The 72,089-nt window shown below is 40.0% G+C and overlaps 1 protein-coding gene and 1 non-coding gene across 2 annotated transcripts; both read left to right on the forward strand.

Annotated features, from left to right (window-relative positions):
- The first annotated feature begins 9,910 nt into the window (after positions 1 to 9,910).
- Positions 9,911 to 29,765, forward strand: RND3 (Rho family GTPase 3). Its single transcript, XM_068545141.1, has 5 exons — positions 9,911 to 10,326; positions 10,812 to 10,899; positions 22,918 to 23,027; positions 25,986 to 26,120; positions 27,753 to 29,765. The coding sequence occupies exons 1-5, from the start codon at positions 10,177 to 10,179 to the stop codon at positions 28,002 to 28,004; spliced, it is 735 nt and encodes a 244-aa protein (XP_068401242.1). The 5' UTR covers positions 9,911 to 10,176; the 3' UTR covers positions 28,005 to 29,765.
- Positions 29,766 to 68,908: 39,143 nt separating this feature from the next.
- Positions 68,909 to 69,056, forward strand: LOC137765545 (small nucleolar RNA SNORA79). The gene has a single exon (XR_011074195.1). It is a non-coding gene; the product is annotated as a small nucleolar RNA SNORA79 (small nucleolar RNA).
- The last annotated feature ends 3,033 nt before the right edge of the window (positions 69,057 to 72,089 follow it).

Below are 72,089 nucleotides of genomic sequence, written 5' to 3' on the forward strand. Positions count from 1 at the left end.
CAGCAACAAGAGAAGCCACCACAACGAGAAGCATGCACACAGCAATGAAGACCCAATGCAGCCAAGAAAATAATAATAAATAAATAAAAATAAAGTTTTTTAAAAATTTAAAAAAATAAAGAGAGCAGAAGTCAATGAAATGAATCTCAAATAATAATAAAATTAACATTTGGAAGAATCAAAAGTTGGTTCCTCTGAAAAGTTAATACAAGTGAAGCCTCTGTCAAAACTAATCAAAAACAAAAGGTAGAAAAAAGAAAATACCAAAATCAAGAATGAAAGAAGGACTATCACCATAGATCCTATAGAAGAATAGGAGATTAATAAGAAGAAGAAGAAAATACTATGGACAGATCTGTGCCAACAATTTTGACAACACAGATGAAATGGACAAATTCCTTGAGAAACATTATTTCCAAAATGGATACAAGGAGAAATATATAACCTGAATAAGAGTATCTATGTTAAAGAAATTGAATTTGTAGCCCTACATTGGGAGCCAAGTGCTGTAGTCTGATGGAAAGGAAGGCAGGCAATGGGGACATAGTTCTTCCCACTGATCTAAAAAACAATCTGAGTCATAGTCCATGCACCTTAAAGCTGTCCAAGATCTCAGACATCATCTAGGTCAGCTCTCTGATTTTACAGGTGGAGAACTTGACACCCAGAGAGGTTAAATATTTGCCCATGATCACCAGGCTAGTTAGTGGTAACCAAAATATCCATATTCCCAACACCGTATGAAGTCATTATATCTGGATGCCTCTCACACTTACAATTACCCACCATTTTCAAAGTCAAAGTCAGTGGCCCATCAGTGCTTACACCCTTCAGTCTCCCTCAATCCCTTTAAGACTTTCTCTGATAGATACTCGAACCAGATTTAGACCAGAAAGGAAAGAGTGAGTAACTGTGCCTGAGCCCATAAGCCTCTAGGGCTGGCTCACAACTGAGAAAGAGTTTCATCGCAAGGAACTGCATTTCAGTTTCTTCCAGCCACTTCTCCGTAGAGGTTTTAAGACCAGAGAGGGGAATGCAGTGCATCATTGAATTGAACCATGAGGCGAACGCAACCGTTCATTTGCATTGAGTTTAAGCATAGTAATTTTATTGGGCTTTAAAAATAAATGTGAGGGTCATTTATATTTTCACGACGTAAGCAAAATTTTGCCCTCCAAACTATAACCTCATTGTTTTTACTCCTGTGTAATTTTAGAAAACCTAGAGACCATGCTTGTCTCCCAGATTTCCTTTGGAGACTGGGTCTGCCGTCTAATGCTCTGTTTATATTTTAATACAAACTGACTTTCCTCATGGTAGTAAAAGCTTTGCAGGGCTGTGTGTGTGGGAACAGTGGATATTGGGGGCCTGAAATTACCCAAACCATTGACCCTCAGAAAGACTTCCTCTTTTATCCTTGCACCCAGACATTTTGGACTACTACAGAAAGAGATTTTCATGGCTAGGGTTGCTGTTCCCATAGTTGCTTAGTCATTCACCTCGGTGTGTTTCAGAGCGCTGTGAGAAATCCTGTCAGCACCAGTCAAATTGGGAGGCCCCAAGAGGTCTTGAATTCCATGGATGACTCAGTAGGTAAGCTCCAGAGAACTGCAAAGTCTGCTGATTCTCTTTCCTCCAACTCTTTTGACCTGACTTCCCAGGCCCTCAAACTGAGAAGTGTAGGCCAGGTAGCACTCACCAAGGCTGCTGAAAATACAAACTGAGAACTCGGCGGGGAGGCGGGGAGTAAAACTGTGAATTCGTAAATGTATTTGGAAAGGATCATTTCTGGAAAGTTTCCAAAATGTATTAATTGGGCAACAGCTAGTCAGCTGTTTTGGAAAAATGAGTCAAAGTTGAATGCCTTCCATTGTACATTATAATAAATAAGCCTCTCTTTAGGATGCTAATATTAGCCTTTCTTTCTAATTCATGTTTTTTAATAAAAAGAAATACATTCATATTTTCCCTAATTTTCTTCTTTTCTCATCATGCCAAGATTTATGATGTACTTCAGAATTTGGTTTCAAATGTCTGTTTTAATTATATATGAACCACCGTTAAGTGCCCTGGTGCCAATGTGTTAAGAGCCTTTAGCGACCTCATCTAACATGAATCTAGACATCTATCTGTGGGACTCGATGACATGGTGTACTCCTGAGAGCAGTCATTGGATTGATTCCGTAGCGTTGCTGTGGCAGTGTGGAAGCACCATGGGGCATTTTCAGAAGCAGCATGGAGGCTGTAAGCCAAAACAAAGTGTCCTGGCATAAATCCTCAGTAAATATTTATTAAGATCAATGGCTACATACAATGTGCTGATGGTAGCTTTTTGGTCTGAGTTAAAATTAAGGTGAATTATATTATCGATGAATTAGGACCTCCTCTACGCCTTTAAAGAACAGGACAGGGGTTTGTTTTTCTTGTTTTTTGTTTTTTTCCACACACAACTTACATATCTTGCTAGTTACCAGACATTGCATCATAATGCTTACACATTCTTTTAACCTATAGCCAGTCTGTAGTGGTTTGGTGACAGTGATGTGACCTACAGAAAAGTCTTGGATAAGGGCCAGGATCAGATTGTGGTGAGTCATTTGACCTCTACTTATGTGGACAGTTTGAAGGTGCTAACAGTCAGTTCATAATCACATTCAAAGCACTCAGTGTGTAATAACCAGCATTGGTAAAAAGCGGTGCCTTTCAGAGAAGGTTCCTTGAAAGTTAGAGGGGAGAAGGAGGACCCAGAGGCCCCTCAAGACTAGAAGATGTTTATAGAAGGCAAGATTCTTGTTGGCCAGGGATAAAAGAATAATTTTCTTCTCCCTTATATATGTTTTCAAAAATCGGTGGTTGCAAGACCTTATCCGGATCTGCATTATCTTAGATATTCTTGAGTACTGTTTTGAGCATTTGGGGTATATTTTCCAGGATGCCCTCTTCCCTCAAAGAGGTTTCCTTCAAAGGAAAGAAGAAGATTTGGGGTTTTAACTTACACCCTGGAAATAAAGAATATTTAACTGAAAGGATCTTCTAGGATAAGAACATAAGACATAACAAATAATTCAATGAAAGCAAATGCAATAATTTTGCTCTCGTTTCTGCAACAAAAAAGAAGAGAGAATTGATATTGTCATATTTTTTACAGTCCTTAACAATCATGAACTCTTTGGTAAGCACTACCTCTCCAGCTGAGCTTATGATCTGAAGTACTAAATCCACTCTGCTGAAGTCAAATCAGTTGTCAAAAGGAAACATCTTTTGACCCTAAAAACTGGTCTGGAGCAGTGATTCTCAAATTCTGGGTCTGGAATCACTAGTGATCCATTATAGTCCTTGTTCATGGATCATGCATGATTCAAGATCTAATGTAATCCCGTCTAAGGCACTCAATTTTTAAGTAAATATTATACACAGAGTACCAGACCTAGACATCTCTTTATAGATTTGCTATCAAAATTGTTGCAACTTGACTTCTAGTTCTGGGCACAGTCCTCCAGGGAACATCTGTGAATTTTTTTGTTGGTTGGTTGGTTTTATTTACCAAAATAGTAGCCCTCTGCCTAAACATAAATTGAGAGCTGCTGGTCTCAAGAGTAGTATCAGCAAACTGAGGTTATTTAACTTTAAAATCTACTGTCTGTCTTTGTCTTTGCCTAAGCTAATGACTCATTTCAAGTTGTTATAGTCAATTATTTCCTGTTTCCTCATTTTGAGTTCAGAAATAATAAAGTAGTGGTTACTGAGTGTTTTGTTTATACGTTTGATCTAACAACTACTGCCTTTTCAGTAAACAAATGCTAACCTCAAAGAAGTTTTCACATTTTCTTTCTTCAAGTATTTCAACATAAGTGACAAGAATTTTCACAAAGGATTTTTCCAGAAATTTGATAGGGCATCTGTGACTCCATCTTTTAAGTCTTGGATTAAAATACTGAATGCCAGTAGAAGCTAACACAACATTGTAAAGCAACTATACTCCAATAAAATTAATTTAAAAAGTAAAATAAAATAAAATATTGAATGTCCCTTGACCATGGATATTGCCATAAGTAACTCAGCTCTGTATATTTCATCAGGTTGGCAATGAAGCTCTGGTCGTCTCTGAAAGATGGCCTGATTAGTGTTCAGTAATAATCTTTGCTTTTCTTTGACTACTCCTAAAACACTGAAAATGGTTTATCTTTTGAATGTACTAATGTTTTTCAAAGACAACAATTTCTAAAGAACTCATTCTTTGAAGTTTTTTCTTAGGGAAGTTCCTTAAACAGTTTTCATATTGCACTGACAAATTGATATAGAGTATATTTGGATGTTTAGTAGTATCAATAAGTCTTATCATCCTGTATTAATTCTACAAATGTTAATCTTTTGTTTGATTGTTTGTTCTACCCCCTAGGAAATCCTGAATTATAAAAGAAATGTCATTAGGAATCAATGACACCGAAGTTTGGAAGAGGCAGTTGGAAATGGTTATATGCACCCTTTGATATACAGAGCCAAAATTATGGACCTGCGTTTCTAAAGTACGCAACAAATACTTTGTCAAATTTGCTGTAAACAGAGAAAAGGATGATCAGTTGGGCAATGACTTATTATTCCACATTCACACAGCTGTGTCATTTCCTGTCAGCTAAAGGGTGAGGGCTAAGTCCGCACAGCAGCAGTAAATCATATTAGCAGTCAGCATTAATGAGGAAAAACAGGACCAAATTCTGCAACCCAGACCAAAGTACCCTTACCAAACAGCCTACACAGCTTATTGCAATGCCCTTGACAGGACAATCAGCCATAATTTTAAAAGAAAATAAAAGGTTCCTCTCCAAGAGAACAGATTCTTCCCAAACAACAAGTTCAATCCATTGACTTTTATGAGCCTTCTTTCCTCAATTCCTCTTTCTCCAAAAAAAAATCGCCTCCTATTTGGTTGATGTTATATAAGGCCAGCTGAGTTAGCCATCTCAAAAAAGGGACAGTTGTGAAAGTGGCACCCTTCACTACAGAGCAGGTCACAAGTTTACACCCTGCTGTTATTTTATTTTATTTTATTTTTAAATTTTTTTCCTGCTGTTATTTTATATTGAACTTCATGTATTTGAAGCTACTTCATATGCACCATCTCTTAAATTCTCAAAGAGAATGCCTGTGGCTTGTATCCATATTTTCTGACATAACGTCTATGAAAGCATCATGCACATTTTCTGTTTTTAATGTTATCTCTCTGCTCCGTTGACGATGCATATAAGAGACCAGGGCTTTCTCCTCAAGGCACACTTGCTCCTTCAAACACTTCTGCTGGCGTCTGAGGAGAGGCAGGCAACCATGAATAAACAATTAGGATTATGCCTTACAATATTCCGCTGTGAGCCCAGACCTCCCTAAATACACTGAACCTGAGAAGGGAGGGGGAGGGGACGCCTGACGTGTGTTTCTAAAGAATGTTCGAAAGTAGAGGGCATGTGATCTTCTAAGCAGCCTTATTGTGGGACTTAAAGGAAGCAGATATTATCATTGTGTTGTAAGGATGAAACTAAGGAAAAGAATTCAGTCAGCGTTTGCCCAAGGTCAGACAGTGCTTTAGTTTAGCTGGGACTAAAAGCCAATGTCCTGACTTGTAGGCCGGTGCTCATAGAAAGAACACAGAGCTGTAGTGGTTTATCAGGTCTGTGCCATCCCTAGATGGCTATTCTCTCTCAGTTAGCCCTCTCTCCAGGCCTGGAATCAACCTGTTTTGTGTCAGAGGGGATGCAGTTTCTATGGGAGGGGGTGCTTCCCTCTAGTAAGTAAAGGGTTGTTAACCACAGAGGAAAGAATTCTTAAGTTCAGACTTCTTAGGGCAGCTGAATGCTGAATGCACACGATGTAGTAACCAATCCATATTGAAATGTTTGCTATTTTTTCTCTTCTCTTGAACTTAGGTGTAATTAGAGAAAGGAGAGAGTAATAGGAAACAAGAAGAATAACAAAAGACGGGACATTAGGTAATGTATGAATCCCTAGATGGGGCTGCACTCCTTCCAAATGAATGTTTTCCTTAGGAAAAACCTTTTCATTGCAATCTAAAATTTTAGTCTTTTCTAGGACTTTAGGTTTCATTTAGATCTGAAAATCTCATTGAAGATAAGCAGTTTCATCAAAGTCATAGTTAGTGGAGTGACAGCTGCAAACTTAGAACTGGAGCCATTCATTCAAATAATCAAGTCATTACCCTGCTTCAAGCCTTCCTGTGTCTGACTATACCTATTGCCCTTAGAATGAAATCCAAATGCTATGAACCTATCTCCAAGGCCCATTTATTAGCTCCTGCCCTCTTTCTTCTGCTCTCTTATCTATTTTCTCCCTTCTTCAGTGGGCCTACTGACTCCAGCCTTCCTTCTGTTCCTTCCACCTGCTGAGTTCTTCTCTGCATATAACTTTTTCGCTGTCTGTTCCCTTGCCTTCCAGTGGACCTTCTCAAGGTTGATTTGTTCTCACCATTGAAGACCCATCCTCCTTAGAGAGGCATTGCCAGGCCACTGGGTCTAATCCCCACCTTCCTACGCTTCATCATGCCATCCTGTTTTGTCTTCATAGAACTTGGCACATTCATTCTTATTTGTGTACTTGCTTACTTCTTTATTGTCTGTCTCTTGTCTGGCATATGTACTTTGTGAGAGCAGCAAGCAGGCTGGCTTGTTTACTGTTATATCCACAGTTTCTAGAACAGTGCCTGGCATATAGCAGGTGCTTAATAAATATTTGTTGAACTAAATGCTAAATGAATTTTTAAAATATATTGACTATCTACTACACAGTGAGTAGTAGAGACTCAAAGAAGACAAGGAAAGAATTCTTACCCTAAAAGGATTCAAAGCCTGGTGACTTCAGGCAGTTGGTTTTCTACCCTATTACACAGCCATTAAATTTCACTCAGCAGGGACTTCCCTGGTGGTGCAGTAGTTAAGACTCTGCCTGCCCATGCAGGGGACACTGGTTCGATCCCTGGTCCGGGAAGATCCCACATGCTGAGGAGCAACTAAGCCCTTGCACCACAACTACTGAGCCTGTGCTCTAGAGACGGTGATCCACAACAAGAGAAGCCACCGCAATGAGAAGCCCACGCACCACAACGAAGAGTAGCCCCCGCTCCCCGCAACTAGAGGAAGCCTGTGCGCAGCAATGAAGAACCAACGCAGCCAAAAATAAAATAAATTTATTTAAATAAATAAATAAAATTAATTAATTAAATAATTTCACTCAGCAACTGGCAGATTCCTGGAGATTCAGGTCACCTGATTTCCAAAAATAGTCTATGATTCCAGATTCTTCATTAAAGTGATCAGGTCTCTCATTTTGCCTGGGCCAGACCCTGTTTACAACTGTTGTTCTGACCATTAGTGGTACCCCCTTTTGCTCTCAAAAGTGTCCCAGCTTATATGATAAATTGCATGGTCATCTTATTCATTGTCAGCCAAATACTAATAATTCATAACTATCGCTAGTTAGAGCAGCTTAACCACATAAACTATATCAATTCAGGAATGTGGAAGGTCAAATCATATTTCCAGAAAGGAGCAACTTCCTACGTTAAAAATCTAAGGAAAAAAAAAAAAAAAAAGGGTGGATCTATTCTCTTAGCGCCAATTAGTGAGTCCACTAATGAGGCCAGAATTTCCCAAGATACGTTCAACATTTCTGAGAAGTGAAAATAAGAGTTACGTGTGAAATATAAAGTAGGTGGAGGATTCTTTAATGTGCCAGAAACTATCCTGCAAACTTCACTTGCATTTCCTCATCATTATTATTATGACTCTCATTTTACAGATGATGAAATTGAGGCTTAGAGAGGTTAAGTAACTTATCCAAGGTCACACAAATACACTTCTTTGTGATTTCCTGCCCCCAACCACTACGTCTATTGCTTCTCAAACAAGTAAATAATTAGATCAAAGTTTCCTGTGCTTAAGTAGTTTTGAGGAATGCTGGGTTAAACTACATTAGGTATGCTACCTTTCTATAGAGCTTTTTACTGTTTGTAATATGTCAAAGTGCTTGGCACATCTTCAAGGGGTGATACGGGCACAGTGTCTCCATCACTAATTGGGATGCAGGACGCTTTTTGTGAGCACACTTTCTGCAGAGCAAACTTTGGCCCGTGCTGCTTTAGTAACCTGAGCAGGGCCAGCGCTCCCTTTTTCTGTGAGTCAGCCCTGTGTGTGTATGAACACAGCCCTACACACTGAGTCAGTCTTCCTTTGAGTGGCTCCAGTTTTCTCTACTCTGAAAGGAAGAGGAGACCATCCTTAGATCCCTGAGTCTTCATGGTCCTAGGGTTGATACTTACATGTATGCTTTTAACCATCTATCATTGTGTCTTTTCACTCCCCATACTGAACTTTCTGGTTTTTCATCTCATCTTCTTCTCATTTACAAACGTAGAAGTGTCCATGGGGGAACCTATACGGTTTTTTTTTTTTTTTTTTTTTTTGGCCAATGTCCTTAATACAATTTAATAGGTGAAACCTCTGCAAATTTTGTCGTTTGCAACAACATGGATGGACTTGGAGGGCATTATGCTGAGTGAAATAAGTCAGAGAGAAAGACAGATACTCTGTGATATCACTTATATGTGAAATCTAAAAAATAAAACAAACTAGTGAATATAACATAAGAAACAGACCCACAGATATAGAGAAGGAACTAGTGGTTACCAGTGGGGAGAGGGAAGTGGTGAGGGGCAAGATGGGGGTAGGGGATTAAGAGATAACAACTTATATGTATAAAATGAATAAGCTACAAGGATACAGTGCACAGCACAGGGAATATAGCCAATATCTTATAGTAACTATAAATGGAGTATAATCTTTAAAAATTGTGATTCACTGTATTGTACACCTGAAACATATGATACTGTAAATCAACTATACCTCAATACAAAATTTTAAAAATAGGTGCAACCTCCTGATCACTTGAAGCACAGGAAATGAAGATGAGAAAAGAAGGACTTTTTATAGGGAAGAGAGAACAAACGTGTGGCCATTTTTAGTCCTCTCTGAGACTTTCAGGTGGGTGGGTAGGGGGGTGGATGTGGAGGCGAAGTGGAGAGGGAGCAAAGGGTTGTACCTGCACTTTTCAGCTAAGCAAATTTCTATTTTCTGGGTCCAGCCTAGGGTGCTTTGATTTCAGAGGAAGGGAAGCTACAGATAAAGGAATTAAAGGTCAGGATCAGAATCCCTCCCACCCCCTCTTCTCACTGACAGGGGCAATGGCTGACCTTGTGTGTGTAGGTCCCTAGTGCAGTAGGATTGAGTTTCCAGTGGCTTTGGTCACTCAGCTATGAGCACCTTCCACTTTTCTTTCTTCTCCCCTCCCACCTCCCTTTCCCTCTCCTCAAAACCTTTCTCTCTCCTCCTGAGTCACTGGAACTGACTGGTTTCAGAAGCCAGTCTATTGCTGTGACCCAGGCAAGCCAGTTCCGGCATCGGAAGTAACCCGGCTTAGCTATTGTTCCATGGCCTATATACCTGATACAAAACACTTTCTAAGAAAATACAGCCACTTAACCCTTCCCCACCCTTCTGTGTTGGGCAGGAAATGTTTTTGCTTTCATAAATGTTCATGAGGCTTCCGTAGATCAGCCCCTATGAAAACGTTTTTTCAAGAAATTCTGATAAAAATCAATATGCACAGACAATTCAGTTTCCCACCTCCTCCTTGACTTGTACAGTCCCATCTTTCAGCAAAGCGTCATTGGGGTCTTCAAGTCGTCACAGAGCCTTGGTCTGGAAATCGATCCCGCATGGTCACCCTAGAGGGCGCATTGTCTACGTGTTCTGCGAGGAGCCAGACGGCGCTCGCTCCCAGGCTCCATAAAAGGGGAGGCGACGGATCAGTTTCCTTCTCTCATTGAGAAAGAGGATTGGAAGGCTGGGCGTATAAAGCCGCGCAGAGAGCGTGAAACAAAGCAGTCGGATCGGAATTGGACTTGGGAAGCGCCGTGCGGAGTCAGGCATAAAACTTGTCGGAGGAGAGTAATGAGCCTGCTTCTCTAGCTCTCCTCGTCTGCGCGGCGCTTCAGGGGTTCCCACCAGCCTTGCGATTTATTTGTATATATCTGCTTTTTATAGAAAGAGAAACATATATATTTTTTCCTCTTAAGTGAAATTTTCTGTTTCAAGAGAAAATAAGGCAAGATCAATGAAGGAGAGAAGAGCCAGCCAGAAATTATCCAGTAAATCTATCATGGATCCTAATCAGAACGTGAAATGCAAGATAGTAGTGGTGGGAGACAGTCAGTGTGGGAAAACCGCGCTGCTGCACGTCTTCGCCAAAGACTGCTTCCCCGAGGTGAGTGTGGCCGGCCGGGGCTGCGAGGAGGGGGCGGCCCGGGGGATCCCCGCGTCGAGGTGGGTTTCCCCTGACTCTCCCCCCTTGACCCGTTTTTCTTTTTTTCAGCCGTCTTTCTCACCATTTACTACTTTCCCCCTGGTTAGACTGCCCGGAAAGGGAAAGTGGGCTGGAAGCGTTGAGGGGTTGGGATGCGCCCGCACATTCTGCTGTTAGCTTCTGAAACTTGTTCGGTCCTGTGTGCAGAATCTGGGGTTGGGAGATTTGGATCCTCCGGTCTTGGAGGATCCGGGTGGGGCGAGAGGGAAGTTAGGGGTTTCGGAAAGGGTCCGCGTGTTCAGTGTGATATCTGGTGGGTGCGGGTTTTGGGGTTTCGTTTTTCCATTGGAGAGTGAGGAGGCGATTATCAGAGGGTGTTCTGCGGGTGTCGTGCATTTTAAGATAACCTCTTTGCCCTCTTTTTTCCCCCTGTCCATCTTGTCCAGAATTACGTCCCTACGGTGTTTGAGAATTACACGGCCAGTTTTGAAATCGACACACAAAGAATAGAGTTGAGCCTGTGGGACACTTCGGGTAAGAGAGTCATCGGACCGCGTGGCGCTCGGGCGGGTTTCCAGCCGCTCAGGGGTGCGCGGCGGGTAGCGGGACTCCGCGCCTGGCACGCTCTCAGCACGGGCCAGCGCGCCACCAGCGCTCGCTCTGCGCCGCTCCTTTAACTTTGCTTCTTACGAGGGATTCCCTGCTGGGTGAAAATTGTGTCCCTTCTGAGTGGGGGTGGGGGAACGACACTGGGTCGGGGGAAAGCCGTGGGAAGAGAAGGGCGCTCTTTGCCCGAGGGGTGACCCAGTGGTAGAAAATGCTTGTAGCCGGGTGGCCGCGGAGCTGTGCCCGAGTCGTCTCGGGGCGGCCGGGAAGGCCAAATGTTGGGGGGATGCGTGTGCCGCCTTGGAATCAACTGGCTCTCGGATGCGAGTGCGCCCCTCCAGGATCTAACCTGCTGCTTGGTGGGTAGGCGGGGAGCGCGGAGAGGGTGGTGGGAGGTGGGAGAAAATCCCCAAAGCAACGCAGTTACAGGCGGATTCCGCGCTTGGGGAGAGAGTAAAGGGAGCGCGAGCAGCCCTGGCGCTCGTGACGCCTACTGCCTGGAATGCGCTGGCGGCGCGGGCAGCACCCGGCGGGCGGTCGCCGGGCCTCCTCTCCGAGCTGCCGGCCGGCCGCCCGCGCCGCCTCGGTGCCGACCGGCAGATCCGAGCCCCCCCCCCCCCCGCCCCCGTGATCACTTGGTGTCCCCCGGCCCACGCCATTCCCTCCTGACCCATTGCATCACCCTCCTCCAGTCTACAAGGCGGGCCGTCCTATTCGCCTTTGACCTTCCCGTCCAGTTGAATTATTGGCATGGTGAATTATTTTCAAGGGTCTGGGGTTCAAGGCCGGGTTATCGCCTTCCCACGCGCCCACCCACCAACCTGGCGCGCGATGGTAGGGAGGGCCGGTTACACCGCGGAGGGGAAGGCTTCCCCGCGCGGCCGTTAGGGGTTCGGGCTGGGCCAGGCGCGGTGGGGGCGGGAGCATCCCCGGGAACCTCCGGCTGGAACCCAGGCACCCGCCGCCCCAGCCTGCGGTGCCTGGCGGCGGAGTGCAGTTCCCAGGAAGGGCGTAGCCTCTGGAGGAGGAGGAGGAGCCAGTGGGAAGGCCGGGTGAAGGCCCCTGAGCTTAGGTCTGGAAGTTTAGCAGGGAGCTGGGCTGCCGCGGGTGAACCGAGCCAAATCCCGGGTGAAAGTAGGGAGGAGGAGCACGCAAGTGCCAGCACGCAGGCTTTGCTGCCGGGCGGGGAGGCCCGCGAGGTGAACCTGCACTCAGCTGGGAGTGGCCTCGTGGAGGTGCTTCTGGGCTGCGCGAGCTTCCCACAGCCCTCGACTTTAACCTCGGGAGCCCCCGAGGGACGCAGGGGATTAGAGAGCACAAGGAAGAGACCTTGACTGACAGGGTCGCCGGAGGCAGTGCGGGCACAAAGGCAAGTGAGAAGTCTCGCTCGAGCGCCTCTCACGGTTGGTGCCAGATGCTCTGAGGGCTGCCGTAAGATATGCAGATTTTGTTTCTCCCTGGAGAGTCAGGCTCCTCCTGGAGCCTCGCCAAGGGTAGCAGAACCGGGACCTCACCGTGTTTTGTACTGAGGATTGCACACACTCTCGAAACTATAGGGAAGGTGGTGATAGACGGAATTCTAGTATTTTATTTCAGTAGTTTCCATCATCAGATTTGTACACAGCCTAGTACTTAATGGGCTCAAATTCCCAGACATATCATGGTATTTGTTACGCCTAGTGGGCAGGACAGCTGGTATGGTACCAATAATTAACACCGATTCTCACTCCCCTCCCCCAGCCTGTTTGGACCTAATGCGTGATAAGAATTATTTAGATATGGGGTCTGTGAGTCTGATCCAGTCGTTGATACAAAGCTATGTTTAGATCTTAGCTACTGGTTACCACAGACTTCTGTGTGCAGATCCTCTACCTCCCTGAGTCTCATTTCATCATCTAAAAAAAAAGGATACAGAACCACATAATGTGCAGGATCTCTCCCAGCTGTATACTTCTTGGCTTTAGATCACCAGACAGGCAAGTCTTTTTGTTTCCAGGGATGTTGGTCGGCTTCAGCTCTTAGTCCCAGTGGATCTGCCATCCCATCCTGCAGTTTTCACGACCTACAAAGCAAGCCAGGCTCTGAACAGAGCCACTGCTTTCTGGTGGATTTAAGAAGGAGACACATTTGGGCAGGGAAGGGGTATGGGTGGGCTTATAGGAATATTGGGTTGTGCATCCCCTCTCAAGCTTCAAGTGTCAGAGGACCACCAATGGAGATTTTAAATTAGGTGCCCAAAGAGCCAAATGGACTTTTTTTTTTTTTAAAGAAGAGTAAAGGCACATGTTTAACAAAGCCTAGAAAACAAAATGTGGGCAGTTTATAGTTGGAGGCTCTGCTTCACATGTGCAGATAAATATCACTTCGTATATTTTCAAGTATTTAATCCAAACTACAGTTTGTGGTCTCTGCACACGTAGCATCGTGCCTTGCACACAGTAGTCACCCAATAAAATCTGTTGAATGAACAAATGAATAATCATATGCGTCGTTTCCAAGGAGATGAGATTCCCTGACATTTATTACCACTGAATTACCTGTGCACAAAGAATGGCAACTTTATAAATATTGCCTTTCATCAAATTAAAGATAATCACCTGAAATGAAGTCTGTAGTGAAATAATCACTTCTATTTTGGTTTAATGAAACAAAACCTATGCATATTTAACTAAAATATAAAGGTTTGAAAAGACTGTGATTAAGAAAATATCACACAGCAAAATTATCCAGTAATGAAATCTTAGTTCAAATTTAGATTGAGTTTTATACATAATGGGAAAAAGGCATAAGGGAATTATTTAGAATCCCATTATGTTGTTTGTGAGGTGAAATGTGAGTTAATTAAACACAGTCATGAAGCATTGCCTGGATTCTAGGAGTAGACTGTTTCCACCAAAAATGGTTTATCATTCATGAGTGAAATACATCTAGCAAGAACTGTTGCATCAGCAACTAATCACTTCAAGTATCTTTAACCGTTTTTCATTTCATCTCAAGCTTTTCATGGCAAATTTCTGAACAGGATTATTTTTTGACAAACATTTGACACTTTCTTTGCCCACTAAGACATTTGTTTAGTTTGGGTTGTGAAAATAATTGTGTGTGCCTGATGCCTCTTGATACATTTATTTTTTCCAACTGCTATCAATTTAACTCTGGAGAAAAGATCCAAGCCAAGTGTCTGAAGTCCTAAATGTCCGATTTTTTTTTCCCCTTCTAGAACTTTGTGAAAGTTAGAGGGAAAATGAGGCATGTAACTTCTCCTACATAGGGAGAGAGATGGCATAAACTTTGTCCTTTGAATGGCATTCACATCCTGCTTAGCCTCCTAGCAGACATTAGGAGATAGAAGCTGTTCTCATATCCAGTTTCTGTACTTGGACAGCTTCTCATAAGGGGGTCTCCTTTTCCCCCCAGCAGCATACGATTATGCACAGGCAGAACTCTGCCAGTTTGGGTGTAGGAAAGAACATCAAGTGGAATTAGGATTTGTGGGACCTCATTGCACCAAGAGAAAAGATAATTCATTCCCTACTTTCTGAGGCACAGTAACGTATAGTCTCATTTTTTTCTCTCTCTCTTTCCCTCTTCCTTTCTGCATCTACTATGTGCAGGGCTTCTTTCAGGCCTTAGAGATACAGAGTTAATTAAAATATGGTCCTGCCCCTAAGACGCATACAGTCCAAGTAAGGCAGAGAGTGGGGGGAAGGAAGCTCTCCCCACTTAGTGTAGCTCACATGCAACCTATGATGAGCCAATTTTGTCAGATTCTTGAACCCAGGTGCCCTTTGCATCTGATTGCTGTGGATTTCCCTTGTCAGGCATCCCTAATGCTGATAGATCTTCTAGATCCTCAGGCAGGAAACTTTTCCCGCCGCCCCCAAGGCACACACCAATTAAAGAAGCAGCCACAAATGGCACTTTGCCAGTCGATTTCTTATGGCTGCTTAAAGTTATTCCAGCCCCCTAAAAGGAAACAAACTTTGAAAAGATACATGCACCCCAATGTTCACTGCAACACTGTTTACAATAGCCAGGACATGGAAACAACCTAAGAGTCCATCGACAGAGGAGTGGATAAAGAAGATGTACATGTATACAATGGAGTATTACTCAGCCATAAAAAAAGAACGAAATAATGCCATTTGCAGCAACATGGATGGACCTAGAGATTGTCATACTGAGTGAAGTCAGACAGAGATAGACAAATATCATATGATATCACGTATGTGTGGAATCTAAAAAAATGGTACAAATGAACTTATTTACAAAACAGAAATAGAGTCACAGATGTAGAAAACAAACTTATGGTTACGTGGGGGGAAGTGGGATGGGGAGGGATAAATTGGGAGATTGGGATTGACATATACACACTACTATATATAAAATAGATAATCAACAAGGACCTACTGTATAGCACAGGGAACTCTACTCAATACTCTGTAATGGCCTATATGGGAAAAGAATCTAAAAGAGTGGGTATATGTATATATGCAACTGGTTCACTTTGCTGTACACCTGAAACTAACACGGCATTATAAATCAACTACACGCCAATAAAAATTTAAAAAAAAAAGAAACAAAACCCTCTTATAAATAACTGCACTGTGACTCCTCTAAAAGGTAGTCTTTAGATACAGGTCTATGATTTCTTGATTTTAATGAGAAATATTTCCCATTCCCTTTCATTGATAATAAGATGAGCATTTGGATTAAAAGTTGCAGAAATGCTCCTATTGATTTTTCAAATTCACTCAGTGAGTTTCTGCAAAACAATGGGTAATGGTTTCAACATTTTGAAGTGATAAGTGAGACCAAAGTAGTCTTGTGCTTCAGAATCTGCCAGATTTGCCAAGCATAGAAGCAATTTGTAGCACAAAGCCAGTGTCTACTAATAATAGAAACTTTGTCATTTAAGGATCACCATATCTTTTCCTAAGTGATTTGATTGCAGTGTAATTTCAGCACATGTGATTTAGGGAGTAATAATCATTCATTTCAGCTTTTAACCAGGGCAAGTTAATGCACATTTTATTTAAGGCATATTGTTAGTTTTAAAATACTCAATTCAGCTGCTAATATTCCCCCACAATAACTATGCTGTTGCCTCATAAACACGCTTTTGAATCCTGTCCTGATACAAGGTTCTTTTAGGCCACGAGTGCTAAAGTTAGCACTTCCTGTACTAGTTTTTAGCAGTATTAACAGAGAATGTAGTATTCTTAGGGAAGAGAGGAAAATCTTAATTACTCATGGCCTGACTTTGAGGACAAACTCCTCTATAACCATAAGTCTACCTATCAGTATATTGTTATATTTATAGATCATACATCAGGTTTGAAGAATAGTCTCAGTGACAAGCACTCTTGAAATATTTCTTAACAGGGATGGAAATGTTTCAGCAATGTGGAGGTTAGTCAATAATCCAGAAAAGCAGCATCAAAAGGATCACTGGTCCCTTTTTTGTGATTTAAGATGTAAATTAACACATCAAGGCAAGACTTACAGAAATGATTGAAACCAGTAAACATTTTTTAGGGCATTCGGTGTGCATGAACTCTGCTAAAGGCTGTGGGAGCAGGGACAAGCCTGGCTAGGACAGTGCCTGCCCTCAAGGTACTCACTGTCTAGTACTTGTTTATAGGAGGCTGGGCCTGGAGGTTCTAAAGCTGGATTCACTTAGCAAGAAGATCCAAAAAACTGTTGAAGCCTGCAGGGCCAGCCCAAGCCCCCTGACTTGTGACTCATCGAAACCCACCACAATTTCTTCCTCATCTCTCGAAGGTGACTCAGTTCTTAAGAACTCTTTAACATCCCTCCCACTTGGAAACATGCTTACGTTGAATGACTATCAGGGAGAACAAGATTCTGAAAGTTGAAGAATTTTAACTTAACCTTGTTAGAGAAAGGGGGAGGGCAAGAATTTATGAAGAAGCCAAAGAAGCATGGGTGCTTGTGTTGTGAATATCAAGGGCAAAATTGCACAAAATCAGTTAGATCATAAGGTAGTAATGAGCTCTAGGAGCTTAGAGTTCCAAAGCCAGGTTCAACTCTTGAGTTTTCACCCTGAAACTCTGTAAGAGATGTGGGTTAAAGGCAAAACAGCCCTGGGTTTGGATAGTGATTTCTAGTAAGAAATACATAAAACTACATTTGGAGAATTGTCCACTGTGCAATGATTTCCGTTGAAACTATAGATCAAAAAGAGGAGGAAGATACGAATTCCCTTTCTAAGTTTATATCTGTGTCTAGATCTCTGTCTCTCTCTGTCTCTTTTTAGTTTAAACCCCATTTAGTGCTGGGTTTTTTCCAATCTGGTTTCTTGCTAAGTTGCACATTTTCAGTGAGGCATCCAGATTTATCATTCTGATGCCACCTGAAATAACCAGATGTTTTCTCATTAATCCAGTTCTTTTGCATGTAGATGTGACACCAAGGACCAATAGTTCCTCCAGCTAGCTCATGGTGTCTGGTGGTCCATGCCAAATGAATTACTTGTGTCTCAACCATTTTCTGATGCCCTTTAAATGTCTCCTCAGTTACAATATATTGCCAACGTTACTCAGAGACACCCCTGACATAACAGAAATTTCACTGTCATGAACGTAAGCTGCCTCAGAAGTCCGACCAGGTGTTGTGCACATTAGCTTTGAAACACGAGCCTGATGACATAGTATGTGGCAGGGCAGATTCACTCATGGGTTATTACTGAATGATAATGTAATTTTTTTAGATGTATACATATCTACTCTCATCCCTAAAGTTCTGTGACTTACTGTAGTTCCACTTTAAGTAAAATGTTTTGATTCTTGTATTTTTAAAGTATCTCAGTAAGATTGGGAGTTTAACCCTAAACCTTTATTTAAAGCTCAAAAGTAGTCTTATTTCTACCTCTTTGACTTTCTATACAACTACGTATCTGCATTGTTCCCGGAAATTGAAAATATTGATTCTTTTCTTAATAGCAACAGAGAAATGCCCCCAAATTTTCATAAAATCTGTTTATAATTTCTGTTAAGCTGAACCTATAGAAGAAACAAATAAAATATCCTTCCTGGCAATACTTGTTGCATATTTGAGGGCCTGGTGCCTGTAGTGCAGACTGCTTGGAAAAAGAGTTCAACAGTCTTATATTGAGCCAGACCCAGAGTTCTGCCTGGACTTGATTCACATTCCTGAGATGATTGCTGATTTGGAGCTTTCACTCTGAGTGGAGATGGCATGACGAAATGGAATCTTGTAATAACTGGGCAGATCATCCACATGGTAACTGCTGTTGGGTACAGGTGTTCTCTTGGTGATCACTAAAAATACCAAAAGTTAACATATTTTCTCTCCCCAAAATATGCAGTATCCCTGATTTTATTGTTCTAGGTAGGAATTTCTTATGGGAGAAAGAGAAGTTGTTCAATTTAAGGTTCAAGTAAAAGAAGTTGTGTTTATGAAATAGTCAACTAGAGTTTTCAGTTCTCAAGCTCCTATAAAGCCTCCCAGTGTTCGAACTCGTTTTGCAGAAGGTTCCCTAAAGCCTCCCTTTGGGGCATGAATCTTCTTACATTTAATTATGTACATATATGGTGTGTTCTGTCTTTGTGAAGAGATGACTTAAGCGGACAGGTATGTGTCTGCAGAAGTAGTTTCTGGGTGAGGCACTTTGTGACCATTCTTGGGCTGGAAAGACTGCTCTCACCCAGAATTAATGATCTTGAAGACAAAGATGGGTAGACCTGAACAGTTTCAGAAACGTTTCGGAACTTTGCTGATGTTTGCCAAACTCGAAGGACTCAGAGAACCTCACATGGCACTATTCCAGTCTCCACCCAAGCAAAGCTTGTTCTTTGTGGGGTTTGGGAGCACACGTTGTGCATATGTGGTGTCATCATTTCTTTACAGTGTGGAATTGTTTGAAATTTTCCTTTTGATGATCTGATGGTTAAATAGAAAGGACCTTGGAATAGTGCTGGGTGCTTAAAGTTACACAAAGTATAAGAGAAATGCTGCATCTGAGAACTACCATGTGCAAGAAAGCCTATTCCACATGGTGAGAAAGAGTTTTATTTGACAAGCAAAGCTCAGTACCTAGACTAACTGACTTTAGATCTAGTACTTTCTTGGACACTAGAGTACATACTATATGTATGCCAGTACCTACTATATACTGCAGTTAAAGTTCAGTTCTTTTCTACATAATACACAATTATTCAGTGTTCTTTCTTGCCTTGTGTTTAGCTCTATAGTTACCTTGGAAGCATTTCACATGCATCTTTAAAAAAAAAATCTGTAGAAGTTAATATTTTACTGTTTGACTTAACAGAATGCTGTAAGGCTTTTCTGGAGGGATGGAGGAGTGAGGGGCAGGTATTGTTCCTGTCTCATCGACTTGCTTTCTGCTTCTTCCTTTGGTGTCACTTCTCCCTGCCTGTATTGCTTCTCACTTCATAGGGGCATTCCTGGAATTCCTCTTTATTTTTTCTTGGCTGACGAGTTAGCCCCCGCATGCCTGTGATCACACCGTGCACCCTCAAGCTTTGCTTTTCTTCCTTGCTTTGTGCGGTAGCTTGGGCTTTATAGGCAAGAATTCCAAGCGCTTAAATGCAGAGTAAACACTTGCAAGTTACACTGGATTTACCCTCCCCCCGGGTCCCACACCCTCCCACACCCCGCCCAAAGGTCGTGCTTAGCTGATGGATTGTTAGATTCTTCCTGGTAGGACAAGTTCTTTTATCATTCTCTATCAGTTTTCTTTTTTCACTATGAAAAAATTCAGACCATGGATTTTTCTATTCAAAGTTTTAACCATGCCCTATCAAAAAATATAATGAATGAGTGGTCTTGTTACGTTTAATGACAAATTACTCTTGTGGTTAGTGGTTAAGCAAATTATGCTTATAACTAATAAATGTGGAGATCAGTTTTATTACTACCTTTGGACACTCTTGTGGATCTAAAAGCGCTGTTCATTAGCAAAAGTAGTAGGACAAAGTATCACTCCTAATTAGATCTTGTTAAAGCTCTTAAAAATTACCTATGTACCTCAACAAGCAGGGTGGCATATTTCTCATGAACCTTAATATATATATATATTTAATATGTATTTTCATTCAAAACATTAAACCAAATAAAAACAAAAGCAGAATCAAACCTCCATAAGAATTTGGTTTCAGTTGCAAACTCCATTTCATTTTAAAGTCAGGCCAATACTTAACATTTTGCAGATATTTGGGTACACCCACTAAGTACAGAAGGCAGTTCCCTTGATTCTAGGAAGCAGGAGTCTCCAGCAGTGACAGAGGCCTGAAGACAAAGCCACATCCCCTTTGTGGCCATAAAATGGGAGAGGGAGAGAAGCCCAGTACACAAAGGGAGGGGTATTCTCTGCAGCCACATGGTGGCTTGGAAGTTAAAACCATTCCTCTGGATTTTCCCAGTAGTTCAAATTTTAATTACTCTATTTTAGCACCCTTGCAATTCTCCAGCTATCTTTCCTTAATTTTGTGTCTGGAAAAGATGGTTTTCACTGTTATGTAGAGTAGTCTTAGATCAGAGATTAGCAATGTGTACTTACTTTCATCTTAGTCAAAGATTATGTCCTGAAGGAATAAGGCACCTGGAGAAGCCTGTCCTCCAAAGTTCAGGTCTGCTGGAGACTGGAAAGTATCCACGGCGAGATAGTTTTCTTCCCAATGGGAGTGATTTCCAAGAAGGGAGATCTCTGAAGCCTAGTTAGGCTTCTGACATCCTGAGTTGTTGGAACACTGTGACTTTCTAGATTTGGGGTCAGGTCATCTCCTGCTAACTTGGAAGAGCAGAAGAAATCCTCATGTATGTGTCTGGTATTTGGATTTCCACTCTATGATCTGGAATTTTCTGATTCCATGTTTGGAAAAAGAGATTCCCCAATAATTACAGCAGAAGCTGTGTCCAGGTTAGACTTTGGACACGGAAACAGAAGCTGCAATTCAGAAAGTCTGAACTTCACGGAACAAATATGGAAATGCCAGTGTATCCATGTAGAGTGATAAGCCATCTCATTTCTGATCCTCTCAAAAATGTTGACGTTAATGAACTATTTGTGAATTTTTCTTGTAACCTCAGATTTTTTTTTTTTTTTTTGAGTGGCTGAGAAGGCAGCAGCCATAGCGTGTCATTTTCAGAAAACAGCCTTTCAGAAACAAGCTTTCAGAAACAGCCTATTCTTATAGGCCTTACTATTTTAAATGGCTTTTTTTTTTTTTTTTTTTTTTAAACTTTAAACGCTTTAAGCTTTTGGAAAGTATCTTTTTGTTGTCAGTCTCTCCTCCATCAGGGTCCTGATTCCAGATGTGGGCAGGGAGCTGCTGTAGCTCAGGACAGATTCTGGCTTAGTTGGTCTATATTTATTCACACTTTTCTTCCTGATTCCTAGAACATTTCGCTTCCTTCTTGCTTGGTAGACACACCTGGCTTGAAGTTGTCACTTTCCATCCCTAAAGCAGCTGATGAAAGAGCCACAGCATTCCTGGGGTTGCTTAGTGAATGCTAGGGACCCACAATATCCTGAGAAAAGAGGGTGATTCACGCTAACTACGGGCAGTAACTTTGAGATCTCAGGAGCAGCCTCCTGAAAAATTTTGTTTTGATAGAAATATAAAGGATTATTTGACAAGCTTCTTTAGTCTTTCTCTTTCCCTGACTTTGACTTATGAGGTTTTGATTTATCAGGGGACAACATGTCATGTTTTTCTGCTAGAAATGGAAGGTGATGTCAAAATGAAATTGGGTTTCAAAAAGACTGGTGGCTTAGATTTTCTCTATTCTGGAGTCAAATTATATATATATACGTATATGTATACATTCCTAGTAAAACGATTTCATGTTGTGCTTGTGAAATGTCAGTATACTGAAAATGATTTTTCAAAAAATAAATAGCATGGCAGGCCGTTATTTAATTTTATAGGCACACCATTTTATAATAACTGGCCTCATGCAATTGCCCATCCTTTGGGATTTTTAAAAGAAGAGAAGAAATTTCCTAAACGACCAGAGGGGGTTCTGCGGTTAAATTAATTGGCTGGTAACTTGAACCTTTAGGGAACCCTGTATTTAACTCAGGCTCAGATCCTTGGATCATGCCTTGATGTCACTCCCAGAGATGGAAAAGTGTAAACCAGTGACAGGATCCAGTATGGCATTTATTACATTTTTTTGGTTGTAACAGGAAGAGAGTCAATACAGAGTTTGGGGATAAGTTTAAGTAAGCAAGCTCAAAGGTCATGGCTTATACAAACTTGTCACTTGGAGATAGGGTGGTGCTGATGTGGCTCACGATGGTTCTCTTTGTGTGGCTGAAACCACCCTTTTCCTCCCTCCCCCATTCTCCATTGTACTAACAGAGTGATCTTGAATATCGGGCTCTTTCCCAAGAAGTAGCTCCAGTGACTGTGCTTGCTACCACTCAGCTTTCGATAGCAATAGCACAGCCATAGCCTTAGTTAAGACTTCTTGATCCGTTACTAAGTGACAGGCACTGCCCAGGTTTATTGAATCCCAGGTAGGTACTGTTGTCATCTTCCTTTCATGAGTGAAGAATCGGAGGCACAGAGACCTGAAGCCACCTGCCCCCATCTTGCAGTGGTGGAGGTGGATTTGCACTCCAGACCATCTGGTTCCAGATGCTTCTGCCCTTCACCTAGGTGCCTTTGGGCTCTACTCTTTGAACTGTGCAGATTTCAACATAAGATCCTGGCTCCTCCCCTCGAATTTAAGTCAGATACAAGTGAGGTTTCCTTGTCTTCTAGTAGAAATGAATATAGTACTACTCGTCTTTTGTTTGCTTGCTTTTCCAAGAATTAGAGGAGATGGGAGCCATGTGACCATCCAAGGATTCAACTCAAAAGGGCAGAGTTCATGCATGACAGGCAAAGGGGATATTCATCTGAAAACTTGTGTTTCTTTGTTTCTTCTCAGGTTCTCCTTACTATGACAACGTCCGGCCCCTCTCTTACCCAGATTCAGATGCCGTGCTGATTTGCTTTGACATCAGTAGACCAGAGACTCTGGACAGTGTCCTGAAAAAGGCAAGTGCTGGGGAGTGATGACACAGATCAGTACTGGCCCAGATATAAAGTAGAAACATGTGGTTGGCTGGGAGCTCAAACACTGCAGTTAATTCCCTGCTGTATGTCTTGTAACTAAAACACTGAAAAGGACACTCTCACGTTATAACAGGGTTTCCACTCTTATGTGTCCCAAGTTTTGATGACGAACCTGCTTAACATTTTATTTCATTTTAAGAAACAAAATACCCTTTTAAGAGCCTCTGTGTTTATCCTTTGGGTGGCAGTGGGGCAGCTGAAAATACTGATATTCCATTACTGCTAAGTGTGTCTTCCTTTCCGTCCTTCATTCACCCTGTAGCTTGTGCTTTACTTTACAGGTTTACTTTTGACCTCAATTCAGGGATTGAAATGAATGCAGTAATAGCTGTTTTAGTAAAGAAGCTGTATCTCAGTAGTGATGTTATTTATTGGAAACAGAAATAGAATAAATAGGGGAGTAATAGGGGTGTGTTTATAGACATTAGACCAGGTGATGTCAGATACTAGTAAACACAGTCGTGTACACGTGTCACAGATGATACCCCTTAGCTACTTTCTGGAGGCAAAGGTAGTGAGGTTCTGTAGGTGGGGAAGGAATCTGAGGAAGCTCTGGATGGAACCCAGGGGAGGTCAGGAGGAAGGCACCCTATGGCAGGTGGGTCACAGGTCCTGGGGAGGCTGGGCGGGGGGGAGGAGAATTCCTTGGGCTCTGCCAACCTAGGACTAAGCCTCCTGGTAGTTAGAGAAAGGCATATGCCCGTCCAAGGACCAGCGTGTATTAGCCTGTAGCTGACTTCTCAGTCCTGGCCTGAGTGCTGTGGGGTTTCGGAATCAGGCCTTCCCTAGAGCCCCCTTCTTCTCCATGCACTCAGGCTTAGTCAGAGGATGTGCTTAAGAGCAAGGCAGTGCCCTCGTATTTTGTGTGTTTTTATTAGTTTATTTTTCCCTATCATGTTTGACTGCTGGCCTTGTGTGTCATTATGAAATTAAGATTTGAAGGTTAATCATCCCCCCTACCCCGTCTCTTTACTAAACATGACAAGTATAGTTAGTTCAATGAAATATGAATTTCTTAAAAGATTAAAGGCTCTTTTTAGCTTTCAATTTTGAGTCATGTTTGTATCTAACACAAATAATGCGACTGTCAGATTCTGGCAGGAATACACCTTTCCTGCCTTCGGTGCTTGTGAATAATTGCTAGACACGGGGCAGGCCAGAGCCATCACACAGCTGAAGAACAACATAACAACTTGTCTCTTGCTTGTCTGTAGATAAAAGAGACTGCTTATTTACTGGAGTTCTTACTTGATGTAGTATTGGGTTATGCATAATTTATGGTGAAAAACCTTGCTCCTGTTTTATTTTGCTTTTGTCTGCTAAGACCAAACGTGTAGTGACTTTGGCCTTAGAGATATTAATGAGTGTGTTTTACATTTGTGTGAAGTCTAAGGCTCATGATAATCCCTGCTATGGTTTGTCTTGATTAATTGAATCCTTTAAGTCCTTGAATATCAAAGAGGTTACAGTGACTTAGAGCTGGAGAGATCTTGTTCTTGTTTTCAATTCACCTTCTAGTTCTTACCCCAGTGTCATCTAGCACATGATAGATGCCTCTAAATAGTGCTGGAAGGAAGGAAGGGAGGGAGGGTGGGAGAGGGAGGGGGAGAGAGGGAGGGGGAGGGAGGGGGAGGGAGGGTGGGAGAGGGAGGGGGAGGGCGGGAGGGAGGAGTTGGTGGATAAATTAGGCTCTTATGGAAAGTATGTATTATGCCCTTCAATCCACGGGTGTACTTTGGACTAGAGTTCATTGCCCACAGTTCTAGATCTGGAGATGTCTCCTCTAGAGGTCTTTTAAATTACTCCTGCAGGATGTCACTTTTATCTAGTATTATAGACATGACTTCATCACCCCCACTCTCTTGTGAATTCCTTTCTGGAAGACTCAGCTACATCTTAATCATCTCTGTAACCACCACAGTATTTAGCAGAGCACTGAATACGTATTTGTGAATGTGGGCAGGGAGAGGCAGGCACAGATTCCCGATCTCAGCCCCTGAGCTGAGCTCTCCTGTGAACACTCTGAACTCCTGACTCTCACCCTGATGGTCATCTCAAGCTTGAGGAAGTGAAACCACAAAAAGTCATGCATTTGCTCTTTAAGAGGACAATTGGAATTCCCCGCCAGGCATTTCTGGAGGTTCTAAGAGTCCTTGTTGGGTCATGAAACAACTAGCCAAAGTAGACTAAATTAATAACTTACGTAATTTAAGATTAACTCAAGGGCATATGAGCCATGGGACCAGATGCCTCCCTGATAACCTGAGATGGGCCTTTGCAAATGTCATGGTCTTTGTTGACTCAGCCACACCAGTGGAAGCTCCTTAAAGGCAGGACATAATGTCCTATTAATTAACTCTATCTCCAGTCTCTGAAATCTCAGTAGAGATTTCAGCACACCGTGGCTGCTCAGTCTTTCTAGGTGGGATTAGTGAACGTATATCTGTGCTTGTGTTGGCTCTGCCTTATTCCCGGTCTTCCATGCTGGGAAGTACCAGCTCAACATATCCGAGGATGTAGTCACTTGTTAGAATATATAATTATTCTTAAGGCACATTTATCTTTCAGAGATACCACAATAATTAAGAAATTGCCTTAGTTACTTTCTCACAACACCCAACAAGTCTCTTGCAGTAGGGACAGTTAATGAGTCACAGAGAAGAAGAATATGGTTCCCTAATGGATCCACTTTAAAAAGCAGTAACATTTAATATCTACGTAGAAGATAAATGCAAGTTTGCTTCTTCATCTGAAGTGACAATTTCTTTTAAATGTCCTTTTTGAGTCCCATTTCCAATGCCTGCCAGTGGAGAACTTGTTTTCCACTTTATGGATGCCAGCACTTTGTTAATTTTTCATCTTCTTTTCCCCCCTCCGTAGTGGAAAGGTGAAATCCAGGAGTTTTGTCCCAACACCAAAATGCTCTTGGTCGGCTGCAAATCTGATCTTCGGACAGATGTCAGTACATTAGTAGAGCTCTCAAACCACAGGCAGACCCCAGTGTCCTATGACCAGGTACGTATGTAGTCAATGGGCACACATAGATTTTAGAATGTCAGAAATGGAACATCATTCATAGTAAATAAAATGAAAAGTAGCTGCTTTTCTAAAGGCTCAACCAGGGGTCAAGGCCAGGTGCTAGCCCCTTTTTTTCCTAAGATGCAGAATGAACACCATGTGTCCAGGTCGTGACCATCTGTAAACACAGATGAGAAGGGCTGGCGTTTCTGTGCCTCTGCCTTCACAGCAACTATCCCAGCCCCTTCCTGGAAGCCCATTGCTCAGATTAATGTAAAAACTGCCAAGTGAGCACCAAAGTGATCTGGGAAAAGGTTTGGCTGAAATTGTGGTGATACTTTGATTCTGGACTCTCTCAAAAAGCTTTCCAGTATTTATTTAGCAGTTGACTGTGTAAGGATTCGTGTGTGTGTGTGTATATAAGACACGTTTGGAAAAAAAATCCTTTAACATGTGAAATGCTCTGTCATTCGGTAGGGGACTCACATGATATTTGATCACTTGAGTGCAGAAACAGTGGCTCATAGTCAACCCTCTGTATCTCTGCAACTCTCACTGGGTTTAAAGTGAAATAGATTTAAGAGAGAATGTGGTCAAAATCAGTAATACTCTTAAAGTATTACTCTTGAAGTTAATCTTATTTTACACTCAGCAACACAATACAATACTTTAAAAAGGCCATTGTCAGTAAAATGGAGCACTCCAGAAAACTGTCTTTTAGAGTTTCATCATTTCTGCACGCATTTCCCTCAAGCATTTAGAAAGGAGGAGAATTGGTTTCAGAAGTTCATTCTCTTAAAACTTACAACCAGATTCTAAAGAGAGTTCATGTTGAAACAGCTAGAATTTTATTTAGTATTCATCGTTTGACCATTCATACTGTGGTCTTCTTTGTCCTTCATTCCAATTAACAAAAATCTGGCTATTTAAATAAGTCATTTTGATGCACACATGCTTATTATTGTGTCCACTGGTTGTCTGGTCCACATTTAGAAATTACGTATTTTGTGTCCCCTAAGTAAGTTGTAGATGCTAGAACAGTATTATTCCTTTCCTCAATTTATTTTGTCCCTAAGACATAATCATATACGTTTCAAAATTGATTCTAAATTCTCTTACCCCTGTTTTTTGTACAGCTTGTCTATTAGTCTTGAGTGCCATTTACGCTCAAGAAAAGAGAAAATGAGTGCCCCATGAGGTGCTGGAACAGGCTCAAGGGACCAGATCACCCTGCCAGAGCATTTACATTCATGGTCTTCAGCTTTTTTACTCTCTTCCAATAGTAAGATTCTCTGGGTAATTCTTAGAATCACCCATACTAACTACTTCATGATCGTGGCCCTTGTTTATTGATGACCCAATGACATTAGATCAGCCTTTAGCACCTCTGGGAAGTCAAGCAGTGTCTACTGAGTGATGGTAATTGGACATCTTAGGATTGGGTCTTGGCTTCAAATATTTATGAAATAATAAATAAGGCAGTTCAAATGTAAAAAATTGTTTTTCATCAATACTTAGAAAATTCAGTTAACATTAGAAACATTTTGCTATGCAATTATTTCGTGGTGTTAGAAGACACACTTCCCCGAAGACTTATTGGTGATCACAGCCCGTTTTTTTGCTTCTCAGGGGGCAAATATGGCCAAACAGATCGGAGCAGCTACTTACATCGAATGCTCGGCTTTACAGTCAGAAAATAGTGTCAGAGACATTTTTCACGTGGCCACCTTGGCATGTGTAAACAAGACAAATAAAAACGTTAAGCGGAACAAATCGCAGAGGGCAACAAAGCGGATTTCACACATGCCCAGCAGACCAGAACTCTCCGCAGTGGCTACGGACTTACGAAAGGACAAAGCCAAGAGTTGCACTGTGATGTGAATCTCTGGTTATCTTTAATGAGGACAAGGAAACCTAGTGTGGAAAACACCACCAACAACAACAAAAAAAAAGGTGAAGTCTGAGCAAAGTGCACAGCCAAAGTCACATATTCTGGAGGCTTAGGAGGCATTTGGAAGGATGCTCATCTTTTTGGAATCCTGTCCTTAGGTTCGGCATGTAGAACAAGCGATGAGAAGTGAGTTCATTGAAGAGTTTTGAAGTGTGACTTGAAAAATATGCCAAAAAAGAGAGATTCAGATGGGCTAGAGGTTGAGGAGGAGGAATGCGAGTACCTCCAAGAAGAAAAACCACGCTCTGAATGGTGCTTGCGTTTTTGTTTTCTTTGTTACAATCTATTCATGGATCTCTACTTTGATTTAATTTTTAAGTGTTTTAATCTCCTTTACAAAAAGTATATATTAATACACCGTCCTCATTGGGGAACTGGCACTGTGACCTTAGCATTTAGTTTTCTAGAGGATGTGATCTAATTTCCTCCTAGCTCATCATTAAAATGGAAATTGTATCAGGACCCATGGGATATCCAGAGGAAAAGTTGGTGAGGCTTTGAAATCTTGCCATCCTGAAGATAGCTGAGCAAGATGGTTCTCAAGAAAGGCTTTTGCAGTCTTGCAAGATATGCAGACCAGCACTACCAAGATCAAATAGGTCAGCTAGAAAAAGTGTCAATTTTTATTCAGTCTGATGGTTCTTTTCATCCTTGTGATTGTCATTAAAAAGTGGTAAATTGCTCAATGTGATATTTTTGTGTGCTGTTTAGAAAAGAGGGTGTGTGATTTTTTTTTTTTTTTTTTTTTTTTTTTTGCCATCGTTGATAAAAATGCAAAGTCAAATAAAAGGTGTCTTGGTTTGACGTCATGGAATGGTCCAAGGGGGAAAAAATGTAGGTGGGACTGTTTTCACATGAAGAGATAACGAATGAAGGTTAGTAGCAGAAAGCACAGTTTGTGAGTTAAGCCGCCTGGAATTAAGATACCAAAAGGACAAAGCAAAAAACCTCTTTTGGGATGAAGATCCGAAGTTGGCAATATCTGATGATCAGTCTGTTTATTTCACTTTCTTTCAATGAACATGATACAGAAGGACCCTCTGATCCAAGCTTTCGAGAATCCTTAGAGGAAAATTATGTAATGTCAGTCCTGACACTATCCTAGGGCATTTCTAGAGAGCGATTGCTAAACCTCACTTAACCAGATTCCACCAAGGCCCGTGTTTGATACTTTATCTCTATCGTTACATAAAAGAGTCAGCATTTAAAATAGTTTACAGGTATTTTTTGACCAGTTACTTTTAGAGCTTCTTTCAGAGAAGAAACCAGATCTGACCTTTTTATTGTTGGCGCTTGTTGAAAACGAGCTTTCTTTCCAATGATAAAGCTTCATTTTTGAAGTGTTGAAGCTGTGCTCCCATTCAGTTGTGGCAGGAGAGGAGATTAAGGTAATTACAACATTCAGTCTGTGTCTTACGAGCACTTTGTTTTGTCTCTGCAAGAAAATACCATTCCAGTCATTTCCCACGAAATACAGACATTTTACCAACATGCTATGCTTTGATTGATGCAGCATTATGCTTTGGGCAGTATTACGAAATAGCTGGCAAGTGCTTTCTGTATTTAAATATTGTAAAAAGAAAATAAGTTATAACTGTTATAAAGCAGAACTTTCGTTGCAGTTTTTTAAATGTTGAAGTCACTTTGTATGTTTGTTTGGTCAATGTTTCTGCAGTATTTATTAAAACATACTTTTTTTTTCTTCAAATAAAAAAGTAACCATGTCTTTGTCTAAATGTGATCTGCCTTTTATTACCTACTTCCTGATGTAGCTGTTCAGTTTTCTTTAATAGAGGTGATTGCAAGATCTGACCTAACATTTCCTGGATGAGTAGGCCTTGGAATTTTTTGATTTCTGGCAGAAGTCAGAGTTTCTTAGGGGACGATAAATCTGTGTATATAAAAGGTTTTCATGATGATTTCAGGTCCCAAGAAAGAAATGGAGTGTAATTAGACTAAGTGATTTGACCATAAACAGAAAAGAGCCATGACACTGCCTAGGATTAATTCGTAGGAGATGTGGAACTTTCCTTCAACACTTTCGTAATGAAACAGTGTGATGCAGTCTCAGGTCACAGGTTTAATTCTGATAATGAGCCTAGTTTGCTACTCTGCCCGCTGGAGCCCCAAGCTACACCTCCTAAACCAGCATCCACCTTGTAACACGTGCTGTTGTTCGCAGAAGCCTACTGTATAGGTGACCCAGGACCCGGCTATTGCAACAATTAAGGGAAAGCAGCACAAAAAAAAAGAGGAAAGCAAAAATGACCTTGTTTATTGTAGCAGCACCTCTAAATAACACAGGACAACACAGTACAGGCCTCCCCAGTGACCTGAACGCTATAAAGTCAGCATGGAATAGCTTAGGATCAAGAGAGGCCTGGGTGCCCATAAACCCTGTCTTTAGCTAAGACTCTTACATGCAAGTTTTACAGAAATGTCCAAAGATACTCCACGTGGAGTATCTCACAGCTATTTAGAAAAACTCAGCTACTTCTACACAGCTAAGTCCCTTCATATAAAAACTGCATCCATGCTTTTTTTAAAATGGCTTTCAAAGTCTGAGGTACAGTGACTTGCTTGGGAATAATTCTCGGAAACACAAAGCAGAGGGAAAACCGAGGATCTAGCACAAGTGAATGAGTTAAAGAGCATTGACGTTACGGAGAGTCTTATAAAAAATTTTAAAAAGCACAGAATTACCGGAAATATTTATAACTCATTCTTGTCGGCATGTAGTAAAGGAAATAAAAGGACTTTCTTAATCTTTGGTGTTGAGTAACTTCTTAGGCATAATATCTAAATCAGGCTTGCAAGAAACTCGTTTCTCAACGATGACCGACACAGGAGAAAAAACCCAACAGCTGGTTTCTGCTGACCTTGGTGGTATTTTATAGGTTGTACAGTAATGTTTCCCTCTGGTGAATTGTTCTTTTCCAGCAGCTTTAATTTGTTAAACCAAAAAGAAAAAAGTTGGTCTTCAGCCCTAGGCATGTATGCCTTCCTTTTCTCCTCTGACATTTTGCTTCAGCAAACATTTCTTCTAAGCATTCTGTGAACATTCTTTTCTACTGATTAATGATCATGATTAATGCCTCTTTGAATACCAAAAAGTGATTTTCAAATTCTGAGTAAGAGTTTAATTGTGTCTCTCTTCTATTAATCTTTTTCAGGAACAGGAATAGTTGCTTAGAAGATTCTGGTTATTTCTAAATGTGCCTTAATTGCAAATTTAGAAATAACCCAGGGAGTTATTTTGTATTAGAAGGAATAAAAAAAGAATCGCCTCATCCGTTATGACTCCTGAAACTCTTAAAGCTGCATGTCCTTTTTTATGGGTTATTTTGACATTAGCATTCTGTTCTAAATCTCCTAGTTTTTATTTTTGTCCTTCCATTGACCACATATTTATTGACTGCCTACTATTTGCCTGCCATGTTTCTAGGCTTGGCCCATAATCATGACCAAAGCAAAAATCTCTGTCCCAGGGAGTTCATAATAGATTAGAGAGAGACAGTCACAAGTAAACCATGATGTACCATGTCCAGGTGTGGCCTCCATGGATATTAACTGAGTCAGATACTGGCTGGTGGAAAACATTCCAATATGTAGCCAGGTACCAATGAAATAGCCACACGTTACACCACACTTATAATGCTATGATATGATGGTGCAAAAGGAATTTTCAAGTGCATCCTAATGGCTGGGGTCCATTTATGGTGACTATGGAAGAGCAATGTGAATGTGAATGATGGATGCCCATCATCAACGTAGAATTTGTATAAGGACTTCAGATCTTTGTGCTTGGTTAGAAGTCCAATAGGGGACTACATTACTACACAATCCATGGTTGGTTGAATCCAAGGATATGGAACCACAGATACGGGGGAGCCGTGGATGTTGAGAGCCAACTATGTGTTGTATTTGATTTTTCAACTGCACCAAGGATGGGAGCTCCAACCTCCACGCTGTTCAAAGGTCAACTGTATTATAATGTTATTACAGAATATAATATAGGGACCTCCCTGGTGGCGCAGTGGTTAGGAGTCCGCCTGCCAATGCAGGGGACACGGGTTCGAGCCCTGGTCCTGGAGGATCCCACATGCCGTGGAGTGGCTGAGCCTGTGCGCCACAACTGCTGAGCCTGTGCGCCACAACTGCTGAGCCTGTGCGCCACAACTGCTGAAGCCCGCCCGCCCGCCTAGAGCCTGTGCTCCTCAGCAAGAGAAGCCACCGCAATAAGAATCCCACGCACCGCAGCGAAGGGTGGCCCCGGCTCACCACAACTGGAGAGAGTCTGCACGCAGAATCGAGGACCCAATGCAGCCAAAAATAAATAAATTAATTAAAATATATATATATATAATACAATACTATAATTATTATTTCTAAATCCTCCCAATTTACCAGTCTTCCACATGAATGATATAGAAGTGGAAGATATGGCAAATTGCTGATGAGAGAAGACTCCTTCATTCCTTAGGTTCCTTTGTTAAAAATTTTAGGTTCCCTTCAGCTCCGGGCACATAGTTCTTCCCTCTTTTCTTACTGCTTGTTCATGTACTTAGCCAAGTAATTTCCCTTTGCACAAAATATCCGTGAACATGACTCTTCCTACAAAGCTGTAGCATAATAAATAAATAGATGCAAGCAAACATAAGGTATAATGATGGGCTAAATAATGGCTCGCCAAGCAAGCCTGCCTCTTAATCTCCAGTAACTGTGAATGTTACCTTATCTGGTACCTTATCAAAGGGACTTTGCCTTTATGATCGGTTAAAGATCTTGAGATGGGGAGATTGTTTTAGCTTATCCAGGTGGGCCCCAGGTAATTACTAATCCTTTCGAGAGGTATGCAGGAGGACTCAGAGTCAGACAGTGGCAACGTGATGAAAGACTCAGCAGAGGGACAGAGCAAGAGATTTGAAGATGTTGTGCTGCTGGGCTTGAACACAGAGGAAGTGGGCCATTAGCCAAAGGATGTAGTTAGCCTCTGGAAGCTGGAAGGGTCAAGGTAAGGGATTCTTCCCTGGAGCCTCCAGAAGGAATGCAGCCCTGAAGACCTAGTTTAGACTTCTCACCTCAAGAACTATAAGATAATAAATCTATGTTGTTTTAAGCCACTAAGTCTGTGGCAATTTGTTACAGAAGCGATAGGAAACTGATACAGGTAGGCTAACCAAAACTGTCCTCTTCCTTCATGCCTTTACATCTGACTTCTTTAGATGACAAGGCGATGGCCTTGGCTTGTGGAGTTGCTACCACAGGCCCAAACTACTCCTTTTAGGAATTGCCTACCTGCCATTCCTAGTGAGTGTCAGACATCTTCACTCTCTCTTCACTCAGTGTCTCCAGAAGTTCCTGGACTAGGCGTCTCACCCCACTAGCCTCTTATGTGGATGGTCTTAGCAAACGATCCCTCGACTCTCTCTTGAACTCCTTTTGGATGATGATATTTATAGCCCTGATCCTGGAAGGCATAGAGGTTTTGAGGGGAAGCAGTCAGTGTTCTGGGATAAAATAAATCTACAAAAATTTTCAATCACCATTTATTGTGGGCATTTGGAGAAATAAAAGACTGAGCTCCAGATTCAAACAATGTAGATGAAGTTTAACCTGGACATACATAGATAGTTAAAGTATCATGAGGCAGTGAATGATTAGGGGCAAATGAACAATCAGAGAGGAAAAAAAATGCTGTGGCTGAAGGAATTTTAGAAGTTTTCTTAGAAGTATAGAAATTGTATAGGGGAAAGGGATATCAAAATTTAGCTATTCAGGAGTTTCTTAACCTTTCTTTTAATTTTATTTTTTTTGAATTAACCTTTTTTAAAAGTTATTTTTCTTAAAAAAACTTGATGAACGCTATCAACCCTTTCTCTCAAAAAAATGTGTAAAGTACACATATCCATAAAACCATAACATGTCACACAAAATCTCAGGAAGCTTGCAGGCTTGCCATGGTATTCATCTGTGAATCTGTGCTCTCCAGGTTAGAAGTTCCTGTGTCCAACTCCTCTGGTCTACAAACAAGAGAAATGGAGGACCAGCTACACTCAGGGACTTGCCTGAGGTCTCTAGAAGGAGGCTAATGGCAGAGACCAGTGGGCCTCCTGAGTGGCTGTTCTCCCAGACCTTGACCAGTGAGCAGACCATTGCATGAGGAGGCCCAGCCACTGTGAATCTCCCATTTGGTTGAACTAGAGTATATGGTTTCTTCCAAATCCACTTGTGGCGCTGCTGGCAAATGCAACAGAACTTCTCCGAGAGTGAAAAATAATACAATGGAGGTCATTGTTTAAGTGATGCCCTTTGCTTCTGTGGACCCAGTCATTGATGTAGTCAGCAAATAATTTTTGAGTACTTTCCCTGTGTCAGACACTGAGTTCTGTGCTGGGCATAGAGAAGGGTGAATTAGACCCTGTCCTTGTTCTTATGAATGCCAGTCTAACGGGTGAGAAAGTCAAAGACAAATAAAACCACAATTCAGAGTGATAAGTAACTTTGGGGAAGTATAAACAGTCTTCTCCTCTCTCTGTAATTATTATTGTTACTGAAGTCCTCTGCTCACGTCCTAAATCTCAAAGACAGAGTCTGAGAAGTATTAGAGGACAAAAAAGAAGAGATCACATTGCAAATGGTTGCTATTTTTTCCCTCTGTAACTCGATGGAGAACAACAACGAGTCCAGATCTGTCGGTGAAGGCAACGTTTCTATCTGTCCTCCAAATGCAAACTCATACTTTTCCTGAAATTAAAAGGGAGAAGGCTCAGGTGTTCTCCTGATCTCATGTGCAGAAGATGGAGGGTATTTCTTTTTCATAATCAATAATAAAAGGAGTGACATGTTTTCTTAATAAAGGCATAAGCACTATGGTGTGAGTGTGTCTCTAGACAAAGAGGAATACGGTAGGACCAATTAACTTCAAGAGCAGAACAGCGGTAACAGCTGAGCTGTCCTAAAGAACAGAATTCAGCAGTTCAAATCCAAATCCAAATCCTCAAGTCCATAATAAGGGATAATGAAAGTGCCATCTTTCCTTCTCATACCAAGCCATTTTTCTGTGTGAGACTCTCAAAATGCTCACCCCAGGGTCTGTTAAACCCACCTTAGGCAGGAGTTACTCATTCTCTCCACAGCTTTAAATGGAAGATGGTGGGAAATACCTACAATGTTGACTTAATTATAAAGAAATGGGTGTCTGGAAGAAAAGGAATAGGTTGCCTCTATTCTTAAAGAATTATCTAGATTTATTAAAGTAAATCTTCCAGCTGCACGGGTTGGGATATGGTTGGCAAAGCAAGATTCTGAAACGAAGCTGTCAGCCAAGGGGAACCAACACTTAGGTGGCCCTTTCATATCATGGCTACTTTTGTCACTCTCTGATGTCCTGCCAAGGTGGGAAGAAAATAGCTTTCTGGATAGAATGTTGCCAATTTCCTTGGCATCTCTTGACGTCACTCAAGAGAAAAATTGGGTTGGATTTCCAGTTCCCTAACGACACAAAATAGGTTGAAGAAAGGTAGAGAAATAATAGTAGTTCGTGAGAGACCACAGGCAGAGTAGTACATAGTAAGCTTCTAGACAGCAGACCCCAGATCTCTGCTTTTTTGTATGTGTTACTCCATTGAAGGGCTGCCCACAATTAGAAATCCTTTCGGTGATAATTTAAACATGGGTCTATTCTAATCAAACCTCCCCCTCTAAACTTATCAATGGTGTCATTTCTCATAAAACTGGGATAGGAGAAAGTATCATTTTAATTTATTTTTATTTCTACTATATCTAGTTTAATGGAGAGCAAAGGAAGCTATAGGAGAAGAAGGGATGGATAGAATACAATGCCTGCTACCCTCCCTGGTGAAACAACAGAAATCAGCTTGAAACTGTGGCTCCCCATTACTTTTATGATCATATTCTGCCATCTTTACATAGCTTATAAGGTTCGGCCCCCGTTGCTCCCGGCTCATCCATTGAGTCTCATTTTTTAGGACATTTTCTCTCTTCCCAGCCACTGGTTCCCTCCCCTCCTGTGGTCCTTTCCAGTGCTAAGGATCTTTTTTAAATTCTCCTAAATCAATGACTCTCACAGTTCATGGACCCATTGTCCCTCCAAATGGACCCTCCAAATGGGTCATAATCTTATTCCAAAGCTTATAGGCAATAATTCTACAAGGAAATTATTTATATAATACTACATATATAAGCTATAAGCTTTTTTTCTCCCAAACAAAATAGTAAATTATTAATGTATGATCTTCTGCATTCTTTAGTTTGCATGAAAATTAGGAAAAAAAGAGAAAAGCATGTCACTGCTATATTCTCTGACTTTCACATATGCTGCTCTTTCTGCCAGAAAGACTCTTCTCTCTTTCCATGGCTGGCCACGGTTGTCTGGCAAACTCGTTCTGACCCTTCAAATCTCAACTCTGATATTACTGATCCAAGTATATTCCCATTGACATTACAAGTTGGGTTAGATGTTCCTGTTATCTGGATCTATGATACTTCCCGTATCATAGGATGTATCACAGTATAAGGGGATCATATCTGTCTTACTCATCACTATAACCAAACATCTGGGCTGATTTCTGACACACAATAGGCTTTCAATAAATATGTGTTTATTGAATGAACTGCAAAGTTAATATTCCATATTTTCTCTGCTGATACTAGCCCACCCCAGGAGAAAGGAAGAGAACAAACGAGGGCTATGCTCATCTAAAGCCAAGAGATTAAAACTCAGCAAGAACATGTGCTGAGTTAAACGTAGACCTGGGGAGGGGAGGATGGAAAACTATAAAAATAGAATATGGAACATAATTAACTGTATTTGAGAAAATAAGAAAAGAATCTAGGACATTTTTAATATGACCCCAAGTGAATACATGAAAAAAGTAAGCAATTATGTTTAAGAAAATATATTCATTCTTGGAGTGGGAGGTAACAATAAGGAAGAAAGTCTTCAGGAAAACTGGACCTCACCTTGCACTACATTTTCAGAGGGACAATGCAAATCATGACACTGGAATCAGGCCTCTCAAACAGAAGAGGGAGTAGAAGGTCCCAGAGTAGACCTCATTATAAAACAAACCTAAGAAAAATGAGAATATTCTAAATATGAAAAGTAACCTCATTACTGCTTTCAAGTAATCCATGTCATTTCAGGATAAGAAAATGAAGTAACAAGACTTGCTTTTCAAAAGTGGTTCATGGAATTCAGCTTTGTTGCTCTGCTGTTATTATTCAACTGTGAGAGAGTGTGGTCAACATTTTTCATTTTTGCTTAGGAAATAAATAATAGAAGCTAACAGAAAATATAATTAGAATATACTTTGCTTCAAAGAAGAACTTGCTAATGGGAAACAGTATTAGAAGGACATTGAGGGAAGCACTGGAGTCCTCAAACAAGCTTCCACCTGTCTGGAGGGGAGGCTGATGAAGACTTCCCACAGCAAGATCCCTTCTAGCCCTCAGCATCGTGATTGGTGGCATCATGAGCTCAGCATGTGCACCTCAGTGTGGTAGATATGCACAGAGACTCAGGTTCAAACCCTGGCTCATCAACTTCTCCATTGCTAGATATAGCTGAGACTCAGTTCTCTCTCCTAGGAGAGGGATATAATAATACCTAAACATAGGTTTGCCAAAAATATCTTAATTTTCTTCCTTCCTCTTCTTTCTTTCTTTCTCTTTTCTTTCTCTTTTATTGTGAAATGAACACTTAGGATGAGATCCACTTCTTACCACATCTTTAGCTCTACAATGTAGTACTGTTGACTAGAGGTACAATGTTGATCTCTAGAGTTTATTCATCTACTTCTCTTAGATCTTTGCATGATTAGCACTGTATCAGGAAAGCTCTTCTTAACTCCGGCAACAATGTCACTTTCCCCGTCACACACTCTCATAGCACCATGTGCCCCTCCTTCTTAGCACTAATCACAGCTGTAAACTTATATTTTTGTCTATAATTCTTTGGTTAATGTGTGTCCTTACCTAGTTCAGCACTTGGAACCTAATAAATGCTCAATAAATTTAGTTGATGAATGAATAATTAAAAGCATGAATATAGTTGACCCTTGAACAGCATGGATTTTAACTGTGTGGATCCACTTATACGCAGTTTTTTTGTTGTTTGTTTGTTTGTTTTTCAGTAAATTGCTATAGTGCTACAAGGTCTGCAGTTGGTTGAATCTGCAGATGCGGAACTGAGATAGGGAGGGTCAACTGTTAAGTTATTCAGGATTTTTGACTCAGCTGGTGGGCACCCCTAACATGACTCCCAACCCCTGAGGGTTCAGGGGTCAACTGTACACACATGAATAAAGATTAAGAGACATGAAAATGGCTCACGCTTAGTTCAATGGAACTACATTTTCAGAGGGACAGTGCAAATCATGACACTGGAATCAGGCCTCTCAAACAGAAGAGGGAGTAGAAGGGCCCAGAGTAAACCTCATTATAAAACAGACCTAAGAAAAATGAGAATATTCTAATATGAATATATCTACCACATATCTACCACACTGAGGTGCCTTTTGGGTGATGCCATATCCTCTGCTAGTAAAATTCTGCCATTGTTCTCATGGGAAAATATCATCAAGATGTTTTTGGTTTGTTTCTTCAAAATGCATGTAACTTCTACAGCTGCCAACAAGCTAGTCCAGGAGACAGGTGGCAATGTTCAGGAGCTAGGAGACTTCATAGTACAGTTCCTTCTGTGTTTGTTCCCCTAAAAGATTTCTCTTTCTTTGTCCTCCAATCCCTGCCTATAACCCTGCCAACCCTGAAGGACAACATGCCTCAAACAAGTCTATCTGAAACCACAGGGACCACATCCTTAAGTAACAGATGATTACACAGTAGTGACTTTTTTTCTGGCTCGCTTATCTGTAATTTTTCATCCTCCCTGCTTTTCTCTCACTGTCTCATAGTTCTTGTTCTTTTAACCCAATGTAGTTGCTTGAGTTACTGTGTATCACTCACCATACTTTTACTTCTCCTGATGACATTCTCATAGCACCTTAGTGTACTGCTGAGGCTAAATGAACATTATAGGCTCTTTTTATAAGTTAAAGAAATTTAAAAATTTTTTTAAAGAAAAGTGGAACTAGTGTCTAGAGAACATAGTTCTCTAAATCTGAATTCCGTGGTGAAGCTCCCCAAACTTTGTCAAGTGAATTGCTGTAATAAAGACCATTCAACTGTAAGATCCATGAGCCCTAGGTGTCATATCCCCAGCACCTAACACAGTATCTAGTGTAAAATGAGTACCCAATATGTATTTGTTCAATAAACAATGAAACAAATTATTATACACTAAAAACATAGGCCTTCTTTAACAAGATGTATTTTAGCAGTGAAATACACTTGGATAGATTTTAAAATGGGCCCACTTAATGCTCTATAAGAATTAGAATCGTTGAATTATATTGTGGTATAGGATAAGACAGTATATTAAAGATGGAAGGGAATTATGAATCTCCCCATCATGACCAGAGTAAAGAGTAGCACACTTCTTCCAAGAATATAAGCAATTTATGTTGCAATTGGTAAGGGATTTAAATTGTTATTAAAATTATTAAAGCCATTACTAAAATGAAAGACTAGAGTCCTGACTGACGTTGCCTGGGTATGGCCAGTGAGTACTCTCCTTTGAATCCCTCCACAGCATCTTTTATACACGTTCACTAAGTATTGATTTAATGGTTGATTGAACTAATAACACAGAGGAATTTCCCTGAGTTGATTTACCCGCTGTTTTCTCTCCTATCTCCTTGATCCTTCTGGTCTTATGAGCAACCTGATTTGGTGGAAACCATTAGCTGACATGTCCCCTTTAAGGGAGTGGTTCCATTTGGGCTTGTTAGCGAGTCAAACCAAATCCTCTGTAGTGTCAATATTTGCTCACACATCAATATAAAATAAACTGAAGAAAGTCCTGACTTTTTCTTCTTTTCAGATGTTTAGATCTCTGTATAAAACTAAACAGTGAAATTAGCCCAGGTGTAATATTCACACGAAACTCAAATTCTCTTCTCTGTGTTAAACTGGTAGGACTGTCTCTTGTGTTTGGAGATTCTAAGAGAATTCCTTTGTGTTAACAGCATATAGCCTTTTTAAATCTCCCGTTGTGGAGGAGTTTGGCCAAAATCTAGCATCTGCTTTAAAAACTAACCTTAGATCAGGGTTTGTTTTGGTTTTTCTTCACTAGGTGTCATTCAGTTTTAGAAGACCTAGTTATGTAACTATCCTAAGAGACTATTTTGAAAATTGATGATAATCAGTTTAAGATTTAAAGTGCCTGAGGACTTTGGAGAAAATAAGTTTAGGCTCTTACTAGATTGCTACTTATGTGATGATTGCGATGTAGGTGAACTTTTAAGATGTGGAAATCCTAGCCACAAAGCTTGCTCTGTAGACATCTGCTCTTGAAATAAATTAATTTCATAAGGAACCTAAGAATGTATTCTTATTTTTCTAAAATGAGACATAAGTCCTCTAGAACACTGACTCCATGAAATGCCCATCTTCTCTCCCACCCACACTCACCTAGGATTGTAGCTTTGCCTTTTTTCCTATTTTACTTTGCTCATTCACCAGTCTTAATACCTGTATCCTCCACGTTTTATTACCTTTACTTACCAATTCAATCTTGGCACTTGGCAGTGAATCAGGAACCAGACGACAGAACTATTTACTTTTGGTACAAAGGTCCTGCAGAAAATATCCAGACAATTATTCTCTGAGTCTCCATCACCATCATCATCATCACCACCACTTAACTCCTTCTATGGCTCCACCTCGATGTACCCCCTTCAGAGCCTCTGTTCTGTTTTCTTTTCCCTTGAATATCTTTCCTTAATTTTTCCCAGATACAAAGATTAAAATTAAAAAATCATAGGAGAACAGGGCAGAGTCAAGATGGCGGTGTAGGAAGATGCCGAGTTAGCATCTCCCCACAACTAGGGTGCCTGCCGGCCTCTGGTGGGGGACCCTGATGCCCAAGGAGATGGGGGAGCCCCCAAGTGAACCGGTAGGACATGGGGGGACTGAGGGGGGAGGAGAAGTAGAGGCCAGACAAGATCGGCACCACTGAGTCCAGGGAGATCAGGAGAGGCAGGTGGGAAGGGTCCTCCAGAAGGAGCAGAAGAGGAGAGGAGGGCATTTGCCCCGCCCACTTGAGCCCAGGAAGCCTGCTGGGCTCCCAGGTGAGGTCCACTGCCCTCTGAGACAGGGGTGGGGGGCACGCCTGGGCCTGTTCTGTTCCTTGAGCCTAAGCCCCACCCCCCACAGCACCCAGGGCCTTTTCCAGCCCTGTGAGTCCTGAGCATAGGTCCCGCCCACTGCCCAAACCTCACCCTTGCTTAGGCCCAGCCCTTCACAGCCAAGGCCTTCCCCCCCCTTTTTTTCTTTCTTTCTTTTTTTTTCCTTTTCCCTTCTCCTCTTTTTTATTTACTATTGTGGTACTGCTGTACCTCCCAGTTAGTGATTTATCTATATTTTTATTTTTATACTCTTTCCAACATATATGTTAGTTTCCTAGTCTAATTTCATTTTTTACTTTGTTATTGTTCTCTTTTCTTTTCTTTCTTTTTTTTTTTTTTTGCCACCCCACGCGGCCTGGGGGATCTTGGTTCATGAGCCAGGGGTCGGGTGAAGCTCCTGCAGTGGAAGCTCTGAGTCCGAACCACTGGACTAACAGAGAACCTCAGATCTCAGGGAATATTCATCGAAATGAGGTCTCACAGAGGTCCTCATCACAGCACCAAGACCCAGCTCTACCCAACAGCCTACAAACTCCAGTGTTGGAAGCCTCAGGCCAAACAACCAGTAAGAGAGGAACACAATCCCACTCATAAAAAAAACTAAAAATGAGACAGCAAAACAATAGGTCACAAATGAAGGAGCAAGGTAAAAACCTACAACACCAAATAAATGAAGAGGAAATAGGCAATCTACCTGAAAAAGAATTCAGAGTAATGATAGTAAAGATGATCCAGAATCTCAAAAATAGAATGGAGGCATGGACTGAGAAAACACAAGAAATGTTTAACAAAGATCTAGAAGAACTAAAGAACAAACAGAGGTGAACAACACAATAACTGAAATGAAAAATACACTAGAAGGAATCAATAACGGAATAACTGAGGCAGAAGAAGGAATAAGTGAGCTGGAAGACAAAATGGTGGAAATAACTGCCAAGGGGCAGAATAAAGAAAGAAGAATGAAAAGAATTGAAGACAATCTCAGAGACCTCTGGGACAACACTAAATGCACCAACGTTCAAATTATAGGGGTCTCAGAAGAAGAAGAGAAAGAGAAAGTTTCTGAGAAAATATTTGAAGAGATCATAGTTGAAAACTTCTCTAACATGGGAAAGGAAATAGTCACCCAAGTACAGGAAGCACAGAGAGTCCCATACAGGATAAACCCTAGGAAAAACACACCAAGACATATATTAATCAAACTAACAAAAATTAAATTCAAAGAAAAAAATATTAAAAGCAACAAGGGAAAAACAAAAAATAATATACAAAGGAATCCCCATAAGGTTATCAGCTGATTTTTCAGCAGAAACTCTGCAGGTCAGAAGGGAGTAGCAGGATATAGTTAAAGTGATGAAAGGGAAAAACCTACAGCCAAGATTACTCTACCCAGCAAGGATCTCATTCAGATTCGATGGAAAATCAAAAGCTTTTCAGACAAGCAAAACTAAGAGGATTTAGCACCACCAAACCAGATTTACAACAAATGCTAAAGAAACTTCTCTAGGTGGGAACATAAGAGAAGAAAAAGACCCTCAAAAACACACCCAAAACAATTAAGAAAATGGTAACAGGAACATACATATTGATAATAAGCTTGAATGTAAATGTATTAAATGCCCCAACCAAAAGACACAGACTGGCTAAATGGATACAAAAACAAGACCCATATATATGCTGTCTACAAGAGACCCACTTCAGACCTAGGGACACATACAGACTGAAAGTGAAGAGATGGAAAATATTCCATGCAAATGGAAATCAAAAGAAAGCTGGAGTAGCAATACTCGTATCAGATAAAATAGAATTTAAAATAAAGACTATTACAAGAGGGACTTCCCTGGTGATGCAGTGGTTAAGAATACGCCTGCAAATGCAGGGTACATGGGTTTGAGCCCTGGTCCAGGAAGATCCCACATGCCACAGAGCAACTAAGTCCATGTACCACAACTACTGAGCCTGCACTCTAGAGCCTGCAAGCCACAACTACTGAGCCCAGGTGCCACAACTACTGAAGCCCGCATGCCTAGAGCCCATGCTCTGTAACAAGAGAAGCCACCGCCATGAGAAGTCCACACACCACAACAAAGAATAGCCCCCACTCACTGCAACTAGAGAAAGCCTGCATGCAGCAACAAAGACCCAACACAGCCACAACTAACTAACTAAATAAATAAACAAATAAAAATAAATTTTAAAAAAAAGACTGTTACAAGAGATAAGGAGGGACACTATATAATGATCAAAGGATGAATCCAAGAAGAAGATATAACAATTATAAATGTTTATGCACCCAACATAGGAGCACCTCAATACATAAGGCAAATGCTAAAAACCATGAAAGGAGAAATCGACAGTAACACAATAACAGTAGGGGACTTTAACACCCCACTTACACCAATGGACAGATCATCCAAACAGAAAATAAATAAGGAAACACAAGTTTTAAATGACGCAATAGACCAGATAAATTTAATTGATATTTATAGAACATTCCACCCAAAAGTGGCAGAATACACTTTCTTCTCAATTGCACATGGAACATTCTCCTGGATAGATCACATCTTGGGTCACAAATCAAGCCTCGGAAAATTTAAGAAAATTGAAATCATATCAAGCATCTTTTCTGACCACATGCTATGAGACTGGAAATCAATTACAGGAAAAAAAACTGTAAAAAACACAAATACATGGAAGCTAAACAGTGCACTACTAAATACCCAAGAGATCACTGAAGAAGTCAAAGAAGAAATTAAAAAATACATAGAAACAAATGACAACAAATACACAATGATGCAAAACCTGTGGGACTCAGCAAAAGCAGTTATAAGACAGAAGTTTATAGCAATTCAATCTCACCTCAAGAAACAAGAAAAATTTCAAATAAACAATCTAACCCTACGCTTAAAACAACTAGAGAAAGAAGAACAAAGAAAACCCAAAGTCAGTAGAAGGAAAGAAATCATAAAGATCAGAGCAGAAATAAATGAAATAGAGATGAAGAAAACAATAGCAAAGATCAATAAAACCGAAAGCTGGTTCTTTGAGAAGATAAAAAAAATTGATAAACCCTTAGCCAGACTCATCAAGAAAAAAAGAGAGAGGATGCAAATCAATAAAATTAGGAATGAAAAAGGAGAAAACACAACTGACACTGCAGAAATACAAAGGATTATAAGACACTACTACAAACAACTATATGCCGATAAAATGGACAACCATGAAAAAGTGGACAAATTCTTGGAAATGTACAATTTTCCAAGACTGAACCAGGAAGAATTAGAAAATATAAATAGACCTATCACAGGCAATGAAATTGAAACAGTAATTAAAAATCTTCCAACAAACAGAAGTCCAGGACCAGATGGTTTCACAGACGAATTCTATCAAACATTTAGAGAAGAGCTAACACCAATCCTTCTCAAACTCTTTCAAAAAATTGCAGAGGGAGAAACACTCCCAAATTCATTCTACAAAGCCACCATCACCCTGATACCAAAACCAGAAAAAGATATCACAAAAAAAGAAAATTATAGACCAATATCAGTGATGAACATAGATGCAAAACTCCTGAACAAAATACTAGCAAACAGAATCCAACAGCATATTAAAAGGATCATACACCATGATCAAGTGGGATTTATCCCAGGGATGCAAGGATTCTTCAATATACCCAAATCAATCAATGTGATACACCACATTAACAAATCAAGGAATAAAAACCATATGATCATCTCAATAGATGCAGAAAAAGCTTTTGACAAAATTCAACACCCATTTATGATAAAAACTCTCCAGAAAATGGGCATAGAGGGAACCTACCTCAACATAATAAAGGCCATATATGACAAACCCACAGCAAGCATCATACTCAATGATGCTTGAAAAACTGAAAGCATTTCCACTAAGATCAGGAACAAGACAAGGATGTCCACTCTCACCACTCTTATTCAGCATAGTTTTGCAAGTCTTAGCCACAGCAGTCAAAGAAGAAAAAAAATTAAAAGGAATACAAATTGGAAAAGAAGAAGTAAAAATGTCACTGCTTGCCAATGACATGATACTATACACAGAAAATCCTAAAGATGCCACCAGAAAACTACTAGAACTAATCAGTGAATTTGGTAAGGCTGCAGGATTCAAAATTAATGCACAGAAATCTCCGGCATTCCTATACACCAACAACGAAAAATCAGAAAGAGAAATTAAGGAAACACTCCCATTTACCATTGCAACAAAAAGAATAAAATACCTAGGAATAAACCTGCCTAAGGAGGCAAAAGTCTTGTACTCAGAAAACTATAAAACACTGATGAAAGAAATCAAAGATGACATAAACAGTTGGAGAACTATACCATGTTCTTGGATTGGAAGAATGAATATTGTGAAAATGACTATACTACCCAAAGCAATCTACAGATTCAATGCAATCCCTATCAAACTACCAATGGCATTCTTCACAGAATTAGAACAAAAAATGTTACCATTTGTATAGAAACACAAAAGACCCCAAATAGCCAAAGCAATCTTGAGAAAGAAAAACAGTTGGAGGAATCAGGCTCCCTGACTTCAAACTATACCACAAAGCTACAGTAATCAAGACAGTATGGTACTAGCACAAAAACAGAAATATAGGTCAATGGAACAGGATAGAAATCCCAGAGATAAACGCACGCACATATGGGCACCTAATTTAAAACAAAGGAGGCAGGAACATACAATGGAGAAAAGACAGCCAGCCTCTTCAATAAGTGATGTTGGGAAAACTGGACAGCTACATGTAAAAGAACGAAATTAGAACACTAACTAACACCATACACAAAAATAAACTCAAAACGTATTTGAGACCTAAATGTAAGACCGGACACTATAAAACCCTGAGAGGAAAACATAGGAAAAACACTCTTTGACATAAACCACAGCAAGATCTTTTTTGACCCACCTCCTAGAGTAATGGAAATAAAAAGAAAAATAAACAAATGGGACTTAATTAAACTTAAAACCTTTTTTCACAGCAAAGGAAACCATAAACAAGCCAAAAGCAACCTTTAGAATGGGAGAAAATATTTGCAAATGAAACAACAGACAAAGGATTAATCTCCCAAATATACAAACAGCTCATGGAGCTCAATATCAGAAAAACAAATAATCCAATTAAAAAATGAGCAGAAGACCTAAATAGACATTTCACCAAAGAAGACATACAGATGGCCAAGAGGTACATGAAAAGATGTTCAACATCACCAATTATAGAGAAATGCAAATCGAAACTACAATGAGGTATCACCTCAGGCTGGTCAGAATGGCCATTATCAGAAAATCTAGAAACAATAAATTCTGGAAAGGGTGTGATGAGAAGGGAACCCTCTTTCACGGTTGGTGGGAATGTAAATTGATACAGCCACTAGGGAGAACAGTAAGGAAGTGCCTTAAAAAACTAAAAATAGAGCTACCATACAACCCAGCAATCCTACTACTGGGCATATACCCTGAGAAAACCATAATTCAAAAAGACACATGTACCCCAATGTTCATTGCAGCACTATTTACAACAGCCAGGACATGGAACCAACCTAAATGTCCATCGACAGATGAATGGATAAAGAAGATGTGGCACATATATACAATGGAATATTACTCAGCCATAAAAAGAAATGAAATGGAGGTATTTGTAATGAGGTGGATGGAGTTAGAGTCTGTCATACAGAGTGAAGTAAGTCAGAAAGAGAAAAACAAATACCGTATGCTAATGCATATATATGGAATCTAAAAAAAAAAAAATGGTACTGATGAACTTAGTTACAGGACAAGAATAAAGATGTAGACATAGAGAATGGACTTGAGGACACAAGGTGGGAGGGGAAAGCTGGGGTGAAGTGAGAGTAGCATCATATATACACTACTGAATGTAAAATAGTTAGCTAGTGGGAAGCAGCGGCAAAGCACAGGGAGATCAGCTGGGTGCTTTGCAATGACCTAGAGGGGTGGGATAGGGAGGATGGGAGGGAGGCTCAAGAGAGAGGGGATATGAGGACATGTGTATGCATATGGCTGATTCACTTTGTTGTACTCCAGAAACTAACACAGTATTGTGAAGCAATTATACTCCAATAAAGATTAAAAAAAAAAAAGAAAAGAAAAAAAAACACATAGGAGAAGAATAATGGAACTAGATTTATGGAAGTTCATTCTCTAAATCTAATTTCCTTTGTGAGGCCTTTTAAAATAATTTTTGTTTATTCATTTAAATCTTGGCATATTCCAAGGATTAGAGGTGACATATAAGATGTATTCAAAACAAGATAACAAATAGATACACCAAAAAAAAAAAAAAATGAGGAAAGGAAAATAAATTGGATCAAGACCCATATCACACAGATCTGAAATTGCTTTAGAATAAACCACAATTTTAGCCTTGATTTTCCTAGTAAATCGAACAAAGAGGGAAGCCTTCAAACAGCTATAGGCCACCAAGGCTATTTAAATAAAATTATACAGCTTTAAGAGCAGCCATAATTTCCAGAGAATGACTTTCAGTAAATATCTTTATAATCGAGAGAAAAGAAAAGAAAGAAACAGCATCAATTCAAAATTCCATGGACATTTGTTTTTTACGATACATAAAATCTCCAAAATCCTTTCTCTGCCAAAAAGGTCTTTTAAAATGAACAAAATTACACTGAACGTGTTGATTATCATCTAGGCAACCTTTTGAGGGTGACACATGTATCTGGAACTGTGTGTCACGTAAGGTACAGCTTCTGCCCTCTAGGATATCATAGTCTAATTGAGAAGGCAGATGTGTACACAGAGTTCCAGCAGAGCAGGAACATTCTAATGGAAGGATATACAGAGCTGCTCAATGTGGTGGATATGTGTTGGACTGTAAAAATCTCAGAGACGTGGTTTCAAATCCTGACTCACCCACTTCTCCATTGCTAGATATGGCTGAGACTCAGTTCTCTTTTGTAAGACGTGGTTATGATAATACCTATAACACAGGTTTGTCCTGAACATCTTAACTTATTTTAGCTCTTAGTATAATTAGCACCATCCCAGGAAAGCTCTTAACCCATCCAACGGTGTTACTTTCATTTTCCCCATCAGATACTCCCATAGTACTGTATGCCTCCTCCTCCTTAGCCCTTATCACACCTTGTAACCTTATGTTTATATCTGTGATTCTTTGATTAATGTATGTCCCCAGTATCTAGCCCGGTGCCTGGAAATAGTAGATGCTCAAAAAATTTCGCTTGATGAATGGATACTTGAATTAATAAATATATGCATGAGTAAAGATTAAGAGAGATAGCACGGCACATACTTAACTCAGTGTCTGACCCCTCAGGTGATGCCAAATCCAAGGCTAGGAAAATTCTCCCACTGTTCCCATGGGAATATATCATTATCAATAGCTCTTCAGCTGTGTGTCTAGCAATTCACTAGACAAGGTTATGGCTGTAACCTAGACTCATTTTTATCCCACTGCATATCTTGTTATGCTGATGAGGTTAAGAGATCCATCTTGCTTTCCACTGGTAGGGAAAGGAATTTAAACTCTTGGTATTAGAGTTAGGTAATCAAATCAGAAAAGACTTAAAAATTGTACCTTAAATCATAGTTAATGTTTAATATTTACTGCAAGATGTCAGTTACAGTAGCAAGGAGAGCCTTTTTTTCCTTAGGCTCTTTAACACAGTAGTGAATAAACTGATCTGTTTATCCCCCATGTGTTGAATAAATGGCACAAAATAGGAATATGTATCTGATTAGAACAGTTTTAATTTCAGGGTGACAGAGGAAATGTCTAAGTGTATCATGCAAAAATCCTCTTCATTCTTTGCACTTGTAAATAATTATCTAATTATTGTCAGACCTAACCTGTAAGTTTGATGAGTGTAGGCACTTTGATTTTTCTTATCCCTTGATTCTAACACATTTCCTGGCATAGTGTATGTACTCAGCAAATATCTGTTTAATGAAAGAATGGATGGGGAATTCCCTGGCAGTCCAGTGGTTAGGGCTCTGCGCTTCCACTGAAGGGGGCACAGGTTCAATCCCTGGTTGGGGAACTAAGATCCCACATGTTGCATGGCGCAGCCAAAAAAAAAAAAAAAAAGAATGTATGATTGAATGAATGAATGATTTAATAAATGAAAATGGATTTACGAACTCAAGCAACGCTTTCTTACAGCTAGGGGAGAAAGCTTACCTAATCAATAAGATTTAAGCATTGCCCGTTCACTTTTTGAAAAGCCTCACCTTCAGTCACTGGTTTGAATTTTCTAGGCTATTAAACTTTGGTTGTTATCTGGGGTCAATGTCCTCCACACAAAAGACCAAAACCACACCTATATCAAACACTGTTGGGTGTATTTCTCATTGCAACCAGAGAACCATAGGGCATCTCAACAAGAAAGTGTTAGGAGTGATTTATTGTAAGATCTGAACTTGTATCAGGTGACTTGAGGAAGAATGCAAGGAGAGAGTTCGCTCTGGATTGAGTGCTGTCAGAATATGGGGTGAATTCTATGGTTGGATATCTTAATGAATTTTAAGTAGAAAAAAAAGGTAGAATAGAGGGACACTAAGTCTGACATGGTGAATAAGCAATACTCATTCATATTATCTGGGCAAGGGGGTAGTAGATGGTACTTTGTGACATTGACAATGCTCATGTTTTGTTGTGCTCTAACATTATTACAAAGTAGTCTTGTTTTTGCCTTGATCTATCATGATCCCAGAGTACCCTCGTCTGACGTTGATGTCCTGTGAAATAATTGATGTTATTAATTATTATAATTATTATTGAAATTATTAATAGGAGAACTCCAAGACCTAGCTGTGAGCACCAGGTCAGCTCCAAGATGTCAGGAACTGCTTTTCCCTTCTCACTGGGAAAATGACATAAAAATTATTACCATCTATTTGATTTAGGTTGAATCCGTTTCTTAGCTTCCTTAGCAGAGTCAAGTAATTAAAAATTAGTCAGAGATGGGTTGTTTTCACAGGGAAGAAGAAAGGATAAATTTTGAAACAGGAAGAAGGCAGAAAGGAATCCCTCATTATAGCAAACTCAGGGGGTTGGGGGATTTAAAGACACATGAAACACATGAAGGAAAATAAATCAGAAACCTTATTTTGTGTTTTGAATTGTTGACATTGAATTTTAGAAATAGGATTTTGTAAAATAATGACAAAGAAGAAGTTGGAATTTCTGTTTTTAACTAAGTTATGCAACACTATTACTGAAATATACATGAAAGCAGTGTAAATCACAACATGCAACTCCATCTTCTACACAAAATGCTCTAGTCAGTCTTAGGTTTATACCTAAAATGTCACTTTTATTTTAAAATATCTCTTTAAAGATAATTACATTTCTAAGTGATTCATATTGCTCTCTGATAGGTAAATAATGAATACCACTAAAAACAGACCTTTATTCTTAGATATTGAAATATTCAAGATTTTATACATTTAACGATATTTAAAATCTTTCTTTGTAAAAGATCAGTCAAGCAACCCAAAGATTATATCTCTATTCTTTACATATTTTTTTTATCATTCATCATATCCTGTCAGTGATGTTAGCTGTCTTTGGCTAGTTCCCAGGACCTTTTACAGGCTTTCATCTTTAGAAACTCAATTGCTTCCTGTATGGGTAAACTCCGGAACATAAAACCTGCCCTTCCACTCATTTGGAGGTGAAACTTGTAGCAGAGCTTATGCATGCCTTTTTGCTGAAGACATGATTATCCTTCTAGTTTCTCAGACATAAAAGTTCCCGACTCTCCCATCATCCTCATCAAAGTGCATATTGCCACGTAAAGAGCTTTAAGTACACCATTAGTTTTATTTTAGTCTCTGAAGTTTCTTTCATTTACATGTGTGGTCCTCTCCTTTCCACAACTTTAGCACAGTATTTATATTTTTTACTTCAGGGAAAACATACACATATACACCCACATTCGGGGTATATTACTAAGGTTGATTCTTCACAAAGACACAAGAAGTTTACCATTAAAAACAAAACACAGCTCAGAGATGTCCCTGAGCTTTCATCTACACAGCCATAACCAAGCAGAGATCTGTTTATTTTCTGGTTCATTAAAACATTCCTCAATTTTGTTCTCCATATTAGATTACAATAATTAGACAATGGCCAAATCTTTTCTTCATTACGTGCTAGGTAGGTCTGCCAGATTTAGCACATATACATTGCTCCTTCCTAAATTCCTTCTATCACTGATTTATTTTGGTAGAACACTAAATATGCCTGTTTAGAGTTGAGATAATTGTCACATAACTTAAGTAAAATGCCACTGTAGAAATAATTTATGTCCCTGTTGTTTTGGACCCGTGTAATTCACATTCAGTCAATTCTCTGGCTCATTTAAATTGTTGACGCTGTTTAAAATATCACTGTACTGATAGTGCAAGACATTAGTTTGGTGCAATAAAGGGTAACTGACTAGCTCAACAGCTTCTTTGATAGCAGTTTTTATTAATTCCCAGTAATTTAAATCACGATTCATACTGCAAATGTATACAAATAGAAAGGATATGACATTTAAAAGTTGGATTAAAGAGGGCTTCCCTGGTGGTGTGGTGGTTAAGAATCCACCTGCCAATGCAGGGAACACAGGTTTGAGCCCTGGTCTGGGAAAAATCCCACATGCCGCGGAGCAACCAAGCCTGTGCACCACAGCTACTGAGCCTGCGCTCTAGAACCCACGTGCCACAACTACTGAAGCCCGCGCACGCCTACAGCCCGTGCTCTGCAACAAGAGAAGCCTAGGCAATGAGAAACCCGAGCACCACAATGAAGAGATGAAGAGTACCGCTCCCCCGCCCCTCATGGCAACTGGAGAACGCCTGCGCGCAGCAATGAACACCCAAAGCAGCCAAAAATAAATAAATGAAATAAATAAATTCAAAAAGAAAAGTTGGATTTAAAAAGTCAAACATGGGGCTTCCCTGGTGGCGCAGTGGTTGAGAATCTGCCTGCCAATGCAGGGGACACGGGTTCGAGCCCTGGTCTGGGAAGATCCCACATGCCGCGGAGCAACTAGGCCCGTGAGCCACAACTACTGAGCCTGCGCGTCTGGAGCCTGTGCTCCGCAACAAGAGAGGCCGCGATAGTGAGAGGCCCGCGCACCGCGATGAAGAGTGGCCCCCGCTTGCCGCAACTAGAGAAAGCCCTCGCACAGAAACGAAGACCCAGCACAGCCATAAATAAATTAATTAATTAATTTAAATAAATAAATAAATTTTTAAAAAGTCAAACACGAACTGATATGGCTACCTTAGTGAACAAGTTATTATTTATTGAGCTGCTTCATATTTTAATATTGCTTCCTATTGCTTTGGGGATTTTTAAATTATGTAATTAATGTTTTTGCTGGAATTTCATATAAGCAAAAACAATGTTAGAAACTTCAAAATAAAAATATGGATTAAAAAATATATAGATAATATCAACAGTAGAAGTTGGAGGCCATTTTTCATCTATTTTTCTTTTCTTATAATCATTCTGCATAAGCTTGTGCAAACCGAAGGGTATAAAAGGGGAAAAGAATTCTTACTTGTTCGAGTGTTTCCAAAGCCAGTATAATCTTTGCCTTTGTAATTTCCCCTGAAAAGTCTGGGGCTCCCTTAAGCAGTGTTAGACTGAAAGCAACCAGGTAGGATTTGAAACGTGGTTCCACATTTTCTGGAGATGTTTCACCATAGCACACATGGGTAGTGTTCTTCCTTCTTTCAACACAGTACATATGTCTTACCCAATACTTCTCTTTTTTTAGGGTAAGACACTTCCAAAGTTCCAAATTGAAATGTTGACTTTTATAAACTTCGTTTTTCAGCCTCAATCTAAAAAGGCTAGAAATTACTCTGGAACCCATTTCAGTAAAACCAATTCTGCAGTGTCCAGAAATGATGGGTTGGATACACAGCGTATTGGTGGCCCAGCTTATTCCAAGAAAGTCTGAAGATCACTCCCAAACTTCTCAATACATTTTTCTTAAAGTACCTGGAAGGCAAAGAAGAAACTGAAAACTTAACATCAAAAACTGTAACTGACAACTGCCTCACTACTAAGATCTTAGATAATTGGCATTAATTATAAAGGATTCAGACTGAGGAAAAACCTCCTCAGGGTGCAAGTTACAGCAATAATGGCAAACAGTTGTATGGTATTTACTGTATGCCTGGCATGGTTCTAAGACTTTACTTCTTCCAGTCACTTAATCTACAAAACAATCCTATAAGTTCGGTTACTATTATTCTTCCTGTTTTTCAGTTGAAGAAAACAGAAGCACAGAGAAGTTAAGTGACTCACATAAAGTTAGTAAATTGTGGTGTTGACAGTTAGACCAAGAAAGTCTATTTTCTTAATTATTGTAACATACTACTTCTTGGTATATCACAGCTTTGTGTTTTTTTTTGTTTTGTTTTTTTTTAAACATCTTTATTGAAGTATAATTGCTTTACAATGGTGTGTTAGTTTCTGCTTTATAACAAAGTGAATCAGTTATACATATACATATGTTCCCATATCTCTTCCCTCTTGCATCTCCCTCCCTCCCACCCTCCCCATCCCACCCCTCTAGGTGGTCACAAAGCACGCAGCTGATCTCCCTGTGCTATGCGGCTGTTTCCCACTAGCTATCTATTTTACATTTGGTAGTGTATATATGTCCATGACACTCTCTCACCCTGTCACATCTCACCCCTCCCCCTCCCCATATCCTCAAGTCCATTCTCTAGTAGGTCTGTGTCTTTATTCCCATCTTGCCACTAGGTTCTTCATGGCCTTTTTTTTTTTTTCCTTAGATTCCATATATATGTGTTAGCATACTGTATTTGTTTTTCTCTTTCTGACTTACTTCACTCTGTATGACAGACTCTAACTCCATCCACCTCATTACAAATACCTCCATTTCATTTCTTTTTATGGCTGAGTAATATTCCATTGTATATATGTGCCACATCTTCTTTATCCATTCATCTGTCGATGGACACTTAGGTTGCTTCCGTGTCCTGGCTATTGTAAATAGAGCTGCAACGAACATTTTGGTACATGACTCTTTTTGAACTATGGTTTTCTCAGGGTATATGCCCAGTAGTGGGATTGCTGGGTTGTATGGTAGTTCTATTTGTAGTTTTTTAAGGAACCTCCATACTGTTCTCCATAGTGGCTGTATCAATTTACATTCCCACCAACAGTGCAAGAGTGTTCCCTTTCCTCCACACCCTCTCCAGCATTTATTGTTTCTAGATTTTTTGATGATGGCCATTCTGACCGGTGTGAGATGATATCTCATTGTAGTTTTGACTTGCATTTCTCTAATGATTAATGATGTTGAGCATTCTTTCATGTGTCTGTTGGCAATCTGTATATCTTCTTTGGAGAAATGTCTATTTAGGCCTTCTGCCCATTTTTGGATTGAGTTGTTCGTTTTTTTGTTATTGAGCTGCATGAGCTGCTTGTAAATCTTGGAGATTAATCCTTTGTCAGTTGCTTCATTTGCAAATATTTTCTCCCATTCTGATGGTTGTCTTTTGGTCTTGTTTATGGTTTCCTTTGCTGTGCAAAAGCTTTTAAGTTTCATTAGGCCCCATTTGTTTACTTGTGTTCTTATTTCCATTTCTCTAGGAGCTGGGTCAAAAAGAATCTTGCTGTGATGTATGTCATAGAGTGTTCTGCCTATGTTTTCCTCTAAGAGTTTGATAGTGTCTGCCCTTACACTTAGGTCTTTAATCCATTTTGAGTTTATTTTTGTGCATGGTGTCAGGGAGTGTTCTAATTTCATACGTTTACATGTACCTGTCCAATTTTCCCAGCACCACTTATTGAAGAGGCTGTCTTTTCTCCACTGTATATGCTTGCCTCCTTTATCAAAGATAAGGTGACCATATGTGCGTGGGTTTATCTCTGGGCTTTCTATCCTGTTCCATTGATCTATATTTCTGTTTTTGTGCCAGTACCAAACTGTCTTGATTACTGTAGCTTTGTAATATAGTCTGAAGTCCGGGAGCCTGATTCCCCCAGCTCCATTTTTCGTTCTCAAGATTGCTTTGGCTATTCGGGGTCTTTTGTGTTTCCATACAAATTGTGAAATTTTTTGTTCTAGTTCTGTGAAAAATGCCAGTGGTAGTTTGATAGGGTTTGCATTGAATCTGTAGATTGCTTTGGGTAGTAGAGTCATTTTCACAATGTTGATTCTTCCAGTCCAAGAACATGGTATATCTCTCCATTATTTGTATCATCTTTAATTTCTTTCATCAGTGTCTTATAATTTTCTGCATACAGGTCTTTTGTCTCCTTAGGTAGGTTTATTCCTAGATATTTTATTCTTTTTGTTGCAATGGTAAACGGGAGTGTTTTCTTAATTTCACTTTCAGATTTTTCGTCATTAGTGTATAGAAATACAAGAGATTTCTGTGCATTAATTTTGTATCCTGCTACTTTACCAGATTCATTGATTAGCTCTAGGAGTTTTCTGGTAGCATCTTTAGGATTCTCTATGTATAGTATCATGTCATCTGCAAACAGTGACAGATTTACTTCTTCTTTTCCGATTTGGATTCCTTTTATTTCTTTGTCTTCTCTGATTGCTGTGGCTAACACTTCCAAAACTATGTTGAATAATAGTGGTGAGAGTGGGCAACCTTGTCTTGTTCCTGATCTTAGTGGAAATGGTTTCAGTTTTTCACCATTGAGGACAATGTTGGCTGTGGGTTTGTCATATATGGCCTTTATTATGTTGAGGAAAGTTCCCTCTATGCCTACTTTCTGCAGGGCTTTTATCATAAATGGGTGTTGAATTTTGTCGAAAGCTTTCTCTGCATCTATTGAGATGATCATATGGTTTTTCTCCTTCAATTTGTTAATATGGTGTATCACATTGATTGATTTGCGTATATTGAAGAATCCTTGCATTCCTGGGATAAACCCCACTTGATCATGGTGTATGATCCTTTTAATGTGCTGTTGGATTCTGTTTGCTAGTATTTTGTTGAGGATTTTTGCATCTATGTTCATCAGTGATATTGGCCTGTAGTTTTCTTTCTTTGTGACATCTTTGTCTGGTTTTGGTATCAGGGTGATGGTGGCCTCGTAGAATGAGTTGGGGAGTGTTCCTCCCTCTGCAATATTTTGGAAGAGTTTGAGAAGGATAGGTGTTAGCTCTTCTCTAAATGTTTGATAGAATTCACCTGTGAAGCCATCTGGTCCTGGGCTTTTGTTTGTTGGAAGGTTTTTAATCACAGTTTCAATTTCAGTGCTTGTGATTGGTCTGTTCATATTTTCTATTTCTTCCTGGTTATTCTCGGCAGGTTGTGCATTTCTAAGAATCTGTCCATTTCTTCCAGGTTGTCCATTTTATTGGCATAGAGTTGCTTGTAGTAATCTCTCATGATCTTTTGTATTTCTGCAGTGTCAGTGGTTACTTCTCCTTTTTCATTTCTAATTCTATTGATTTGAGTCTTCTCCCTTTTTCTCTTGATGAGTCTGGCTAATGGTTTATCAATTTTGTTTATCTTCTCAAAGAACCAGCTTTTAGTTTCATTGATTTTTGCTATTGTTTCCTTCATTTCTTTTTCATTTATTTCTGATCTGATCTTTATGATTTCTTTCCTTCTGCTGGCTTTGGGGGTTTTTTTGTTCTTCTTTCTCTAATTGCTTCAGGTGCAAGGTTAGGTTGTTTATTTGAGATGTTTCCTGTTTCTTGAGGTAGGCTTGTATTGCTATAAACTTCCCTCTTAGCACTGCTTTTGCTGTGTCCCATAGGTTTTGGGTCGTCGTGTCTCCATGGTCATTTGTTTCTAGGTATTTTTGGATTTCCCCTTTGATTTCTTCAGTGATCACTTCGTTATTAAGTAGTGTATTGTGTAGCCTCCATGTGTTTGTGTTTTTTACAGATCTTTTCCTGTAATTGATATCTAGTCTCATAGCGTTGTGGTCGGAAAAGATACTTGATACGATTTCAATTTTCTTAAATTTACCAAGGCTTGATTTGTGACCCAAGATATGATCTATCCTGGAGAATGTTCCATGAGCACTTGAGAAAAATGTGTATTCTGTTGTTTTTGGATGGAATGTCCTATAAATATTAAGTCCATCTTGTTTAATGTATCATTTAAAGCTTGTGTTTCCTTATTTATTTTCATTTTGGATGATCTGTCCATTGGTGAAAGTGGGGTGTTAAAGTCCCCTACTATGGTTGTGTTGCTGTCGATTTCCCCTTTTATGGCTGTTAGTATTTGCCTTATGTATTGAGGTGCTCCTATGTTGGGTGCATAAATATTTACAATTGTTATACCTTCCTCTTGGATCGATCCCTTGATCATTATATAGTGTCCTTCTTTGTCTCTTGTAATAGTCTTTATTTTAAAGTCTATTTTGTCTGATATGAGAATTGCTACTCCAGCTTTCTTTTGATTTCCATTTGCATGGAATATCTTTTTCCATCCCCTCACTTTCAGTCTGTATGTGTCTCTAGGTCTGAAGTGGGTCTCTTGTAGACAGCATATATATGGGTCTTGTTTTTGTATCCATTCAGCCAGTCTGTGTCTTTTGGTGGGAGCATTTAATCCATTTACATTCAAGGTAATTATCTATATGTATGTTCCTATTACCATTTTGTTAATTGCGTTGTGTTTGTTATTGTCAGTGTTTTCCTTCTCTTGTGTTTCCTGCCTAGAGAAGCTCCTTTAGCATTTGTTGTAAAGCTGGTTTGGTGGTGCTGAACTCTCAGCTTTTGCTTGTCTGTAAAGGTTTTAATTTCTCCATCAAATCTGAATGAGATCCTTGCTGGGTAGAGTAATCTTGGTTGTAGGTTTTTCTCCTTCATCACTTTAAGTATATCCTGCCACTCCCTTCTGGCTTGCAGAGTTTCTGCTGAAAGATCAGCTGTTAACCTTATGGGGATTCCCTTGTGTGTTATTTGTTGTTTTTCCCTTGCTGCTTTTAATATGTTTTCTTTATATTTAATTTTTGACAGTTTGATTAATATGTGTCTTGGCGTGTTTCTCCTTGGGTTTATCCTGTATGGGACTCTCTGTGCTTCCAGGACTTGATTAACTATTTCCTTTCCCATATTAGGGAAGTTTTCAACTATAATCTCTTCAAATATTTTCTCAGTTCCTTTCTTTTTCTCTTCTTCTTCTGGGACCCCTATAATTCGAATGTTGGTGCGTTTAATGTTGTCCCAGAGGTCTCTGAGACTGTCCTCAGTTCTTTTCATTCTTTTTTCTTTATCCTGCTCTGCAGTAGTTAATTCCACAATTTTATCTTCCAGGTCACTTATCCGTTCTTCTGCCTCAGTTATTCTGCTATTGATCCCATCTACAGTATTTTTAATTTCATTTATTGTGTTTTTCATCATTGCTTGGTTCCTCTTTAGTTCTTCTACGTCCTTGTTAAATGTTTCTTGCATTTTGTCTATTCTATTTCCAAGATTTTGGATCATCCTTACTATCATTATTCTGAATTCTTTTTCAGGTAGACTACCTATTTCCTCTTCATTTGTTAGGTCTGGTGTGTTTTGACCCTGCTCCTTTATCTGCTGTGTGTTTTTCTGTCATCTCATTTTACTTATCTTGCTGTGTTTGGGGTCTCCTTTTCACAGGCTGCAGGTTCGTAGTTCCCGTTGTTTTTGGTATCTGTCCCCAGTGGCTAAGGTTGGTTCAGTGGGTTGTGTAGGCTTCCTGGTGTAGGGAACTAGTGCCTGAGCTCTGGTGGATGAGGCTGGATCTTGTCTTTCTGGTGGGCACGTCCACGACTGGTGGTGTATTTTGGGGTGTCTGTGGCCTTATTATGATTTTAGGCAGCCTCTCTGCTAATGGATGGGGCTGTGTTCCTGTCTTGCTAGTTGTTTGGCATAGGGTGTTCAGCACTGTAGCTTGCTGGTCATTGAGTGATGCTGGGTCTTGATGTTGAGATGGAGATCTCTGAGAGATTTTTGCCGTTTGGTATTACGTGGAGCTGGGAGGTCTCTTGTGGACCAGTGTCCTGAAGTTGGCTCTCCCACCTCAGAGGCACGGCCCTGATGCCTGGCTGGAGCACCAAGAGCCTTTCGTCCACACGGCTCAGAGTAAAAGGGAGAAAAAATAGAAAGAAAGAAAGAAAGAGGCTATAATATAGTGAAGTAAAATAAAGCTATTGTAAAGCAAAGCTATACAGACAAAATCTCACCCAGAAGCATATACATATACACTCACAAAAAAAAGGAAAAGGGGAAAAATTAATATATCCTGCTCCCAAAGTCCACCTCTTGAATTTGGGATGATTCGTTGTCTATTCAGGTATTCAACAGATGCAGGCACATCAAGTTGTTTGTGGAGTTTTAATCCACTGCTTCTGAGGCTGCTGGGAGAGATTTCCCTTTCTCTTCTTTGTTTGTACAGCTCCCAGGGTTCAGCTTTGGATTTAGACCGCCTCTGCGTGTAGGTCGCCTGAGGGCATCTGTGCCCTGCCCAGACAGAACGGGCTTAAAGGAGCAGCTGCTTCGGGGGCTTGGCTCACTCAGGCCGCAGGGAGGGAGGGGTACGGAGGAGGCGGGGCGAGCCTGCAGCGTCAGAGGCGTCGTGACGTTGCACCAGCCTGAGGCGCGCCGTGCGTTCTCCTGGGAAAGTTGTCCCTGGATCACGGGAGCCTGGCTGTGGCGGGCTGCACCGGCTCCCGGGAGGGGCGGTGTGGAGAGTGACCTGTGCTCACACACAGGCTTTTTGGTGGCGGCAGCAGCAGCCTTAGCGTCTCACGCCCGTCTCTGGGGTCCACGCTGATGGCTGCGGCTCGCGTCCGTCTCTGGAGCTCGTTTAGGCGGCGCTCTGAATTCCCTCTCCTCGCACACCAGGAAACAAAGAGGGAAGAAAAAGTCTCTTGCCTCTTCGGCAGCTGCAGACTTTTTCCCGGACTCCCTCCCGGCTAGCACCGAAGCCCGAGCCCCAGCTCCCAGCCCCCGCCCGCCCCGGCGGGTGAGCAGACAAGCCTCTTGGGCTGGTGCGCGCTGCTCGTCGCTGAGCCTCTGTGCGGGAATCTCTCCGTTTTTCTCTCTGCACCCCTGTTGCTGTGGGATCCGCGCTGAGAGCCGCGGCTCGCGCCTGTCTCTGGAGCTCGTTTAGGCGGCGCTCTGAATCCCCTCTCCTCGCACACCAGGAAACAAAGAGGGAAGAAAAAGTCTCTTGCCTCTTCGGCAGCTGCAGACTTTTTTCCGGATTCCCTCCCAGCTAGCTAGCCGTGGCGCACTAACCCCTTCAGGCTGTGTTCACGCAGCCAACCCCAGTCCTCTCCCTGCGATCCGAACCGAAGCCCGAGCCTCAGCTCCCAGCCCCGCCCGCCCCGGCGGGTGAGCAGACAGGCCTCTCGGGCTGGTGAGTGCTGCCGAGCCTCTGTGCAGGAATCTCTCCGCTTTGCCCTCCGCACCCCTGTGGCTGCGCTCTCCTCCGTGGCTCCGAAGCTTCCCCCCTCTGCCACCCGCAGTCTCCACCCGCGAAGGGCCTTCCTAGTGCGTGCAAACCTTTCCTCCTTCATGGCTCCCTCCCACTGGTGCAGGTCCCATCCCTATTCTTTTGTCTCTGTTATTTCTTTTTTCTTTTGCCCTACCCAAGTACGGGGGGAGTTTCTTGCCTTTTTGGAGGTCGGACGTTTTCTGCCAGCGTTCAGTGGGTGTTCTGTAGGAGCAGTTCCACGTGTAGATGTATTTCTACTGTATCTGTGGGAAGGAAGGTGATCTCCGCGTCTTACTCTTCCGCCATCTTCCCCAATAATCCACAGCTTTGTTTTATACAAAAGGGTTCACCTGAAAAAAGTAGGTAAATACTTCACAACTCTCCTGATACATGTTCATTACTTTAAGTCTTAGGACCTGTAATAGCGAAGAACTGGGCAACTATCGCTATCCATCCCTGAGTGCTTCTCCATGGTGGTTCATCCTTGCTGTCAGCGTCTTTCTGCATGTATGCAAATTACATACAACCCAGGGATAGCTGAGAAGAAAGAGGGGAAAGGTACAAGCAGGTTATACTGTGACACCTCAGTCCAGGATAAGTAGAGAAAGAAAACTGGAGCCTATGAGGAGGGGGGAAAACTGCTGAAAAGAGAAGGGAATAGTGACAAGAAGTTTCAGAATAAGATCTTGTCTTTGAAAATAATTGTCTGTAGCCTTAAGGGGAAAATGTCAGTAAACATCTGGCAACCTAACAAAATAGCAAGGAAAAATATGTCTTCTACAAAACAAGAACTGACAATTATTAAAAAGAAAACAGGTTGAGATTTTTTTTAAAGCACCTAAATAAAGTGAAAAAGAAACTGAATAAGTAATCAATGCAAGTGTACTAAATATATATTATACATATAGTAGATTAATGCCTCATTATCCATAATACCTCCATATCCAATGAAGGCATTAAAAAGCCATTATCGATCGACAAAACTGAGAAACTTTCACTGATGAAGAGGAGGACAAAAATATGAGGAAAATTAGAGACAAATGATTATACAAGTAAAGGAGAAAACATTCTTGTGGGAAATTATTAAATAGATAATCAAGTAGACTAACAGAGCGTTAAAGAAGGAACTATGAGCAATGGTATGGGTAGGGTTAAGGAAAACCAACAAATACTGATGAAGCATCTACAACCAGCAATACTCAGGTTGGAAGGGGTGAGGGAGCAGCAAGCAATGAAACCTGGAGAAGGCAGTAAAAGAAGGCCTGTAGAAGTTGTGATTAGAGCTAGAAAGATTCAGGCACTGCCCATCCTTCTTCACCCAGTGAGGAGGGAGCTGAGGAAATAAATATCCAACTTTTCCTGCCCTCTGATCTTCTGAAGATGCTTCCCATTGGACAGCGACAACTGGAAGGCAGAGGGCCAGGAGAATCAGTTATACAGTCATAAAGATCAGACTCCCAGAACATAGAACATAGGGGGAAAGATAGAAACTATATCTGTGGGACAAACGGAAAATATCCAACCCAGTGAATTATGTGGAAGGGAAAGGGCAGAAAAATAGGATGCATGTCAAAAAAAAAAAAAAAAAAAAAAGGAATAGAAAAAACAATGAAAAATATCATAGAAGAAAATTTCCTTAGGAAGCTCCACACTGAAGGGTATCACCATGCTCTAGCTAAGGCCAATGAAAAAGATTTACGCCTAAATGCATCTTGGCCAAAGTGTGAAGTAAAACCATACAGAGTTCAAGGAAGATGGTTTACTTACAAATGAAGCAAAAAATGAGCAAGTTTCAATATGCATAATAGAATGCCAAAGCGGCAACAACAATAACAGAATTAGATCTAAAAGGTTTTGAAAGGAAACAATTTTAAGTCATGAATTTCATACTTAGTCAAATTGTTCTTTATGTGTAAAGAAATCAGAAATGCACACTCAGATATGAGTAGGAACAGAAAATGTAACATCTATATATCTTTCTTGAAAAACATTTCTTAAATATATACTATGAGAGAAAAAAAAAATGAAGAGCTAAATAGGAAATCATGTTATAAAGTGGTGCTCGTTGTCAACATTGAAGCATTTTAAAAACACACACAGAGCACAACTATAAGTTTAGTTACAAAACAAAATGTAAATGTTAAAATATTATCAAAATATGTGAAGGAATTGTAAGGTAAAAATTAATACCATAATAATACAGATATGGATTCCAAATCTAAAACACTATTATAGATTCCAAATCTAAGCTTATATAAACATATAGGAAAAGAGGATAGAAACACTGTGCTAAATTTCTTACCTCACGTATGGGAATATATTCTTCACTCCGACATTAAACTGTAGCAGTAATTATAATAATAATACCACCACTTTTCATTGAGTATTTACTATATGCCAGGAACTGCTCTGAACAATTTACATGAATTAATCCATTTCAAATTTAAAATAATTCTATTAAGTGTGTGCTATTATTATCCTCATTTTACAGATGAGAGAACTGAGGTTAAAAAACTTGCCCAATGTAAATAAACTAGTTTTTGAGTCTGTCTTTTTAATCACTATGTTACTTACTACACATGTTCAACAATAAGAAATTGATTAAATAAACCATGAAACATCTAAAAAATAGAAAATCTTCCCTTTTAATGTTATAAAAGCATATTTGTTGATGTGAAGATATTTATTTTCAACCACATGTACAAATATTTACCTTGTATTACATAATGGACATCTGCCTTTGCCTTGACAGCATACACCTCACAGGGTTGTCTAAAGTGCCAAATGATTATACTAGATTAATTCATGTCTCAGTCCTCAGCCTTCAGTACAAGCTCCAATAAATTCCCTCTTTTAAGCCATATGGCATTTGTGATTGAAGGAGTCGTAATGATTCTTATTTTTTAAGGAAAATGAAAGTTTCCAAACTACATATCATTTTTAAAAAGCCAATACATATATGCATATACACAGTGATTAAATTCAGTGGTTGCTATTAAACATTGTTAATAGCAGTTATATTTTAGATAGTAGGATTGAACTTTTTTTTTTAACAATTCTTTTAATTTTAAAAAATTTTTATTTATTTATTTATTTATTTTTGGCTGCGTTGGGTCTTCATTGCTGCGCGCCGGCTTTCTCTGGTTGCAGCAAGCGGGGGCTACTCTTTGTTGCGGTGGACGGGTTTCTCATTGCGGGGGTTTCTCTTGTTGCAGAGCACGGGCTCTAGGCATGCGGGCTTCAGTAGCTGTGGCACGCGGGCTCAGTAGTTGTGGCTCACAGGCTCTAAAGCGCAGGGTCAGTAGCTGTGGCACACGGGCTTGGTTGCTCTGCAGCATGTGGGCTCTTCCCGGACCAGGGATTGAACCCGTGTTCCCTGCATTGTCAGGCGGATTCTTAACCACTGCACCACCAGGGAAGTCCCTGAATGACTTTTAAAATCTGTATTTCTGATGTTTCCTTTGACAAATATATTGTTATTGTGTAATAAAGGGAAAATCAATTCTTGAAACAACAGTAACAAAATTACCTTTAGATATCACCCCTCTCAAACAAATATTTTATACTACTTGCAGATCAGGCAATTTGAGGACTTTTTCTCTCATGAAAGTTCACATATTACTGAATGAATGAGGCCAACATTTATGAATAAATAAATGAAAGTCTGAAGGTTTCTGACCATCCATGGGTAACTGGGAAGCCCAGCTGGCTTACAGAGATGATTTCAGAGAAATCATCTCTGTAAGCCAGCTGGGTAGAAGAAGAAACTGCAGGTTAGACTAGATTTCTTCTTAAGATGCAAGTCTTGCCCATTTTAGCACATGAATGAAGGATAATTCCTCCAAATTTTATAGCATAGAAAGTCACAAGATTATTTTATTAGGAAATATAATTTAAACGACTCATTACTATTCAACCACAATTGCCTAGAAAAAAAAAAAATGCACTGATGCTTCTATTCAATGTGCAGATTAGCCAACATGGTCTGTGGTCAAATACGTTCATCAGAAAAGGAAAGGAGTTTATTGTCTTTTTGTTATTAGAAAATATTTATTAAGTTTTTATTTTTCATTGTACTTTTCAATATAATAAAAATCAAATATATTAAAAATAATAATCACTGAACATCTACTAGGTGCCAAGTGCTCTACATGCATTTTTTCGACCCTTTAAGTTAGGTTTCAGATGGGGACACTGAAGCTCAAAGAAGAGAAATACATATATGCATTCAATTCATATAGTCATTCAATCTTACTATCTAAATATAACTGCTATTATCAATGATTAATAGCAACCGTTGACTTTAATTACTATGTATATATGCATATATGTATTTGTTTTATGCATTTATGTATTTTTGCAAAATTATACAGCTACTGTGTTGTGAGCTTGGTATTTGAACTCAAACCTGCTTGATTCCCAAGCAGCTTCAGGACTGCACTATCCTGTCTCTTAGGCCATGGGAGCTTATGCTCTGCATTTTAAAAATGCTAGTATGCATTTTTAGTTATGAGAGAATGAGAGAGAAATGACTGAAGTTAGTTGAATAATTTTTGCAATTCCTTCTTTTAAAACAGGTAGGGCTCAAACTCTCTTGCCATCAGTAGGGATCACAGGTAGAACTCAAAAGTTCTCCCCTTTGGTGAAGCAGATATCTGTGATTCTGGAACTGGGACCAGGTTGACTTCCTCCAAGTTTCACTTAGTCGTCTCCAAGTGACCATGAAAAATCCGAAGAACCCGATAGAGATGCTGGTACAGAACTACACTAAAGTTGCATGAATAGTAATAATGTTTGCTCTATAAATAGTAAAATGAGAGACTTCTGATTTATAATTAGGTCTTACATTTCCTATTATGTGCTAGAAAATGAAAAAATAGGGCATTTCTCCTCTCACGTCAAGGTAGTCTTACTGATTCTCAGCTTAAATTAAAATACGAAAACCTATAGTCAAACTTGCTCTAAGTTACTTTTCTATAACTGTAGATTGCCTGTAGCATATATTAAATAAATACTAAAATCTATAAGTAAATGACGAGTAAATGTCATTTGCACATGAAACTCAAAATTGGGGCAAAGTAGTTAAGATAGAGTGATGAGAGCGGCATGGTCATGAAAATTTGTTATTTATAAAAGATGGACCAAGAAGAGATGGGTCAGAGCACCCATCTCAACAATGTAATTTTAGAAAGATGCCATAATTAAAGTTAGGAAGGAGAATCTGGAATCTAAAGTGATGCCTGTATTAAAAAATAAATAAATGAACAAACCAAAAAACCCAAACAGAAAGACTATATCACAGGCTAACGCTGGATGATATCATTGTTTAAAAAAAAAGAAAAAAAAAACCTTACTTTTCTGGTAAAGGGATTATTTAGTTTGCAAGCTGGGCTGAAGATGTTTCCTTTCTGAGGAGTCAAGTTTCTCTTTCCAGATGGTTTCTTCTCCCTTAACTCAAAAAAAAAAAAAAATTGCTTTTATGGTTATTGATTTTGATTAATGGATACTGTCATGGGAAACCATTTTCTTTTCCTTAAAGAACACAGACCCCTGTGATAAGGACAAAGTTTACGTTTAAAACCTTTGTCCATCATTAACCAATTGGATTGAGGACTATGCCTAGTTCTTTGCATGGTTTGAGATGATCTAGCCTCAACAGTAGGATTTTAATTGTTAAAGTCTTTTAATTTCTTTTCCATTATGTGTCTAGAATACAATGGCTGATGAAGGAAAAGCTCTTGACTGGATGCCTAATTTCAATTCAGGCATATAATTAATGTTCCCAGGGTCAGGCTCTTGCCTAGTGGATGCCCCATGGGCTTCCAGTGGCTGAGTGGAGGGAACTGAGCAGGGAGAAATCATCTCTGTAAGCCAGCTGGGCTTCCCCAGTTACCCATCCCTGGCTCGGTTAACCCCAGTGCATCCCTAAGCCCTGCTGGTATCTACTATCAAGCAGAGCCAGAGGAAATTGATGGAGACAGTGCCAATATCAGTGCCCCTGAGGCTTCTCCTTTTGCCAACATTAGCTATAAAGAAGCTGGTCTCGTTCTCTGTTAAAGCTATTGATTTTTTCCCTCCCTCAGGCCAGTCCTGCATTATGCTCCTTCCAGGGTCTGAGAGCTGTGTCTTTCACCAGTATGTTTCTTTTAGAACATTCATTTACGGAATCAAAGAAGAACTCTCCTGGGTATCCTGTTATCTTGCCAGTCCTGACCTGAAATACAGCCGGAAAATGCAGGCAGCTCTGTAAATAACAAATCTGACCTTTATCACTTAGCGCTTCCTGGCATGCTTCTTGTTCAAAAAGACTCTAAGAAAATCAGGAGATAGTGTTCATTCACTGCCCACTTCTTCTCCGGGTACCTGTGTTTAAATCCTCTCTGGTTATGTGTAGATGATATTTATGGTTTCTATTTTCTCCTTGGTGGATATACTTTATAACTGGTGGTTTCTGTCTTAAACAAGTTATTCATTCATTCATTTAATCCATATTTGTTTATTCATGCAATTCACTCTTTCATGCAATTCATTCATTCATTCATTCGTTCAATACTTACTTATTATTTATTTATCTACTTCATTCCAGGCACTGTGACAGACGATGAAGTTTCTGTACGGAACCACACAGACCTGGCGCCTGTCCTCATGATCAGGACGGAGTAGTAAGCAGACAGTAAATAAAGAAATGTGCTGTGTGGTATCAGGAAAAAACACAGAATGTTTCAAAACAGCACAGCAATTTAGATAGGGGAATCCACAGAAGTGACATCCAAGGTGACACAGCTGGGGGCTGGAGCGTTGCTCTCCACATGTCATCTCTATGAAGACTGATGGGAGGGAATAATGGGTGCTGGACTCAGGCAGGAGATGAGTTAGGAAGCTGTTGCTCAGATGCATGGATAAATGATAGCTCACCTAATGACACAGGGAGGGCTTTTGGAAGGAACTGACGATGTCCTTGTCTCATTTCATCAGCATAGAACAATAGCAAATATTATATTTTTATTCGGACGGATTATTTTATTTCCAGATAATTGAAATTTCTGCTTAATTAAAAAAAATTAGAGTAGGCAATAGAGGTAAAATATAGATGAAAACTAGATAATATTCCAATCACCCACAGACTCTTTCCTTACCAGTCTCCTGTTAGCAGTGAGGGTTATCCTTCCCCACTTCTTTCCTTGTGTGCATGTGTGTGTGTACATACATGAGTATATATGTATATGTGTTTATATATACACACATTTATTACATGAAAGGAATTAACACTATTTATACTATAGGAAAATTATTTTTTACTTAAATAGATGTCCTTTCATATTAGCACACATAGATAAATCTTATTTTTAATGCTTGAATAATATTGTACAAGATAGAAATGAAAGTACAATCGTATGTTAATCATTCCACATTACTTCTATTGCTTTTTAGTTTTGGTTTTTTACACTTAGTTTTTTAATTCATCCCAAAATTATCTTGGTATATTGTTTGAAGTGTGATCACAATAATTTTTTCTCCCAAAGTGTTCTGTTTATTGAATAATTCATCTTTTCCTTACCATCATGATGTACCAAATTCTCTCATAGATATGTTTTTTTGGACTCTATTTTCTATTCCAGTGATCTATTTATCTATTATTATGGCTGCACCACACTGTTTTATTAAAGTCGCATGGTGCTTTGACATCTTATAAGCTAGAGAACCCAAGAGTGGTGGGTAGAATTGTAGTCACTGGAGTCAGGACAAATATGACTCCAAACTCTGGAGAATAATAATTTATTTACTCTCAGTGCTGTTTATGATCAGAGCACTCTTACATCAGTATGATACCATTTTCAGTATACTATAGTTCCGATTATGATTAAAAATTGATTTGGGGAGGGTTGGGGGGAGACGCAAGAGGGAGGGGATATGGGGATATATGTATACTTATAGCTGATTCACTTTGTTATACAACAGAATCTAACACACCATTGTAAAGCAATTATACTCCAATAAAGACGTTAAAAAAAATTGATTTGGTGTTGACTTTCAGTGATAGATGTGTATTAAACAATTTATTTTTAAGAAGAAAATATTGGAATTCTTTAAAACACCACTTTATTTGATGGCTGTTCCTCTCAATGCTTGGAGCCTTAAGTAGTGGTATTTTAGTCCATCATATATCTAAGCTGACTTGTATTCACTCAGGGCACCATGGGGATGGGTTGGCTGTCCGTTAGTGCCTTATGATTTTTGCGGGGTCAAACAGTTGCAAAAAAAAAAAAAGAAAAAAAGACTTTAAAAAATTATCTTCTTTCAATAGAGACACAGAATGTAGAGAACAAACTTATGGACACCAAGGGGGGAAAGTGGCGGGGGGGTGGTGGTGGTGGGATGAATTGGGAGATTGGGATTGACATGTATACACTAATATGTATAAAATGGATAACTAATAAGAACTTGCTGTATAAAAAAATAAATAAAATAAAATTCAAAAATTCCAAAAAATAAAAAAATTAAGTTAAATTAACCCAATATCTAGAATAAAGCATAGGAGATAAAAAAAAAATTATCTTTTTTCTTAGAATTAATTGACTTGGACACAATGGTGTCTTTAATAAAGTTACAGATAAAAATGTCTTCAGTAACCTGGTGACGGTCTCCATCCACTGTGAACTAGCTCTACAGCTCAAGTCCTTAGGTATAAAATACAAATATTGAATCATGTTTTATAGCTGGCAGCACAGACTGTGGGCAGCTCTTTTTATTTTATTTTATTTTATGTATTTATGTTTTATACAGCAGGTTCTTATTAGTTATCTATTTTATACGTATTAGTGTATATATGTCAATCCCAATCTCCCAATTCGTCCCGCGCACCACCCCCCCGACTTTCCCCCTTTGGTGTCCATACGTTTGTTCTCTACATCTGTGTCTCTATTTCTGTGGGCAGCTCTTAAAGAAAGGGAGGAAGACTGGGAATAAAACACATATCTTTGAATCCTATATGAACAGCAATACCTGCTATAGCCCAAAGTTGCCACATGCAGAGGATGGAGTACAAAAGTAGAGTCACTTGGAGAAATTACAGCTGGCCCTGTAGATCCTTTGAATCAGTCAGTTGGAAAAACGCCATGAGCAAAACCTCTTTAATAAGCTAAAAGAAAATATTTACAAATATTAATATTATGTTGCTGGAAATGTGTCAGCAGGCAAAATATGGTAAAACTTAAGGCACAGACTCTGATTCTACAAGGGAAGTCTGATCGAGGGGCTGTGTAGGGGGATAAAAATGTTCGAAGGTATGATTTGAACTCGTCAAGAAGAGCTTGTTGGCACCAATTAACTGAAAAGCCAAACCTAGTTTGTGTTTTAGGGCAATTTGGATTGCAAAGTCCAAGAGAAGGATTTTTAAGAGTAAAACACTGAAATCACAGAATGGTCCTACTAGTTCAGCAATATATACTATTTAACAAGCAAAATCACCATTTATCCTAAAAATAGTAGGCACCCATCATCATAACACTACCCAGTTTATTGGACACTGAATCTCTCTTAATGGTACCTAGGGCCAAGTTAATGCATGCAGCTAGATGAAAAAGAAAGTCTTATGGGGGCATCCACAGACATCCATTCCCCCTCACCGTTCCTCCCCCAACTCTCTCTCTCTCACACACACACACACACACACACAAACACACACACACACACACACACACACACAGAGTGTATTGAGAGATTGCTGTCAATCCTGGCAGTGTTAACCAGAAGAATAAGTAGGCATGGACCTGGTTACTCTCCCTTTCTCCTTTTCTTTAGTCATACAGCCAATCCTATTAAAATCTTCCCCTGTTAATTTTCCCCAGCTATTTTTCCCCACCATTCCTGCTGTCACCATCCTTGTCTAGCCCTTGATGATGGCAGTAGTAGACTAATTAGTTTCTTCTGTCAGGCTTCCCTCTTCCAATCCATCAACTTCTCCATGAACAGATTTATCTTCTCACATTGCAATCATCACCTCGTCTCAAAATCTTTAATGGCTACCATTTTCTGTAGAACAAAGACCAAATTCTTAATCGTGGCCTTCCACAATCTGTTTCCAAACTGCCACTCCAGACTTATGTCGCTGATTACTGTACGACAAAGTATATACAACACAGCAAAGCAAACTCTCTCCTCAGGGCTCCCCACACTCTCTTGTCTGTGATTTCATGTCTGTGATTTCCACCATATTTTTTTCATTTCCTTTGAAGAAATCTAAATCCTCTTCCTTCAAGTTCCAATTCATATTCTTTCTCTTTTCCTTAACTTTCCCCGTGTCAATGGCCACTCTTTCCTCTGAACTGTTTTAACAACCATAAGTCAAGTTGCTGGGTAATGCTGATTCTTGAGTTTTTTGGAATATTGAGAGGTAGAAGGTGGGTGAAGAATATGGCCTTTAGAATTGCAAGTGGTTTTCTATCTTTAGAGGTAGAGATTCCAATTAACTTTTGTGGAAGACTGTTTTGGGGTGTAGTAATCATCAGTTTTAGTCAAATGTTGGGACATATGGTAAGACCACACTGCTCTTTTGAAGTTAGGAGTGGGCACATGATTTACTTTGGCCAATGAATTGAGAATTTAAGTGACATGTGATACTTCTGGTTGTAAGCGTCCAGTCAATGGGTGATTTTCAGAATTCTTCCTGCTGCCTTAGCAACCAGCAATATAACCAATAGTGGCTGTAACCTCAGTCAGGTTCTAGAGGATGATATAGAAAAGAGCCCATCAAATCACCAAGTCACCTCTCCTCGGTGAGCTGGAGTCCATCAACTCATGACTCATATAGCTCACCCATGATTAGTAGACAACAGGAGCAAGAAATTGATCTTGATTTTTAAGTCACTAAGATTTAGGGGTTGTTTGTTGTTCCAGCATATTCTGAATATGCAAGATATATCCTAGCCTATCCTGAATGACACACTAAGAAAATCTTCAAAATGCATCTTCCACTCCACAAATAGAGAAGATGCCCTTCCAGTATTGGGGGAACTCTCTGAAAGCATAATTTACTTTAACGCAGGTGTTAAATTACTGAGAGTTGAGCTGAGAGTTTATATCACAAGACCAAGGGTGAAGAATCCGAGTGCCAGCTCTTAAGCATCATTTCAGGATTCTGGAAATGCAGGGTGATGCTTTGAAGATCAACTAAACAGATGGGCGTGCGTGTTCCTGGGAAGGGAAGGCTTCTCTCCTCATTTCCACGGCAACTGGAGCTGCCGTAGCTCAAGGAGGAGGGACTTTTGGAGCATCCGCAAGACTGCT

This window comes from Eschrichtius robustus, chromosome 5, assembly GCF_028021215.1.
Source record: "Eschrichtius robustus isolate mEscRob2 chromosome 5, mEscRob2.pri, whole genome shotgun sequence".
In the NCBI taxonomy this organism is placed as follows: domain Eukaryota; kingdom Metazoa; phylum Chordata; class Mammalia; order Artiodactyla; family Eschrichtiidae; genus Eschrichtius; species Eschrichtius robustus.

Excerpts from the sequence above, each read along its gene's own strand:
- RND3 (XM_068545141.1), top strand. The coding sequence starts at position 10,177 with ATGAAGGAGAGAAGAGCCAGCCAGAAATTATCCAGTAAATCTATCATG. Across the intron at positions 23,028-25,985 it reads TGGACAGTGTCCTGAAAAAG|TGGAAAGGTGAAATCCAGGA; the intron begins GCAAGTGCTGGG and ends CCCCCTCCGTAG. Across the intron at positions 26,121-27,752 it reads CCCCAGTGTCCTATGACCAG|GGGGCAAATATGGCCAAACA; the intron begins GTACGTATGTAG and ends TTTGCTTCTCAG.